We start from the raw sequence: 72,089 nt of genomic DNA, 5'->3' as shown, positions 1-72,089 counted from the left end.
CGAATGTTTAAAGGCCCAATAGTCGGGATCCCGACTAACGGGGCTATTCTCCCTTGTGGGGGTCCATGGCCCCCATAGAGGGACAATAGAACCTGTGGTGACTGCAGTGAGCCATCGAGCCTGCAGCAAGTCTGCAAGGGTCTTCATAGCACTCGCCCCCCTGTCAGAGTCCCGGCAGTAGGGATTCCGATGTAGGATTAATGACCGTCAGTATCCCAACTGTCTGAGGGTCATACCACACCTGCTGTAATCTGTGAGCTAATGTAGGTGCCTACTGTATGTTCCTCTGTTTGCAAGGATTTTCTGTAATACTAATTATTATTAAATATAACTCATTTACTAGCATTCATGCATTACATTTGATATGCTCATTCACGTTACAGAATGAAGCAGGAGATATCATAAAGTGATCCCAAACAAAGATTCTTAGGGTCCTATTTACCAAGCCATTCATTCCCATTAATAATGCAGGAACAGCCAAAAGCTCTTTGACCTAGTCTGCATAAGTGTCGAAACAGGGAGGGGCACAAGGAAACCCCCAAACATTTGAGAGGCTCAAGTCAATGTATTCTGTTGTGGGGCACCCTCTAGAATTACCACAGGCAGTGTGTCTGTAGTCTGTGGATAAGGAAAATCTTCCGGCTGCTACACTTGCTTACTCCCTACAGGGTGTGGTATGGCAGCCGCCGGTACTCTGTCAGGCGGCGGAGAGCACTGAAGCCCCTTGCTGGCTTGCTGCACTCGCCACAGGTCCTATTCCCCTTCTATGGGGGTAGTGGACCCCCACAAGGGAGAATAGCCCCTGTCAGTCCGTATCCTGACTGTCGGGCATTTATACAGTCAGGATTCTGATGTTGGTGGAGAATCCCGACTATTGGGCAGCCCTCCCCAGAGCCCTTCTCTGACTGCCTCCTTGGCCTTACTTGAGTTTAGTGGTATAAAAGTAAGTTTGTGACTTTGATACATTGAGCAAATATTAGAATAAAAAAGTGTTATCTACCATGAGTGTAAGAAATGGATTATCTATCATGATTGATTTGCATGCAGTTTGTTATTTATTTATTTCTGTTAACTACAGTCCATCCTGCCTGACTCATGTATCTGTCCACCTGCTCTGTCCATTCCCTGTCTCCCCTCTCAGTATGTAGTCACTTGGGGCCTTATTCTAGTTCACTCTTTCTGACAAAATCCTTCTTAAGCAGCCCATACACGTCCCAATGCGGGCGTGCGTTGTGGGCTTCAATAGCACGGATCACATTGCATTGCATGTGCATCCGTTGTTCATGCAATGCGATGCAATTTGATGAAACCTAAGTACAAAAAGTATGTGCAAGCACATACTTTTTGTACTGTGCGATGAGGTGCCGTGGGAGCGCGCACCTCAAAGCACAGAACGGACAGCCCGGCATCGCAGCATGTATGGGCTGCTTACGATGGACAAAACCATGTGCACTGCAGGGGGGCAGCTGTAAAATGTGCAGAGAGCTATAGATTTGGGTGAGTTATTTTGTTTCTGTGCAGGGTAAATACTGCCTGCTTCATTTTTACACTGCAATATAGATCTCGCTTTGAAGTAAAACCCCACCCAAATCTAATTCTCTCTGCAGAACTTACATCTGCCCCACCTGCAGTGCACATGGTTTTTCCATCTAAGAAGGATTTTGTCAGAAAGTGAATAAGGCCCTTGGTCCTGAGTGACTACATCGAACCCAGAATGATGGCGTCAGTATCCCGAGAAGGTTGTAATGCTGCTTGAAGCAGTTTAATTATTACTGGCATTATAATGTGAAATGCTGGTAAATGCTGGTAAAGCAAAATGTTTCTAAATAAAATGCAGGTGAAAAGAAAATGTATCAAGAAACATTGCTACCACATTGGAATGGTTATAGTTTCTCACACTCAGCTATAGAGCCCTCATCCAAACCCCTCCACCACTAATCAGCCTTCCAAACTCCTTATAATAACTACCTTTTTTTGCTCAATTGATTACATATTCCCATGCACACCTGCAGGACTTTTCCTGTGCTACTACCCCCACCTCTAGAACACATTCTTTCTCCCTATCAGACTTTCTCCAAAACTTTACCAAATCCTATCATCTCTCCTCCTTACCCTCCCTGCACATTATCCCCTATGTGTCTCCCATGTTTGACTATCCTATTCATATACTGTAGATTGAAAATTCTCACAACCAGGGCCCTATTGCCCTGTGCACTGTTCCTTTCTGCTGTGCCCATCAGCTGCGGTTCAGGTTCTCCAGAATTGTTTTTCTAGGTATATTAACTATATTTGGTACTTATGTAGTATATGGGTGCCCAATTTTAAAATCGGGTCGGAAAAATTGCATCGAATCGCATGCGATCCGATGCGATTTTCCATAGGATTCAATGTTAACATAGTCCTGTTCATTTTCCCACTATCCAAGTGGGCATAGAGTTGATTTTATATAGCGTGGCGAGCGCAGCGAGCCACCGAGCCCGAACCGTGACGAGCGCAGCCAGCCCCGCGAGGGGCCGCGGATTACTTATAATGTTTTCCGCGTCCCCTTGCGGGGCTGGCTGCGCTCGCCACGCTTCGGGCTCGGTGGCTCGCTGCGCTCGCCACGCTATATAAAATCAACTGTATGCCCACTTGGATAGTGGGGAAATGAACAGGACCTTGTTAACATTGAATCCTATGCAAAATCGCATCGAATCGCATCGCATCGCTTGCGATATCGGATGCGATTTTGCCGAAAATCGTGTCGAATCGCATCTGATTGTATGCCTTAAGGTAAGGCATACAATCACAAAATCAGGCGCCCAGATACTACATAAGTACCCTATATTTGCATAGATGTATAGTTATTGACTATCATGCTTATATTCTTGGTTCTATAGATGCTCTGGTCTATTATCACGAGTAAATCACCTATCTGGCTGTGCTATATGTTTTTTTTTCCTGTTCTTTTTCTGGAGTGCTTTTGCATGCACTGTGTATGGTGTTTTGAACCCCTCTTTTCAACACTATATATAAAACTCTATTTGCTAACACTATAATTGTGTAATCTTGTTTATGCGGCCAATATGTTGTTTCTATTTGTGTTCTGTCTAAACCAGTGTTTTTCAACCACTGTGCCGTGGCACACTAGTGTGCCTTGAGCTGTTCTCAAGTGTGCCCCCACATCTAGAGATACCCAAACCAGTTTACAGCCACCACCAGTTCAAATGTTATTGACTGGTCTCTTCTTTTCATGTAAAGGGCAAATGTATTTTATTTTTGTTACCTGTGGGCATCAGTGTGATTGTTTTTAATGTGGGGGCCAATAGGTTTGTTTTTTTCTGTGGTGGCCAATGTGTTTTGCCCTGTGGGGATCTTAGGGTGTGCCTTGGCAATTTTAAAGTCTTACTTAGTGTGCCGCGAGGTAAAAAGGTTGAAAATCACTGGTCTAAACACATGCAAGCCTTTTTCTCTTTTACTTATATTGTGTCCTTTTTGGACTTTGAAGATACTTCTTTGGTGCACATGAGTTGCCTTGTGGGTGACTGTCTGTTTCATCACTTGGTAGCATTACACATTTGTGCACTCTAATTAAATCGGCAGATCAAAGCAGAAATAGACTTGCCTGCCAAGTCTATTTGTGCTTTCGATCCCGGCTCCACAGGGCTGCTGATCAAGATTGAATCTGCATCGAAGGCAGTTAACACTGTTTGATTTAGATTTTGCATCTAGAAGCAACATTGAATCAAAAACCTGTCAAAATCAAAGTGTGTGTGTATGCCCCATTACATTTAACTTCTTCTGACAGCTACTTTGATGTCTGACCTGATTCCTGCCCCTGGATTGGTTGATACTTCCTTTTTTTTAACCATCATTGGAAGTAAACAGTAGTAACCCTGTGTCTTGTACCACATGTTATACTTACCCCTCGGGAACCGAGCTGGATTAAGGCTCTGGGTACTAAAAACAAGGGGGCCCAAAAGCATAATATGAAATTGATATACAGTATGTATCCCATCTAATTTTGCGCACACACAAATATAACTATAGAGAGAGAGCGACAGAGAGAGAGAGAGAAAATTCCAAAGAAAACCGTCACTCAAATAAAACAATGCAGCAATGTGGGTGCCTTTGCTGTATGTGTAGAAATAGTTCAAATTGGGCACGGCACTCCAACTTTAAGTTTCCAAAGAGGTGTGTTTAATGTTTACATAAATAACAGCATTTGCCGCTCGGTCAACACAGCATTTTAGGACCATGCCAGTGGCAAATGCAGGATTTTTAGAGGGAGGGTTTCCAAAATATCTCACTCTGCAGTGCATTGGAGTAAGTACAGGAGTCTAGGGAGTGGTAATAGCCATGAAATTTGGTCTTTATATACACCGGATACTGTATGGAATACAGTATTAATATTAACAGGACAGATGGTCCGACAGATGGTCTATATTATAGGCTGTTTCAAACAGTTAAATAAGATAAGGTCAGGAAAAGGTTAAACATATCATAATAAAATAAATACACAAATACTATAGAATCAGTACTGCACTTTCTAAGCTCACAATCTACTAGTTCATGGTAAGGCTCCTGTCTCTTCCTCATGGCAGCTACTCTCTGGTCCATTGTGATGTTTGAGGGGGGTGCAGTTTAAATCCCGGCGTTCAGAATCCCGACGCTGGAATCCCGACCACCTAAATCCCAACACTTTCTCCCTCCGTGGGTGTCCACGACACCCCTGGAGGGAGAATAAATTAGTGTGCTGAGCGTAGCGAGGCACCGGGCCCGCTGCGTGTGCGAGCGCAGCGCAGCATCCACGTCCCCCCCTTGTCGGGATTTCGGCGGTCGGGATTCCGGCGTCGGGATTTTGAACGCCGGGATCCCGACCGCCGGGATTTCATACTGAATCCGTTTGAGGGCTCAGATCCACACATGCAGTAAATGTGGTAGAAGAAGCTGGAACACTGGGCATGTGCAGCAGTTCTGCTCTGATCATACCATATGCCAGTGCTATTGTCATAATTGAAGACATTTCAGGGCCCCTTTGTCAGGACAGCGCATACTGGAAAAGCAGACTTTTCCAGCATGCGCTGTCCTGACAAAGGGGCTCTGAGTGACCCTGAAACGCTGTGTTGACTGAGCGGCAATGCTGTTATTTATGTAAACATTAAATACACCTCTGTGGAAATTAATACCGTCAGTACTTGTTTCCTAGCACGGCGCCCACATTTTCTACGTACGCTAACGTAGAGAAATTGCATCGCATCGCATGGTACGTTTTTACCGTGCGATGTGTGCGATGCGATTTCACGCCCTCCTGTCAGCCAAAACTCCAGAGGCGCCAAGACGACATAACCACAGCCTGCGTCCTCCGACCTTTTCATCCCCCCAGTATCCACATCAGCGTGAAGTCGATTTTAGATAGTGTGGCGAGCGCAGCGAGGGGGCCCTTTCAGACAGGGGAGCCCAGGGGTACGTACCCCCTGTAACCAGTGTTCCCTCTAAACTGTGCGCGCGCACACAACTCGACGAGCATGCGCACAGACATTACAACAGAGCACACAAAGCAGCAGTGGTCCCTTTTTTCAGTTGTGGACTTAATTAATGTGTGTTTCACCCAATAACTACACTGTGTGCTGTGTTTTGAATGTTTAAATGTTTAATATAATTTTGAAGTAAAGTTAACACAAATGCTGAACGTCATTTTCCGGTGACGCACAAACATTTAAACAGCACAGCACAGCCAAAATCTTTTGCCGCACACAGCCTTCGTAAAATTAGAGGGAACATTGCCTATAACCCCCCTTTAATCTGGCTCTGGGTGTGTGTGTGTGTGTCTATATCTAGGAGGGATACAAGGGTTTTGTTGTAGGTCGCACAAGACACAATAATTGATAGAGAGGACCCCCTTTATTCCAATGTTCAGACCAATTGGTATTACATATGGGGGTGTGCTACCTCGGACATAGGTTTGAGACAAATGTAGAAGACAAGAAAAAAGATGTCCTGTGTCGGTGCACCAAATTGGGGATAGAAATAAAATCTAACTTTTATTAATACATTTAAGAACTGCGAGATAAAAACAACATACAATAACAGACAAGGGTGGGATATAACACTCTTAAAACTAAGGTGGCGGGCTGATGGTTGTAGTATAATATGATTGATGTACTGTTTTCACTGAGAACCATGTGCTGGTGGTCCGTACAGGGGATAGCCTAGTGCTGCACTAGACTCCATTAATAGGCAAAGTTGCAGCCAAGTGGGAGTAACAAGTGCGATCTGATAGAGTGTGCTCACAAGGGGCGTCCAACACCGAAGGACGGTGGTCACGGGAGGTATTGTCACTGGCCCAATTGTGGCTTATATACTTAGTGACTATTAACCTTCACCAGCCGTGGCACTACATTCCACTGCCGTCAGTGTTATTTGCGATTAAAACTGGTACAGAGCTTACAATAAAGAGGTTATTTAACCCTCCAGTGCCAACGATACCAGTAAGTGGCCCGCACAGGCTATCCCCTGTACGGACCACCAGCACATGGTTCTCAGTGAAAACAGTACATCAATCATATTATACTACAACCATCAGCCCGCCACCTTAGTTTTAAGAGTGTTATATCCCACCCTTGTCTGTTATTGTATGTTGTTTTTATCTCGCAGTTCTTAAATGTATTAATAAAAGTTAGATTTTATTTCTATCCCCAATTTGGTGCACCGACACAGGACATCTTTTTTCTTGTCTTCTACATGTGTCTATATCTAGATATATAGACAGATAGATAGATATCCATCCAATTTAGTAGTCGCTCACCGTAAAAAATAAGGTAAAAGCTGAAATGCACACTCAGGGCAGGGCCGAATTATGGTCTGGGGGCCCCCCAACAGAGGCAGGTCTCCCCCCCCCCTGGTACCTGGGCAGCTGGGATCCGTGCAGTACCGCAGCGGGGTCCCTGCGGTGGATGGGAAGTCAATGGCAGGGTCCCTGCAGTGGATGGGAAGTCAGTGGTGGGTTCCCTGCGTCAGATATAACACCGCTGCGGCGATGCCCAGATCCCCCCTGCCCAGGTACCAGGGGGGGAGACCTGCCGCAGCAGTGCCATTGTGGGGGCTTCAGATGTGTGAGGGCCCCCGGGGCAACCGCCAATGTCGCCCTGTGGATAATACGGCACTGCTCCAGGGTCATAGAGGCAGAGAATCAGCAGCACTCCAACAGACTTGTCTGGATTATTCTTTTCAAGTCTGCTAAAGTCCCGCTGATTCTAGGGATGTGCGAGGCTGGATCCGAGGTGTTCGATGGGTCCCAAACATTTTCTGAGTCCAAAACGAGGCCGAACATCATCTTCCCGCTGTCGGATTCTTGCAAGACTGCAAGATATATACTTCCTGTGCCATTTTAAACAGGCTGGTGATTTCAGACAGCACTGAGGAGGGAATCCTGCAGGGGTGGGGGGCGGGGGCGGCCGAGGGGAGTGATTTATGCATAGAAGGGACTGCTACAGAGGGGGCTGCATTATTTTAATAAAAGAAAAAATTTAAAGCAAAAAAAAAATGTTTAAATTAGGATAAGTCCAGGGTGCCCGCATGTGTGCTGTATCTGTCCATGGGTTTCCATATGTGTTTGTAATCAGTCCACAGTTGCCCGCATGTGTCCTATATCAGCCCAGGGGTGCCCGCATGTGTCCTGTATCAGTCCAGGGGTGCCCACATGTGTGCCGTATAATTCCATGGGTGCCCCCATGTGTCCTGTATCAGCCCAGGGGTGCCCACATGTGTGCTGTATAATACCATGGGTGCTCCCATGTGTCCCATATCAGTCCAGGTGTGCACACATGTGTGCCGTATAATTCCATGGGTGCCCCCATGTGTCCCGTATCAGCCCAGGGGTGCCCGCTTGTGTGCTGTATAATACCACGACATGAGTGCTACCATGTGTCCCATATCAGTCCAGGTGTGCACACATGTGTGCCATATAATACCATGGGTGCCCCATGTGTCCCGTATCAGTCCAGGTGTGCACACATGTGTGCCGTATAATACCATGGGTGCCCCCATGTGTCCCATATCAGTCCAGGTATGCACACATGTGTGACGTATAATACTATGGGTGCCCCCATGTGTCCCGTATCAGTCCAGGTGTGCACACATGTGTGCCGTATAATACCATGGGTGCCCCCATGTGTCCCATATCAGCCCAGGTGTGCACACATGTGTGCCGTATAATACCATGGGTGCCCCCATGTGTCTCGTATCAGTCCAGGTATGCACACATGTGTGCCGTATAATACCATGGGTGCCCCCATGTGTCCCATATCAGTCCTGGTATGCACACATGTGTGACGTATAATACTATGGGTGCCCCCATGTGTCCCGTATCAGTCCTTTTGGCCTAAAAACAATATTGTGAGGGGTGAGGTATTCAGAATAGACTGGAAATGAGCAGAGATGACTGCTATTGAGGTTAGTAATAGATTAGGAGCAAAAAAAATAATAATTCTGTGATTTTAGTGTATTTTTTTTTTTTTTTTAATCAGAACCCAAAACCCAAAAACCAAAACATTGAGGGGGTGTTTTGTCAAAACCCAGTAGAACTCAAAACCTGAAGGTAATCAGAACCCAAAACTCAAAAAGGGGCCGGTGCACATCCCTAGCTAATTCTAGGCAGATAGATAGATAGATAGATAGATAGATAGATAGATAGATAGATAGATAGATAGATAGATAGATAGATAGCACTCCGGTACCGCTATAGGGGTGAATTGACTCCATTGCTTTGCTACAGGAGTATGCACCCCTGAATATACAGGTATTGTTAATAAACGGCACTAATGAAAAGCTCTCATGAGTATTTGGATCCTTTTCTGGCAATGGGCACTTGTCCATGCATGGCTGGGCCTGGGCAGCAGTACATGGAAACTGGAAATAAAATGGCCACAGAAGTGATATTTTTTACAGTTGTCAGGAACAGGCTCCTATCAGCGATTTTGTCCTTGCATTAACTTTTTGTTACATTGCCCTATTAATGAATTTCTTATTGCCAATATATGCAGCGATAATATATTATACAGTAGATATAGGGGCTTTCTGCAGGCATTGGAAAAATGCACTAAAAAAAACTTCACTTTATTACAGGCTCTCTTATTTGGACATGTATTTGGAGATAGCTGTTGTACAGCACCATCTACTGGACAAAACCCATCATGATACTTTCATTTTTCAATTATATTATATTTGGGAGTGTTATATGATAAAACCTAATAACTTGGTCTGAAAACAGGTGAGCTCAGTAAAGTAGAAAATTTTAAATTAAAGTTTTTCTGAATCCACTTAAAAAAGACAAGTTATTAAAGCAATATGTTTTTAATATTGGGAGTGACAGTGAGGATAAAGCAAGATGTGTGACTATCAATGCTGAGAACATACTGTATAAGGTAATTTATTTAATTTATTTTTAATTGAATCATAACATGTTGAATCATAAGACATTACTGGGTAGATGTATATAGCAGTGATAAGGGAGAAGAAGTCATAAAGTGGCTGGTACTTTGGGGGTTATTCTAGTTCACTCTATCTGACAAATTCCTTCTTAGATGGACAAAACCATGTGCACTGCAGGTGGGGCAGATGTAACTTGTGCAGAGAGAATTAGATTTGGGTGGGGTTTTACTTCAAAGTGAGATCTATACAGTGACGTAACTAAGGCTCCGCAGCCCCAGCAGTGGCGGGGGGAGCCGGCGCAACAGGGGCGCATGTGTTGGAGAGGTGCACTCGGCAACCATCTCCATGGCAAGGCAAACCCAGCAGCCTGCATGCTGTTTGCCCCCTGCAGCCACCGTCCCCAGTTATAGGCGGTTCCCAGCGCAATCTAGCCGCAGCGTTGTCATGCTGTCGGCGCTGTCATCTCTGAGTGACAGCGCCATTAGCCCCTCAGTGCGCCCTTACCAGCCAATTGTAGCGCTGCTTGCTGTTCTACAAAAGCGCTGGTGTAGCCTCAGGAGCCCAGCGCTATGTGTCTCCACAGCGCTGTGGGGTGTCCCAGTGCTGTAGTGTGTGTGATATATACATATATAATTGCCCATGTTAGGGAGGACTGGGTCCCTGCGGGACCACACACATAGCTTTGGTGGATACCTGTTGTGTGCGTTCCACGGCAGCCCCGCACAGGTGCAGTAAGGGGGAAGCCTCTTCAAGGAGACTACATTCCCCATGAGCCAGAGGGGCAGAGAGGTGGGCCTCCGGAAGGACGGGGGGGAAGCGCAAAAAAAGGACGGAGGAGGAGGGATGTGAAGAGGAGCGAGGAGACTGCAGGGTTCTGTGAAGGGGGTTGGCGTGTGCCCCCGGGTGAAGCCGAGAGGACGAGGAGAGGCAGACCCGCTGTTGGAGAGAGGGAGACGGCAGCAGAAGGCAGCAGCGGGTCCCGCGGCGCGGCGAGAGGAGGTGACTCACAGCCGGGCGCCAGGGACAGAGCGAGGCAGTGTTCAGAGGAGAGCCGCGGAGGTGGAAACAGCAGCAGCATGCGGCAGAGACAGGCTGGGGAATGGCAGCTGACGGGCAGAGAACGGGGTGACGAGAGTGGCTGGCGGACGGCATCGACAGCACCTGGAGTGGCCCCCACCTCGTGGCAACAGCAGCAGACGGCTGAGAGAGAGAGAGCTGCAGGGACCAGCGCAGCCACTCCAGCAAAGCTACCTTATCGGTGAGTCCCTACAACCCCCTCCCACACCTGCGTGATTCTGGGGTACCCCTTTATACCCTCATCGAGTGGGCAGCTGACACCCCCAAGATACCGCGCAATTAGGACCCTATCGGCAACAAGGGACTTTAACATCCAGGCCCAGAGATAGTGTATCCAGACATCCTGAGGCTCATTAACCCCTTGCTACTCAATTCCGCTGCATAGCTGAGAGGATTGAAGAAAACCCTTGCTAAATTGATTGTTGAATTAATTTATTGACCAGAAGTACCCTAGTTGATAACTGAGCTCTGGGGCTCTTTATAAGTTTAAGAGACTTTCCAGGAGACTTATATGGTCAAAGTGGGAACCCGGATTTTTGCAACCCTGTGGATTACAAATACCCGTTAGGACCTCCACTTGGAGGCGGGGAACTTACCTGTAGGAATACTGTTTTTGCTTATAACTTTATAAGGATGGTTAACCCTATCATTCAAGGCCCAATCTGGATAAAAGGAAAAGGGACACTCTGGGTTAATGACTGCTTGCGATATCACCCAGGTACCAAAAAGTGCACTATAGAGATGTTCATTATTGCGCAATAATAATCTTTACTTGTTTACTGTGGTCCATGCAATAATAATAATTAACTGTTTATTGTGATCTATGCAATAGCCATTGTAAGGATTGTTCTGATTCATATAACGTGTTACTTTTATTGAATGCGAAGTTTAGACAGCCTTCGAGAAGCAAACGTCAGAAGGGAGCTATACGGATTAGTGTATATGTTATTGGTTAGAATCAGAGAGCGTAGCGACTCCTTGTAGTCATAGTTAGTCAGGGCACATAGTAAAGTTATTGAACTGTTATTGTGCATTACTTGCTGTTTGATTTAAGGCGCAGGTTGTCAAATACTGCGCAAATAAAGTGTTGACCCTTTTGAGCAATACCTGGTTTCCCGCCTTCAATTCTTCCCCAAGGAGAAGAAGCAGTAGCACCATCCAAGCGACAACACCGGTAAGAGAACGCAACCAACCTACACCTGTGGTTATCACACGTGCCTGTCAGCGTTCCTCCTGTAGTGAGGAGAGCGGGCTCTGAGGAGACGCTGTGTCAGTGTGCTGGGGAGCTGGCAATCACCGCCCGACGGTGTCTCCTGCATAGCGCCTGCAGAGCTATTTAATTGCCTTCCCCATTGAACCCTCCAGCTCCAGTCTGCATGGCTCCAGTCTGCATGGCTGTGAAGATTTCAAGCCAGCAGAGAGACCTCCATAGACAATTGCCTGCTGTATATCCCTAATGCTGCAGGAGCAGATAAGTACAAACACTGCACCAATACACGTGATGAAGTTTGCCTGTGTACACCTGCCTGTTATTGTGATCCCCCTCCAGATGCTGAGATGTGTGCCCTGCGCAGCGCTCCCCCCATGACGCTGAGCGGTGGCACCCTGCGCTGCGCTCTCCCCAACACTATGCTGAGATGTGCGCCCTGCACTGCGCTACCCCCCACAACGCTGAGATGTGCGCCCTGCGCCATGTTCTCCCCCTCACAATGCTGAGATGCACGCCCTGCATCGCGCTCTCCCCCCACAACAACGCTAAGATGTGCGCTTTGCACAGTGCACCCTAACCATACATACACACACACCCTGCAGCCTATAACACTAACCATACAACTCCCCACATCCTATAACCCTAACCATATGGTGTATAATGTAAGGTACATTATGTTGTGGGGTGTATAGTGTTAGTGGCATTACAGTGTGTATCGTACAGTGTAAGCGAAATTAAGATCTATTGCATGATGTATAAGGGTCAGTACTTGGGCACCAAAAATATTTTGGCTTGGGGGAGCAAAAATTTTAGTTACGCCACTGGATCTATAGTGTAAAAATAAAGCAGCCAGTATTTACCCTGCACAGAAACAAAATAACTCACCCAAATCTAATTCTCTCTGCACATTTTACATCTGCCCCCCTACAGTGCATATGGTTTTGTCCATCTAAGAAGGATTTTGTCAGAAAGAGTGAACTAGAATAAGGCCCTTTATCCCTGGCCAATCAGCTCCTGACTGTTAAGTTACAGGCTGGGTTTAAAAAGGGACAGTTAGGAGCATTTTTTAAGGTGGGTCTGTGACATCAGCGATGACCACTTCCAGACTGTCTCAGTAGCAGATTAGTGGCAGCCTCAGACCTACTGACATTTTCAAAGTCTCTTCAATGTTTTGGGAATTCTCCTCGCAGCCCACTGCAAATTATCTGATTAGCGATCCATGCAGAATTCTGGATAATTCTGGATTTTGTGTAATTTGCAAAAGTTACAGTTATTTACCACACTTCATAGAGTTCAAATATATAAACGTTAAACCATCAGTAATGTGTGCTCAGTAGACTGTGCATATGCAATAGTGCTTGGCAATCCCAATACAGAAATAAAGAGACTTTTGTGTATGAGTATTTGTTGCTGAGTAGAACTCAGCAACAAACATACCTCCCAACTGTCCCATTTATCATGGGAATGTCCCATTTTTTTGGGACGTTCCCACGTCCCGCCCGGGTCCGGCAGCGTCCCGCACCCATGAATAGACACAGTGTCTATTCCTGCAGCCAGAGGGGCTGGAGCTGCTGGGCAGTGCCCCAAGTACGGGCCACACCATCTTCCCCTTAGGCCATACCCCCAAAATTTGGGCACGCACACTGTCCCTCCTTCCAGTCATCAAATGTTGGGAGGTATGGCAAAAATTATTAAATGAAGTCAATTGTTCTTCCCTGTCATCCTTAGGTTCAGTTATGTGGTGCTGGACGGGGCATTGTTTTTGTGAGCACCTTTTTTATGTCTGGCAGCCACTAGCACTGGTTTTGCCAATCACAAAAAATCATTATATTTGGTACTGGACAAACAACTTTTGGCACCCCTGATTGCTCCTTTGCACCCCAGCAAATTTTCTTAGCGATCTTCTCTTAGGTGCCCGAAATGGGGATATGGCTTTGTGGCATCTCCCCCATTTTCATCACTTTGGGGACACAGCCAGCACTGTCTGCTTAGATGCTGGTCACATGTGCACGGCATCTATTCAGTGATCACCGCTGATTTACTGTGTAGAAGGCGGGGATCAAATGCTCCGCAACCTCCCCCCACATACCTACAGGACACTTTGGTGGGACTGCGGGTCAGTGTTCGGAACACAGGAATGTCCTGCTGAAATTCAGACACTTGGGAGGTATGGGCTATATGATATTTTATCTTACTGAAAGCTGGCATGTCATTTGCTTATCCTATTTTATTATTCTTTACTTAAGCATGAGTATTGTACTTAGTATGGTTATGCCATCCTGGGTACATACTCATTGTGGAGATGTGGCTCCAGGAAACTAAAAAGAAAAAATAACAAGCACAGAAAAAAGAATGACCTGGAGGGCCCCCAAAATATTTTAGAGGATCAACAACATAAAACAGTAATCCAAAAAAGAGAAAATGGTGAAACAGAAAATGTCTCAGCGCTGATGGTCAGCAAATGGGGATACTAACATGTGGTGACCCCTCACCACAGAGAAACATAAATGGATAGGATAATGCGTATAGAACACATATGATTTGTTGTATTCCCTCCTGCGAGCCAGATATATTATAAAACGGAAAGGAACATTCCTTTCTTACTGGGAAAGGTCCTCTTCTCCGCTATTTGGGATAATGCAATCAACGACCAGATGAATACGTAATGCACCTTCCCTTCACCAAATTTCTTAATATAAGAAAAGAGGTACCATACGTCCCTTATAGGGAATGGCGTCTCCTCTTCTCCGAATATGTCAATTTCTCAATCACACCAAAGGTACCAGAACACTCCTCTACTCCAAAGAACTTCACCAGGTCTCAGAGGTATATATGGAGACACAATGGAACCGCATATGGTGTAATACAATTTATTTACAAAACAGCATACGGGTAACATGGGTTGGAAGATACAGTAAAAACATACACAATGGTTTAAAAGATGATCTGCCACATAGGGATAAAGTCAGAACAATTACCAGAGCCGGTGGAGACCGAAAAAGACCGTAGTCGACGGTCGAAACGCGTTGGACCTTTTGCAGATATCCACAGGGGTTGGAGCACTTGCTGGGACCGCTGGTTTGAGTCTTATGTCTGAGGGTTTCCGGGACTTTCTTTCCATAAGCGATTATGAGAACTTGGTCCAACTAGTTCTCCACCGGCTCTGGTAATTGTTCTGACTTTATCCCTATGTGGCAGATCATCTTTTAAACCATTGTGTTTGTTTTTACTGTATCTCCCAACCCATGTTACCCGTATGCTGTTTCGTAAATAAATTGTATTACACCATATGCGGTTCCATTGTGTCTCCATATATACCTCTGAGACCTGGTGAAGTTCTTTGGAGTAGAGGAGCGTTCTGGTACCTTTGGTGTGATTGAGAAATTGACATATTCGGAGAAGAGGAGACGCCATTCCCTATAAGGGACGTATGGTACCTCTTTTCTTATATTAAGAAATTTGGTGAAGGGAAGGTGCATTACGTATTCATCTGGTCGTTGATTGCATTATCCCAAATAGCGGAGAAGAGGACCTTTCCCAGTAAGAAAGGAATGTTCCTTTCCGTTTTATAATATATCTGGCTCGCAGGAGGGAATACAACAAATCATATGTGTTCTATACACATTATCCTATCCATAAAACAGTAATCTTTAATCTGAGTTCCCACATATTAAATGAACACGAACAAAGGGTTCTTGAAAAGGGATTAAAGTTTGCCCCCACCCAGGGGCAAACGCAGGATTTTCAGAAGGGGGTTTCCAGAGGGGCGAAGCAAAGCCGGGTCAGTTACAGTATTATAGACCAAATGTACATAAATAATAATAATAATAATAATAATAATAATAATAATAATAATAATAATAAATACATATAGTGGAGTGGGCTTATTATTCATAATTTTCTGGTGGGAGGACAGCTTGCTTGACTGCAGATATCTCCAGTTCCCAGAAATACATTTATTAGATTTTAATGGAATTAAAAACTAGAGAATCCCACCTACCAAATGGTATTGGGGACTAGGTGATCACAGTTCAGGAGGCAGAGCAATCTGCCAACGAGAGTATAAAACTACATACCAGGTGTGTGGAGCTGGAGCAGTAACCAGCTGCTGGAAGGCTGATATCCCTGAGCTGGGCACAGTAGAGACATGCTACTAGTGTCCATCAAAGGGGGAGAGTCCCAGCTTTTGAAATATACCCTCAGAAAAACTCTACATCAGACAGAACCTGAAATATCTGACTGGGAAAAGCAATTAACAGGCTTGCATGGGGACCACTGCTTTGAAGTCAGATATCTCCGGTTCCCAAAGACCGATTTTTAAAATTCTTATACCCATGGAAAGAGGGGACCCTCAGCTTTCAGCCTCCTAGGGGGGTTTCTGGGTACTCAGAAACCCCCCCTGCGTGCGCTACTGCCACCAGCACCCCAGATAATTTTGAGGTGTTCATTGATCTACAAAAAATGGTGAGGAAACTCGCTTTAAAACGCTTCTTCGAAGAGAAAAACACAAATACGGAGCCAGCAGATGGAGAAGAAGTTTATTCCATTTTTAAGAAAAAGTCCACATTTTATCCCCTACATAAAAGGGGATGCTTTGTGGAGACTTTTGAATGACTTGTTCGAGATGATCTGGAAAAACTAGACCTTAAACCAATTAGGAACCCCAATTTTTCAAAAAAAAGAACGTGAAGCGGTTAAAAGTCTAAAAGAGAATAAATTAATCACTATAAAACCCGCGGATAAGGGGGGTAGCATAGTGATCCTGGATACCACTAAGTACCAGGAGGAGATTATGCAACAACTGTCAGATGCTCGCATGTATAAAAAGTTAAGAGGTAACCCTACAGACAAAATAAAATCTAAATTAGAAACGTTTTTAGAAGTTTATCACAAGAAGAACGTTATCACCAAAGACATTAAAGAATATATTTCCATCGCTTCACCTTCAGTGCCGGTAATATACGTGTTACCCAAGAATCCGCCAGGACGCCCAATTGTGGCTGGGACAGGTTCTATACTATCTAACTTATCCCACTACCTGGACTCACTACTCCAACCCATGGTACAGAAAGTACCCTCTTTTCTAAAGGATACCATCTCTGTCCTTCAAATAATACAAGAAACTGCATGAGAGGAGGGGAATTTTTTGGTCACGGCTGACGTGACCTCCTTGTATACCATAATAGGACATGATCTGGGTTTAACAGCAGTTGAATACTTTTTGGACTTGAATAATACATCTAGTGATCAAAAAAGTTTTATTTTGGAGGGCATATCCCTCATTTTAACCAACAATTACTTCTGGTATGAAGGGTCTTACTACCTACAACTGACCGGAACAGCTATGGGCACCAGACTGGCGCCGAGCTCTGCCAATTTGTTTATGGCATGGTGGGAGGCCACCTCCGTGTGGGGTGGTCACCCATACGGTGCCAGTCTGGTGTCTTGGTCCCGGTATATTGACGACATTCTATTCGTTTGGAGGGGTGATGAAGTCTCACTGGATGCTTTCTCACAACATCTTAACAATAATAATTCATCCATCATCCTTACCTTTGAAAAGAGTAAACAGGAGGTACATTTTTTGGATTTATACATTTACATAGACAACAACCCCGTGAAAACTAATAACTATGTAAAAAGTACAGACTGTAACTCCTATATTCCCTTCGAAAGCAACCACCATGAGAACTGGAAAAAAAGTGTCCCGAAAAGTCAGTTCTATAGAATAAGGAGGAACTGTACCGATCTGGAGACATATAATGATCAAGCAAGTGTTTTGAAATCCCAATTTATAGCTAAGGGATATGATCCAGATAAGGTGGGGAATGCACTTAAGGAAGGAGCTGAATTGAATAGATTGGAGGCCATTAAAAAAGCACCCAAAAAGAAAAAAGAAAATGTGATTGGAGTACCTTTTATTACAAAATTCAATACACAGCATAAACAAATCGAACAGATTATAAAAAAACATTGGGGTATACTTAACAATGACCCTTTATTGGAAAAGCATATAGGACCTGTGCCCAAATTCATCTACAGGAGAGCCAATAACATCAAAAATATGGTAGTGAGAAGTGCCATAAATGTACCTAAGAATGGAAATGGTATTAAATCAAAAGGTTTCCACAGATGTGGCACTTGTAGCATCTGTAAAATATGCAAATCTAACAGTAGTAAGATCATGGAATATAAATCCAACCAAACAGGAGAAGGTTTTTTAATAAAGGATTTTATAACATGTGATTCTAAATACTGTATTTATATGTTAAGCTGTTCTTGTGATAAACAATATATAGGAAAGACCTCCAGGGCACTGAAAATACGTCTCGCAGAACATGTGAGGAACATTAGGAAGGGGGTGGAGACACATAATGTGTCTCATCATTTTAAAATTCATCATGGAAGTGACCCCAGCCAAATAAAAGCCTTTTGTGGCATAAGGGTCATTAACCCCAACTGGAGAAAGGATGACAGGGATGTCAGACTTTCACAGATGGAAATGCGTCTGATTTACAACCTGAGGACTTTGGCTCCCCGCGGCTTAAATGCCGATTTTGAATTAAAATGTTTTCTCACATGATATAATTTATATGAAGACTGTGTCCTGTATAAATGTCTAATTTCTCTCTTTTTCTGTATTTTTATAAACGATGGGCACCGCACGATGGTCTCCGAATATGGGATACATAACCCATTGTGATGTTGCACGCTCCGTGGATACCGGAAGTATATGGAGGTATCCAGGAGACAAGTCTGTTTGCGCTCCAACTGTGGCAGAACTCCGGAATACTATCGAATCCGGAAGTGACGGCTGACACGCATATGTGCTTCACAGGACGGAAGTGACGCCGGCCCCCGGAAGCGGAAGCACGGGGAACGGACGTTACACGGAGGAAAAACAGATGAAATAAGATCTGGAGCGGCGGATTTAAACGGACAAATGTAAATGGCTGTTTTTATATATAATATATTGGTGCTATACTCTGCGAGTGTTGGGGATCTTTTAAAATATGTTTCTATTAGACTGTAGGATGATTTTATGTATGGAAATAGGTTTCGATGAGGTGTTGATCATGTGGATATTGCCGGGTTTTAGATGTGACCGGGAGGCTTTAGGGTATAAACCCCCCCCCGGGATCAGTTTTATGTTACACCCTGAGGAAGAACAAACAGTGTTTGAAACGCGTTGGTGTTTAAAGGATTTTATTCAGGACTCCTATCTCCATTCCCTGCAAACATCTGTGGACTAGCCCCCATCCCGGTGAGGGTTTTAGAACGTGGCTGTATTGGTGATGTGGAGTGCCCTGTTTTACCAATAAAGTGTGAACTTTTTTTTCTGGAGAATTTCCAAGTGTCCCGGTGCTACTTCATCTTAACGAAACCTTTGGATGTACATAGGGCATTTACCCTAGGTGAGTCCTGTTCCATGTGTACCCATTGTTGATGACCGTATAAAAGAAACCTTTATGTGAACCTCTCCTAGCCAGTCTAGGTGAGTGTCAGTGGTAGTTGACCACTCAGTTATAATATACTCTATGTTGATGGTAACCAGGAGAATTCTTTCTCTTTTCCTTGTGGCCTGAATACCCTGGATGTGAATGGCTCATTAAGAAGTACCTATGAGAAATATCCTGTGAACAGCGCTGAGGAGTTCCACTTCCTGTTGTGTATTGAAGCTATTCAATTGACTGCATTTCATCTGGTAATTAACCCGGTAGATACACCTTGTATGTGACTGATTCTGTGGGCTTAGTTAGGTACACCTTAATGTGACTGATTCTGGGGGCTTAGTTAGGTACACCTTAATGTGACTGATTCTAGGGGCTTAGTTAGGTACACCTTGTATGTGACTGATTCTGTGGGCTTAGTTAGGTACACCTTACTGTGACTGATTCTGGGGGCTTAGTTAGGTACACCTTAATGTGACTGATTCTGGGGGCTTAGTTAGGTACACCTTAATGTGACTGATTCTGGGGGCTTAGTTAGGTACACCTTAATGTGACTGATTCTGGGGGCTTAGTTAGGTACACCTTGTATGTGACTGATTCTGTGGGCTTAGTTAGGTACACCTTACTGTGACTGATTCTGGGGGCTTAGATAGGTACACCTTAATGTGACTGATTCTGTAGGCTTAGTTAGGTACACCTTGTATGTGACTGATTCTGTAGGCTTAGTTAGGAACACCTTACTGTGACTGATTCTGGGGGCTTAGTTAGGTACACCTTAATGTGACTGATTCTGGGGGCTTAGTTAGGTACACCTTTATTGTGACTGATTCTGGGGCTTAGTTAAAGTAAACTGAATCTCCCAGATTACATGGCAAATAAAGACACAATGCTGTTACCACACACACAGTAGCACCTCAACTAGCCCCAAGGAACTACTTAATGTAGATTTACTGATGAAGCAATAAAAAAGCTTTGGACACCTAACCCAGGATCTTCATCCCCACAGAATGGAATTACCTACTAGGACTGTAGAGGGTCAATGTAACCATAGTAACATAGTAATTAAGGCTTATTAAAGACGTTAGTCCATCGAGTTCAACCGTTCAACCTATCTGACTTTTAACTACTGACTTGAGTAAGTCATAGCTATAGGATTCCCTTAGTGGCCAAAAATGCATCCAGTTTTGATTTAAATTCATTAACAGTAGTTGCTGTAACCACCCCCATTGGCAATGAGTTCCAGAAGTTTACTGCTCTAATGGTAAAGAATCCTCTTCTTAATTCAGTAGAATTTATTTTCCTCGAGCCTCAGTACATGCCCGGGTGTCCTAAGTATAGGCCTGATAGTGAACAAATCATCTTCCAGTTACATATGATTCCCCTCCCCCTTCCTATTGGAAGTCTGACCTGCCAGTCAATCAAGGTAGTCCCATTGCGAGGTGTTCCCTCCCTCCAGGATGCCTTTCCGTGCGCAAATGCAGGGCAGCCCTAAAAACGGTTCTGCGCGGACGATACTGCACATGTGCCGGACCCGGGAACCTGAATATGCCTCTGGGGCTGATGCAAAGGCAGCCCATGGAGGCTTGGGCCAGCGCATGCGCAGTATGTATGAAGTTACTGCACATGCGCTGGTCCCGTGAAGGGGACCAGCGAATGGGACCGGCGGCAGCAGGGAGCACAGTGGTGGCAGCGGAGGTGGGCCCTGCATCGCGGCAGCCCCCCTCCTCCTCAAGGGTAAGAGTCGCCATTGATTTGAACATACTAATCATATCACCTCTTAACCTCCATTTCTCCAGTGAAAACATATTCAGCCTGGTTAACCTACTGTATCTTTGTACTCTAGTGATTCGAGACCTTTGACTAGCTTAGTCACCCTTCTCTGTTTTGGGGGGCACGCAACGTTTAATAATACATTGGTTAAAATTATGTGAAATTACGACATTACAAGACGGACATACATGTAACATGCAAAACACCACAGGGAGTGTTATAGGCCAATTCTTAAATATAATCTTTATAGATTGGTCTATGTTACTGAGCTATCCAATCTAAGATTTTACTGACTGGAATCTTCCAATCAAAAAAGAATTGATACCCTAATGGATACGGTAGGCCGAGAATATATGATTGATAATTATTTGTGAGAATAAATTCCTGGTATCACTCTTTTCTTAGTAATTCAGTTTAAGAAAGATAAAAGGAGGGGTCCCTTCTTATTGGGTAGGATTCAATTGAAATTATCTGGAGAAAGATAAGATACTGCGCAATGTGCGCAACAAGCCAACCAGGGGGGTACCCACCCTAACATAGAGAGATTTAATACCCAATCTATTTCATATCCATATCTGCTACTGATACACGGACAGACCCTCTCAATTGTATGTACTGAATCTACTGGTTACACATTGCGCATATATGGTGTTGGTCGTATATATGGTGAAATGAAATAATGATGTGAACACTGTCACTGAGTTGCAGCGTGCCACTCAACTACAGGACAGCCTCTGAATTTTATCATTGCAGTGCTGTCCGATACAGTGTATCTCTAACCACTCACAATGATACATAATAGAGAATCTTTATACACTGTTGCAGCATAACTCAATATAGTTATCACCTCATTGAAGAGATAACTTGGGTGATCCGCCTTATTTGATAAACTACCTGTGATATTTGATCGACACCTGTGTCAACCTCTCACAGGATTGATCCAAATAGCACAGGTCTGTCTGCTTCGCAAAGTATATAAGCAGGAATTTCATCCAGTGACAGTGGGGCAGATTTATTAAGCTTGAAGAAGAGATAAACTGGAGATAAAGCGGAGAAAAGGTAAAAGGAGATAAAGCACCAGCCAATCAGCTCCCAACTGTCTTTTTCAAACACAGCTGATTGGCTGTGCTTTATCTCCTTTTACCTTTTCTCCGCTTTATCTCCAGTTTATCTCTTCTCCAAGCTTAATAAATCTGCCCCGACGTCACTAACTGCTAAAATTTCACCAATACACAATCTAAAGGCCCCCATACATTAGGCCGACTTGTCCTTAGGACAAGTCGGACCCAATTCTCCTGTGAGGCGCCCGGCAGCTCCCTGGGAGGCTCACATACAATTTGGCACTTGATGAGCCAGTTTTTACATGTGATAAATCGCTTGCGATTTATCACATGTAAAACAAATGGGGAGCTGCAGGGCGGTGAGGAGCAGTGGGGGCGGGCGGCGGCAGTAGTGGGGGCGGGCGGCGGCAGTAGTGGGGGCGGGCGGCGGCAGTAGTGGGGGCGGGCGGCGGCGAGTGATGCTGACCTGGCTGGGCAGCTGTGATCACAAATAGCAGCGCTGCCGCTGCAGGACGAGACGGGACGCACAGTGGCGGCTATTAGATTTTCAAAATACCTGTCAAATGACCGGCCGTTCTGTGATTGGCTGAGAGAGCTCTCAGCCAATCACAGAACGGCCGGTCATTTGACAGGGATTTAATAGCTGCCAAATCTAATAGCCGCCACTGTGCGTCCCGTCCCGCAGTGGCAGCGCTGCTATTTGTGATCACAGCTGCCCAGCCAGGTCAGTGTGTCTGCCCGCCGTGCTCCCCCGCCCCCCGGTGTCTGCATGCATATGCCTGACAGGTGGGCAGGCATATGCATAGCATACAGGGAGGTCGGATGATCTTATGTGCTGATCGTCCGACCTCCCTGATCCGGTCCGATGCGCACGGGACCGCGCATCGGATCGGATCATACATCACACACCTGCGATTTTGGGGCGATTTCATCCGGTTATCGTCCCAAAGTGCCGAAATCGTCCCAAAATCGTATAGTGTATGGGGGCCTTAAGATACAAATAGCGGGTCTCATCCCTCTAATACTGTCAATCAACTAACTAAATATGTGATAGAACCAGCAGATAACAAGATATTTCATACAGCCCTATACACCACCACACTGGGGTAACAACCGTTTAAGACACCATTATATTAAATATTAATTTGAATTACCATACAAGTGTCAGCGGGAACTACCTGGTAACAGTTGTTTGAAACAGTCAATAAAAGTGTACTTAGTCAGTGAGCCCCTGTTTTTTAAACACACCACATTTATGTTGTTCTGTCTTGTGTGTTTTTATATTTCGCTATCTTAAACAATGTTAATAAAAGTTAACTTTTACGCCACGCAAGGACACACTTTTCTCTCTTGTGTATATGTATAATCTACTGTGTCCAGTGGTAGCACACCCTCTGTGAATTAGACTTAAGGAATATACCTGGTTCATAATATTTGTAAGGGGGTCCACCCATTTTCCTCTAACACAATGAGGGTCCTGTGCGAATAACAACTCTTTCTGTGTTTTCCTAACCCTATTACACATTTGATGTATTTTATTTCTTTTCATACGAACATCACATGTTATGAAGACCATCTAAATAAAAATGCCACGCACACTGACCATTTTATGGGGGATCATACATCAAGGAACGTACAGTAGATTTTATGTGAATTACAGTGCCATCCAATTCCCAGTACTGAGGAGGGGTGCCGAGTGGTGTTCACTACCTTGTTTGTTTACCTGATTACTTTTACAGGTAAACAGGTATGTCCCAATAATATATAGAGTGGGAATAAATCCCAATAAGGGCACTCACCAGGATTCACGTAATGACAATTTCTTTATTGGTAATCCATTACTAGTTAGGTTACATGTAGGTCTACGTTTCGGCCACCTTTCTCAAGACACCACAGCATTTGACGTCCACACAGCTCAAGAGTCAGGATACCTGGTAGACCATCTACCTGGTATCCTTCTAGAAGATAACATATAGAATCCAATTGGTTACTATGGGCAACACCCCATCGCCAATAAAACTCCCATTTTATTAAATTAACATAAAGTGTATGCCACAGTAGACACAATTGTTCTCCATGCCACATTCCATTGTACTTCATTTGCAGACCCAGGGTGGGATGCACCAACATTCGCGGCCCCACTTCGCCGGCTACCGCATAGATAATTATCACATATGCCCTAACATTTGCAATAATTATTGCAAAGGACATCTCTTGCATTAAGAGCTTCCCTTTGCATTGCACCAGCGGCTCCCCCTCCCTCCCTTACCCAGCTGCTGCTGATGGCAGGCTCTCCTCCTCATCCTCCCTGCACCTGGAAGAGGATGTGCATTGCAGGGAGGAGGCCACTGGTCCGGCCGGACAAAGGCGAGGGGAGGTCGGCGGGGGTCAGTGCGGGGCAGCAGTGGGTCGCATTAAGAAGCCCATAGGCTTCTATGGGGTATCACCAGCTTTTGCAGGCAATACACCCCGCAATGAAAACCTGCATATCAAAATGAGGAAAAACCCCTGATAACTGGGTTTTTTACCGCATTTTTGTATTAAAGCATCCTGCCCCCAGACATATATACAAGTGTGTATATATATATCATGTTATATTACTATATATAAATCAGTAGTTTGCTGATGTGTACTTGTCACTGCTCATTGCAACCAAGACATATTTTTTATACAGAAAAGATGCCTGGATCTTACTCCCACTTGGCATCTCCGGGGGCGTATTGAGGGTAGATGTACATATGAGGACACATCTGTTGGGTGCAGTATTCTGTAGCTCATCTGTTCTGAGATTTTATACAGACAGCCAGCATGGCTAACAGTCACAAATGACATTGTACGCTGTATTTGTTTATTTTATGATAGAGAACATGATATTTCTTTGATTTATATGTGATACTCAGACAAGAGTGCCCCCACAAAGTTTCTCTCTTCTTTAGGCTGTACAGTACCTTACTTAAACTCTAGGGGAACACCACCAGGTACACTACTGTGTATTTTGTGAGAATCTACAATTATATTTCCATTATGTTAACTGAGTCTGTGCAAGAAACCACACTTAGATCCTGATTCAGAGTTGATCGCTGTTGTACGAATTCACAATGCCCTAGATTAACGAATGATTGCGCATGCATAGATAGTAGCGTGCATGCACAAGGCCAAATAGTGACATAAATAGCAAATATAAATGTATACCCCGTGCAACTTGAAGGACATGAAGTTGGCATTTGAGGGTGGATACCATCCATTTTCTGAGAGGCAGTCATATCCAAGCATTCTAAGGGAGGTGTAGGACATCAGCACTGGCCGCGATCAAGTCATTACGGTCGCAGAGTTGTGGAAAAGTCAGGCTTACTCACAAATGCACAGACTGGGAAAATCATTTGATGGCGTGTGATTTGTGTATCATGGATGTGTTATTAGCTGAACAAAGTGTTATGGCAGCACCCTGCAACTGGATAGGCAGGAATTCAATGGGGACCATGCTGGAGAGAACCAGGTACTATAATGTCAGTGACAGCAGTCACAAGACTGATAACAATAGAGCTAAGTGGCTGGAACACCATTCATCACGAATGTTAACAAGAACAGAACTCATTGTTAAATCTGCCCCATAATCAATTGCTGTAGACCTGCCATAATCAATTGTCAGTCTCTCCAGTTCATTTCAGGAATCTAATAGTGGGTACACACTGGGCGATATATCGTTAATGATATGCACAATACCGATATCATTAACATTACATCACGAACATTGGTCAGTGTGTACGCACATTTGGTGTTAAATTCCTCTGTTAACTACTTTTCTGTTTCAACATGTCTTTTAAATTGATTTTTGTCTATCATTCTATACTTATTACATCCTCTAAAGAAAAAAAGAAAAAAAAATATCTATATATGAAAAAAGTATACAAAAGAGAATCTTCTGAGTGGAGAACTGAAGGCCAGTTAAAGATTCGTAAAGACGGAAACATGCCTTCTGTTTCCCATACAATGTCAAATTCATTTTGCACAGTGTAGTTGTGTCTTAATCCCTGTACACACGGTGGTATTCTAGCAAGAATCGCCAGGGATTTGGTCGCCGAGCGACCATATCCCCGTACATACAGAGCAACTGTCACCAGGAGTGCGCTTCCATAACCAGCCCTGCAATGGTCGCTGGAGCATGCTTTTGTGACCAGCGGCTTCACAGTGAACAGCTGTCCCCCCCACTGCGGCTTCCCCCGGCAGTGCCTACTTTTTCATCAGCAACCATCTCTGGTCACTGATGAAAAGGAAACAATGAGCAATATATTGCTCAGCAATAATATTGCTCTGTGTGTATTGAGCTTTAGAAACATCTAGCAAAGAAAGCTATCAGCAACCACCTTAAAAAAAAAAAAAAAAAAAGGGAGCAGCCGGACATCTGAGCACAAACAGTTAAAGATCTAGGTCCTCTTTCAGAGTCAGATGCAACGCCAAGGTTCACCCATTTGACAATGTTTCTTAAGAGCACATGCATTGTAGTCCCGTACAGGACATGTCCCAAGGTTTGTGAAAATGTATTGAGTGGGTCTGGGTTATGGCTATTCAGAAGCATAGACACGTTTTAGGTTATGGGCATGTAATGCGTAATCATGTACAGAGCAAGCATGGGGCTGGTGTAAGTCCCATTGGCTGTAACTGAAGATGTGCAATAGTGGGAGTCCCAGTGCTTGCACAATCAGATACACGGATGTACATTAGGAAAGAGCTTATACTAGGGTTAGCTTGTAAATACACACATGTGACTAGGACAAAAGACGCAAACACACATGTGGCTGTGTCCGGCTGAGGCTTCTTCTACAATTGTGGTGCTTACAACTAATCTACAATTTTTGACAGAAAAAGAACACATTTAAAAAAAAATAAAAAAATAAAAATAATAATAATAATAATAATAATAATGTGTTCCAGTAAAAGGCTACATTCTATGTAAAAACGGTGGCTCTACCATTCATAGTCCCCCTGAGATCTGTTCTTCATATGAAAATCAACAAGGAATAGATCAAAACAAATTCTGTCTGTCTTTATCAGACAATGAAGACATCAAATCTCAGTGGGCTGTAACACTTGTCAGTACATGTTCTGTAACAGAAACCTCCGAATCCCTGGAGAGCGCATGCTAGGTGGTTTATAGGTGTATTTACAGTAACGCTCAGGGTGTTAGCATGTCACTTCTCTGTAATCCCCAACCAGATGTTGTGTCTTACGTCAGCTGGTATTGGTGGTAGAATAAGCAGCAGGTTATTAAGAAATACATCATAGCTAGGAAGGAGGCATAGGAAAATGTAGCAAGTGATATTCAAATTGCATTGTATCTTCCCCCCAGAACACCAGACGTCAGCAATGTATGCACATACAGTAGCAAAAGTATTGCATTTATTGGTAGGCAATATAAAAGATATTTACTTTAGAAGTACTTAACAAATTATAACATTTTAGAAAAACTCTGTAAAACATTTTCTAATATATTTTCCATAAAACATCTTTTGGTCCAGATTTCCTTGCATAACAAAATCCACTTTCACACATAAAGTCACTCAAACTTCTTTCTGAAAAACATAAGCGTAAGAAGCGGGCTATATTATAATACAGAAGTTCATTATAATGAATACGGTACCAGAGGCTAGATGTAATAGGCTGGGACCTGTAGATTTTGGCCCGGATTCAGACCTATTCGCTGCCTAGCGAGCAGGTAAACTCTGTCACCCCGCTGCACGCACGCCCCCCCTTGCTGAGCAAATCTCTGCACTAGCATGCAAGTGTATGTGCTCGCTTACTGATTAATTAACACGGCAAAACTAGTTTTGTAAATGATTGTCGCTTAAAAATCCGGGCACGCACAAAAGCCCTCACCTCAGTCAGCTCGCAGGTTATTTTACATAGAGGGTATCCAATTACCCCAGTAAAACAAAAAGCTATTTTTCCTGATGTTTTACACAAAAACACAGATTTAGTGAAACCAGTGTATTCTCGCCCAGCCGCAGCCCTTATTTCTCTGAAAACGTGTCTGCTTTTGGGGATGTCCCCGATAGGATACGGCTGGTGCTTTAAGGGCTTGTGATTTGTAAGGGCTAATTAGATACACGAGCAAGCCTATTACCATTGCTCGCGGGTAAAGGGATATCTGCCTTAGCCCCAAGCATCAAATCTAGCAAACTGAAAAACATTAACAAGAAAGTAATAAAATACAACAAGCGAGAACAAAATAATAATACAACAAGGTTTAACAAAAAAAGAATAAACCCAATCTGTTCCAATGATTTCCTGTGTAAAGGAATAGGTTCATACACGGTTTCTAGTTAGTAAATGAAATGGTGCGACTGCTTCTGCTCTACAGTTACAGGCTATAGAGTATATGCCACTGTAAAATCATAAGGTGACCTTTAAGTATAATTATATAGTGGTAAATGTATATAATATGCAAGTGCTATGTATTCAGCTAAAACATTCCTGAGGGCATGAGTTTCAGTGAGGTCATAGCTTTAACAAGTGTCTGAAAGGCACAGCTGTCATCATTGGCATGTTTAGAATGGGTTCAGGGTATGCAGTGCATGCAGGCCCGATGGGTCCCCAGGGCCCCACACTGCACCCAGGTCCCTCTTCCATGCTGCCATATTCCCAGTAACCTCTCTGGGCTAATAGATTATTGCACACTGTCCCTCCCAGATGGAGCATCTATTTGCTAACCCTTACTAAAGTGGGTGGATGGATAGATGGGAGACAGTGCCAGGGGAAGTTTCAAATGAAATTTTTTCCACCTGTGTGACACCAATTAATCATAAAAACAATTCCATCTTTGTGTAATTAATGGTAAAGATATAGATAACCTGACTCCTATGTGTATTTGAATCCATACAGGGGTGTGAGCAACACATGTTAATAATATAACATTCAAATTTTAACAAACCCACATCAAAGCTTTTCAGTAACAATCTGCTGATGACTAATTAGAGGAGAATTAGGTGTATATTCATTTATTTTTTATAAAATAAAAAAATCAGATATAAAAATGCAAATGGCAGTTTTCATAGTAAGCAGGATTTATATATTGGTATATGGACAGAGATGTGCACCAGTTAATTGAAAAGGTGTAATGGTGTGTTGTTGTGTATTTCACCTAAAAACTCCTGTCCATGACATGATAACTGAAAGGACTACCGCCAAAACAATTGGACACTAACATCAGGTACACACTCAAAGGAATTTCATTAGCGCCGTGACTCAACGGGGTGCTATCATCGACGAGGGCATACACACTTGCCTATGCTGGCCAACAAGAAATGTGTGTGGGGGGGTGAGGACCATGTTGCATTACACAGCATAGATCTTGCTAGCAATATCCACCATTGTCCTGCGTGTACAGACAACAGAGAATGATGCTGATGCTGCGCAGGAGTTCGCATCAACTGCTACATTGGGCGTACACACTAGACAATATCTAGGTTTTGTTGTTCTGATAAGAACATTCCAGAAACTGATGGGAACAGAATCATCTATACACTGTCAGGTCCATAAAAAGTTAAAGCCCATCTTGTTTGGTTCATGTGAAACCCATTGTGGTGGTGTGTAGTGCCCAAAATATGAGAATTGCGTTGATGTCCCAATATTTATGGACCTGACTATATATGTCTAATGTCACGGAGTCTCCGAAACACTGCTATCTGCTGGCAAAGAATGAAACTACATCTCTTTCTCACACATGTACAAACACAGAATGTAGCAGACTAGCTTTGTGAGCTTTTCCTTCAATCGGCTTGATATTTATTTAGTAGCAAAATCACAGGTAGAATATCAACACAAACAAAATTAGGACATATGCCTCTTCCCTCATGAAGCCAAATAACAGATCAGCAGATTTGCCCAGCATTGCCCACATTCTCATGGAGCCACAATTCTTTCATTAAGTACAAAAGCTGGGATAGTCCCACCAAAATAGGGACAAGAGCCCTCACAACAATGCAGCTGCTAGGTTGTATCCATTCTTTCCTGGTCTTGCATTAGCAGGAGGATCCAATACGGACAGCCTCGTCCTACAAAATCTATAACCACTGCTGGAAAGAAGTCTGACTCTTTCAACTTTGTTGCCCCCGTATGTGTATTCCAAGACCCCTGTACATTACACCTCAACTCATAATGAACACATCCACAGCAGTTCTGTATATAAAGGTTGCTTTAACATATTAAACTCTTGAGTCTGGCTGGTTTGGGATTATAAAAAATGGGGAAAGCCACATTTACTCCAGTCCTCAAGTACCACAACAGGTCATGTTAGTGGATTTGGCTGGGTCACCCATCTGCCTCCACAGACCGATTTTCTCAAAACACCACCTTTCAGGAAAACTTAAATGTTGACATTGAGAACTTGCATTATATAACAAATATCAGAAATGGTTGGAAATCCATTTCCCACGTACTGTATCTGATTAGTTGACTATTACAGCCATGTAGATGTGAAATCTAGGATACTCAGTTTGGGTAAATGCATAGTCACATACCCTGTGAATTTTGTAGCCTGTTGAGACAAATAAATAGTTTTTGGCATGTGTATAGTAGCTCTAGTCTAAAGTGATGGGAACGACCAGCCCTGCGATTGTCCAAATAGCCACATGCTCACACCCAAAATGCACTGGGTTAGCCATGTAAAACAGCTTCTCCCTCGCTAAGTGGGGGGCTCGCTGCAGCTAAAGCATGTCTGGCAGTCATGGCCAGCAAAAATCCTAGTTTAGGTGGATTTCTAGTCAAACCTCAGGATGGTGCGAGCAGATATCTGTAGACTGTTATCCCTATGCACAGAATCCTGACACTTGCTAGGCAAGTATTCTAACCTCCCCCCAGCCCCCTACTCCCCGAATGCTCTCTACCTGCAACCTAACACTCCCCCACCCCCTCCCAACCTTCTTGGTGCCCAAATCCAATCTTGTTCTGCATTCTAGCTCTAACCTTGCCCCCCTGCATCCTAACTCTAACCTCCCTTATGCTGCCTAAACCACACAGGCTAACCCTAACCAGCCAAGGCATACTTATGTTCAGGATGCTGACTGTCAGGATACCGGCACTGGCAATGAGGGGTATCAGAGTCATTAACCAATCTTTTTAACCAGTGTAGTGATTACATCAGCAGTATCCCCCTTATACAGGAGCTACAGGAACCTATAACAATTGAATTAGCCACTTAATGTTGGATCTAATTATCAGCCTTTGCTCCTATTTTCCCATTAAAAAGAGAAATACACAGCAATATGCTGTAAATACAATTTACAAAAAACCCACAGCTATAAGTCTGGTTATCACTCATTCAATCAGCTTCTAACTGTTGTATTTGAAATATGAGTTAAGGTGCCCACACACTAAAACAAATTTTTTTGCCGATCGGCCAATTTTTACCACAAGATCGGACAATCTAGATCGGATGCGCACTCCCGAGGATCTTTTGCGAAAAATTCTGATCTTAGGCCCCCAGACACTAGAACGTTTTTTTGTCAGATTGTCCCATCGGCCGATTTTTACCGATAATCGGCAATAACCGATTATAAAAAAAATCAGCTGATCTATCGGACGATCTGTCGGATATTGCACAATCGGCCAAAAAATCGTTCTAGTGTGTGGGAGCCTTTACAAGCTGCATGAAAGATCAGAAGATTTAGCAAAAGATCCATAGGAACGCACATGAAATTTTAAAATAAATCTTTGGTAAAGATGCGCGCTTGCCTGAAATCTTGTGTCCAGGACCGACAAAAGATTTCAAGGCTAATTTATGCACAAATCTTTCTAGTGTGTGGGCACCTTAAGGAGCCGATTAGCTGGAGAACCAATTAAGGTTAGTCATGAGTGATCACAAGAATAAATGTGCCCCAAATATCTGATCTAAGATAGATCTTGTTAAGTGACACTTACAAAAGTCACAAGTTTAAAGATATTAAATGTGCAGGCTATGATCAAACTGAATTTTGTGGCACCATATTAATATCAGCATAAGCACAAAAAAAAAGTAAAAAAAAAAAAGGAAGGTAAACTAGTGCAAATAAAAATTCCTGTGAACTCTGCTCCTCTATGATGTGACGTACCATCATTGATCATAGAGGTCATGCAATGGATCAAAGTGAAAGCATTTTTTGCCAGTACAGTGAGCGGTTTTAAACTTGCTGGACATAGGGCCAGATGCACTCAACTTTAAAAGTGATAAAATGTGATAAAACAGCCAGCCAATCAGCTCCTGTCTGATATGTCACATGCTGTGTTTGAAAAAATGTCAGGCAGGAGCTGATAGGTTGGTTTAGCACTCTCCATTTTATCACTTTTGAAGTCGAGGGAGCTGTGAAGGCAGATATTGGATGTAGAAGGAGATAGGGACTGGGGGTGGGGTGGAGAGTTTGTGGGTTAAAAACGGTCACAGCTCAAAGTAAAAGTACATCGCAGAAGCCGGCATTATAGTGCGTTTTGAACTAGTTCACTAATTAATGTGTAGTGACGTCATTTGTTCCTAGTGATTTGGTAGTCTGAATGTAGTAACAAAATGCCCATATAGCAAACAAAAATAACAGTCATTATAAAGGTTACCACACTCTAGATTTTAGCACAACTAGGAAAAAAAGTGTATATGGTATATCTATCATAAACTAACACTAGGCGACGTGTTCCGCACATTTCCAGCCGCCATGTGCACAAACTGCAGAATAAGAAAGAAAATGTAAAAATCACCCAAATGCTTCCTTTGGGGCAAAAAATAAACTGCTCATGGTTGATCCACAGATAATTGTTGACCATACATCAGTACGGAGGTCTCCACGCACATCATACAACATAACAAAGATGTGCAATGTGTCAATGTGTGATCTAAAATACATGCACAACAAAATGTTGCATATTTTGGATCTACATAAAAAACAGGCATTTGCTGGAGTAGAGTCTTGTTAAAGCCGCTTGTACGCGCCGACAAGCTTGTGGCAGTTTGAGCAGTAATGATCCACATCTCTTAAAGAATCGATACAGAAGGGAATGAGACAGCAACCCAATCCGCACCTGAGAAGAAGAAAGGAACATTTTACTGGATTTTTAAGGGAAGAGAAAACTGCAATCTAAAATCAGCTCATATCAAAGTACAGGTTCACTTTTTCTGTAACAATCTATTGCATCCCTGTTACTTCTAGAGACTCTTGTGTAAAAATCCAAGAGGATCAGCAGTTTCTGCCATGCTATAGCCATCCGGAATTCCAAGATCAGCATCACATATCTAGGCTTGCCATACTATCCCTTTAAATTGGAACATTAATGAATTACACAGGTTCTGTGGCAGGTGAACTCAAAGCCTGTATTTCAGCTCGTTTTAATCAGCCACAGAAACCAGTGTCAATTAAGTTAGGTAGTTTTAATTCAGTTTTAAGGCCCATGCACACTGAGCAATTTTGAGATGAAAGCCGCTCAACACACCAGCACACCAGCCCTTTCAGCTCAAAGCCACCCAGTGTGTACGGGCCGGTGGTGCGCGCTCCCTCATCATTGCTGGGAAAGCAGTTTATCTGATGGTAATACCAGCAGATGAGCAGCATTGCATAGTGCTGCGCTATGCAAAGCCATCAGTCCCCCGGGGCTGACCGCGCCGCACAGGGGGAAAGCAGCTCAGTGTGTATGCACTGAGTGGCTTTCCCCCCAGCGATGATAGCGGCGGTCATCGCTGTCTATACACACTGGGCATAATCACCCAGTGTGTATGGACCTTTCGTGTTAGTGGCAGCTCTAGAGGTGGTGCATACCTGGACACCAATGGCGCGTACCTATTGCATATTAGTGGTATGCATGGAAATTTTAGCCCGGAAAATTTCCAGGCATGCCACCCAAGGGGTTTATACTGCACAGAACCTGTGTAATCCACGAGTGCCCCGGTTTCATGGGATAATATTATAAACTTGCTTAGGTACTTATGTAATATCTGGACTCCCGTTTTTCTTATGAGACCGCGTCCCCTCGCGGGGCTCGCTGCGCTCACCACGCTTCGGGCACGGTGGCTCGCTGCGCTCGCCACACTATATAAAATCAACTCCATGCGTAGTTGGATAGTAGGGGTATGAAAAAATGGGGTGCATTTAACATGGGAGTCCAGATAATACATAAGTACCCTTGCTTATATCACATTTCTTCCCAATTCTGCCATTTGAGAGGAACAACTTTAATATATCTGCATATGAGAAATCACTTGCGGCTACATGATTGGCTGATTATATATGTGCATTAGCAGCAGGTGTATTATACATGCTGCCATCACATTGTAAATGCTACTGGCCATGTCACACCTGGCTTCTCCCCTCAGGATGCCATAGGTGTCCTTTCATTGCACATAAAGGACATTACTTGGGGAAAGTGTGTAGCCCCTCCAGCCTGTTCCCTTTTTCAAAGTCTCTTCCTAACATGACTTTAATCTTCTTATAAAACTAGGACATTTATATAACTCCTAGAAATGAAACATTTAGAAAATGAAAACACCACACCACTTTATTGTGTGGATACTACTAGACAAACATAAATGTTTTACTGACTGCTATGATGTGCGACACTCTCAGAGCACTGCAATACTAGCTACATGTATTCATTATAAACAAGGAGCTCCCTACCTCTCTTGGTGCTGCTTAGCTGCAGGTTTTTTTTGTAGTGGTCTCTTGATGCCTTCCTTTCACAATGAAACACATTTATCTATGCTGATTAGCATTATTACACAATGTCAAACTGATTATTGTTACCACAACTCTGGCCTTTACTCAGATCTGATTGCAGTTCAAATTTGTTCTCAAAATGGGCAAAACCATGTGTACTGCAGGTGGGGCAGATGTAACATGTGCAGAGAGTAAAATTTGGGTGGGGTGTGTTGAAACTGAAATCTAAATTGCAGTGTAAAAATATTGCAACCAGTATTTAACCTGCACAGAAACAAAATAAATCACAAATCAAATTCTTGCTATACATGTTACATCTGCCCCATCTGCAGTGCACATGGCTTTGCCCATTTTGAGAGCAAATTTGTACTGCGATCAGATCTGAATAAGGGCCTTTGTTCGAATGACAAGTACATTTGTAGCTACAATGGGCGATATCTAATCCGCTGCTAACTGACTCACCTGCGCCTATCCTATTATCCCCGAAGCTAACACTTAAGGCCCCCATACATTAGTCCGACTTGTCCTAGGGACAAGTCGGACCTGATTTCATTGCATGGATTTATCATATGCAGTCCCCGGGGAAATGCAGGAGGAGGGACATCAGCGGGCGGGGGATGCCGGCTAATAGAGAGCCGAGCAGGGGGAGGCTGCATAGGGAGCCGGGCAGGAGGAGGCTGTTGCGGTGGGGTGACAGTGGGAGCAGAGCGCCGGGCAGGGAGGATGACACTGGCTGCTGGCCCGGGAGGAACAGATAACTTGAAAAAAAAAAAAAAAAACATACAGATGACTAGTAAGCCATTGATTGGCTGAGACCTCTCTCTTTTTTCAAGTTATCTGTTCCTCCCGGCTCCCACGGCAGCCAGCGTCATCCTCCCTGCCCGGAGCCCTGCTCCCGCTGTCACCCCACCACAACAGCTTCAAGTGCCTCCTGCCCGGCTCCCTATGCAGCCTCCCCCTGCTCGGCTCTCAATAGCCGGCATCCCCTGCCCGCTGTCATCCCCTGCATGGCTCCGGGGCTGGGCTGCACATAAGATTTAGCAAATCTTATGTGCAGCCCTCCCGACCCCGATCCGATGCACACGGGACCGCGCATCGGATCGGACGGGGTGTCTGCAAGTGCGATTTGGGCCGATTTCACGGCCCGATTCATCCCGAATCGGGTGAAATCGTGCCCAAATCGCATAGTGTATGGGGGCCTTTACGGTTTTGCCTGCCTCAGGGAAGGGAAACCAAATCATACAAAATTACTGCAGTTCACAAGATAACAGTGCTGTATTATTCTCCATTATGAACCTTACTTAGTGTGTTTTGATCTGTTTCTATTTAGACTAAAGGTTTCCCAATTAAGAATTCTTGCATATGTTATCTTGTTGTTTTTTTTGTGCATTTTATCTATTTTATTATTCTTTATTAGGATCTGTTGCTCCAGCTACCAACATAATCACTTGAGGCTGCCATGGCATATTATGTACAACCTAGCTATTAAGTATTTTTACTTTATATATGGATAAACAAATGAACGTTTCACTTATAGGTTTCATCATTAAATGTAGACTGGCATAAACCAGTAGAAACAGGCAGAGTACCCGTGAAACGCATAGCCAGTTTATGTTGTATGCCTTATACTATAAGACCTCCACACCGGTTGGTGCTTGAGCTACATTTTTAGCTCACAAACACACACACTGGAGGATTTCTTTTGTGGTATTAACCTAGTCCTATAGATTACTTAATGTATTTTTCGCTCATCTATGTATTGCCAGGCGCTGCAAAACCCTTGTGGCGCCCTACAAATAAACAATACTAATAACGTATACATAAATACCTCAAAATATTGTATGTCATGTTGGTGGTAGCTGAATGTCTGAAACCTTTAATTAGGCTGTGATTTGTCAAATGTTTCTTAGTCAAGTCTCCGAATGAGGTTTCACAGAATGCAGTGTTAAAACATAGCCTAAAGTTATAGGGCGAGATGTACTAAGGGGAAAATGCAGTAAAGCCCCCGTTTTACAGCTTTTTCTGTGTATTAAAACGCTGCCACCACGATACCGCATTGTAAAGTATTACCACCTTTGGTTGGCAATACCTTGTAGAAGTCTATGGGCTTCTTTTCGCCGCCTGACGCAAACCCGCCGACCCCCCCCCCCCCCTGTCCTCCTCCCTCTGGCTTACCTTCCTGCAGGTCCTTCCTCCCCCTAGTAAAGCAGCCGGAGGTCCCTCCAGCTGCCCGGGGGGGGGGCGGCGCCGGGGACAGCCTGCTTAGCTGTCCCCGGCGTAAGGGGAGAAGCAGGTGGCAGGGAGATGACGGAGACCCCAGTACAGGTATCGTGGGGGGTCTCCGTCACCGCACCGCGATGCCAGACACATATGTTAGTACATATGCGCTGGCATCGCGGCAGGCGGCGATGTATTTTAATACATTCCGCCCATTTTGAGCTTGATAAAAGACAATCTGTAATGGGGAATACATGCTATTACCTCCGAAGAAACAGTAAACTCACCCCAATAGGCACAATCCACCACAGGATAACCAGGCCAAAGCTCCAGAGGTATACTGAAGACGGGTAGTGGCTAATCGGTTACAAAATGGGCAACATATTTGAATGGGGCGATCAAGAAATGTAACCGGCTGCTGAACATATACGGTCTGGACTGTAACTGAAAAGGATAGCAAAAGTTAGATCTTCAATTTAGACATACAACATTATCATGTCTCATTGTATCACATTATATAGTCTGTTAATAACTTTGAAAAAGACAGCAGCGGTTTCAGCAATAAAATAAAGGTCTAATGCTGCTACCCACCTCAATGTGGGTGTGCTCCAACTTACACATTGTACATGGACATCTCCATTTGGGATCTTTCACACCTATACATTGCTAACCTGCTATGGGGCATACATACACAGCGATTTTTTGCTTAATTTCTAAGTAAGATAGACAGATTGCTAAGAAATGGGGCTTAAATAGCCCTGTGTGTATGCCCCATTACTACAAAGGCTATCTGTAAATTTAAGGCACTATATATTTGTGCTTAAGGGACTACAATGTCACATAAAAAACACTCTAAATAATGCAGAATCAGACGGACAAGAGACTCAATTTCCAGGTCAACCCTTTACATGCGTCGACCAACAGTGCCCCTTTTATCATTCAACCCTTGCTGAAGTAATACCCACATGTCCAGTGATACTGGCTGAAGGCAGTAAAGCTTCATGCACCAAAAAGGGGACTGACCTCATTGCAAGGGGCATGGCCTTGCAGAAAAAAGAAGAGGTACTTGTTTCCTAGCATGGCGCCCATCGCATGGCATTGCGTACCGTTATTAGGGATGTGCAATGCGATGCAATCTCCATGATGCGATATTTCATTGTACAAGCATCCATGCCATGAGATGTGATGGGTGCTTACAATGAGATGTAACCCCCCAGTATCCACGCCATCCCGAAGCGTGACGAGCGCAGCGAGCCCCGCGAGGGGCTGCGGTACGAGTCATCCGACCTTTTCATACCCCCACTATACACATCGGTGTGGAGTTGATTTTAGATAGTGTGGCGAGTGCTGCGAGCTACCAAGACCGAAGCGTGGCGAGCCCCGCGGAATACATGTAAAGTAATCCATGTCCACTCGCCACGCTTCGGGCTTGTATTACAGCGTACCTCCGCCCCTCGCCACGCTTCGGGTTGGTGTGGATAGTGGGGGTGGCATTGACACTAAATGATGGAATCACATTGTAAGCACCCATATGTGTGCTTGTAGTTGTACAATTAAAAATCGAATCGCATGCCGCAATATTGCGATACGACGGAATCGTGGGAGCCGTGCTAGGAAACAAGTACCAAAAAAGACTACCTTACACCACCAGTTTTTCACCGTGCACCTTCAGGCACTGGCCGCTACAGTGGGGACAAAATCCTGATTATACCCTACACAGTACTGCCCCTGTCACCATGGCCCTTATTCTGATCGGTGCGGATATTCCCGCTTGCGTACGGCCCGCCGATGTTTATCGTCTGCGCATGTGCAGAGGTCACTCTGCGCATGTGCAGGCGATTTCGCCGCATGGATTCTTTATACGCCACACAGGGGGCGTAGAGGGGCGTGAGGGGCTACTTATCCTCATTACCCTATGCATACGCCCCGCGTTTCATGGGCGTTCCCATGCAAACGCGGGGCGTATGCATGGTAATGAGGCTGTGACGCGTGGGTACGGGGCGGGCAGCTGACATCGCCGGATGTCAGCTGCCCGCCCCCATACAAGATTTCACACGGACAAGTGTCCGTGTGGTCTTGTGTTGCGGGACCTGGTGGAGCGTGCGGCCCTGCATTCGATGTTCGGCGACCATCGAATGCAGGGGCTGCTCCCACCATGGAGGAGGCGTATCCCCGTCCACATTCATGCGGACCGCCACATATCCGCATACGGACGGAGGTGGCGATCCGTATGGAAGGCGGGGATTCGCCAAGACGGACATCACCGCATATTTCTGATCGGTCCGCACCGATCAGAATAAGGGCCCATATTATGCCACCACAGTTGGCACCATATTATGCCCCCATAGTAGCCAGCATGAATCTGCAGTACCACCATATGTACAGTTGAAGATGAAAGGGAAAAAAAAACATGGTTTCAAAATTGGAAACTGTGGTCTAATTTGAATAAATTTGTAACTTTACGCAGAAGTAAACAGCGTATACATTCCAAATGCTTTCACAGATAGGTTGATACAATGTCTGTATCCACGTGTAATGTTACAGATCAAAACAAAACAGTGAAATGGGGATTAGCGATACACATACAGATTTATAGGTGCAAACATATAAATGCAGATGTATTGATCTAAATTGCCGTGGTGCGGGGGTGCACAGGGGGTGGGAAGGGAGGTGGATGGGGGGCGTCTTGGACCGGGGGTCGGTTGCCTGGCGGGGATGGTTCTGTTCGCTCTCTTGGTTCCGAGCTTGTTGGTCAGGGGGTGCTGGTGTCCCCTAGGCTGCCTGGGTCGACCGGCTTCCTGGCGTCAGGTATGCGGGAGATGCCGGTGCACTGGTGGGTTGGGGGTTGGCGGTGGTTGGTCTGGAGGAACCTTGTGCTATTCCTCTTCAGGGTGACAGGTCAGCGCCGTTCGCCGTCCGGGCTGCTGCGCTGTCACTCCTGTTCGGTCTAGCGTGGTTCTTCTGACAGGGAGGTGGGAAGCAGTTGGCGCTGATTAACAATACCCCATCAAAGACAGAATCACTTGTAAACGACAAAGGAGTAATCTATCTCCTACAATGCCCCTGCAATAAACAGTACATCGGAAGGACCACCAGACCCCTGAAAAAACGCCTGTATGAGCACATCAGAAATATAAGAACTGGCTACGAAGATCACAACCTATCCAAACATTACAAGGACTCCCACGACAGCAACCCAAAATCCCTAACATTCATTGGAATAGAAAAAGTAAAACCAGATTGGAGAGTAGGAAATTACACCCTTCGCATCAACACAAAAGAACTAAAATGAATGTACGAATTGAAAACACTCAACCCAAGAGGCCTGAACCTCGACAATGAAGTCAAATCGATTGTTGGAATTAGGAAATATCAACATTAAAACGAGAAAAACCCGATGAACAAATCGACACAATCAACGGTCGACACAGCAGCAAAGCAGCATCAGTAACAACCCAGCAAACAAATGCAAAGCACACAACAGAGAAAACGACATCTGAACCCTGAACAAACTAATGGCAGCAACCTGTCGACGCAAACAGATGTCAGAAATCTGTCGGCACACCGGCAGAAAACTCACCACCAGAAGAGGCACTAGACAAGTGCAAATAACAGCCCAACAAGACCAATCACAAACTGAGAGCAACCGACCAATGAAGAGAGAGATCCAGGAACCAATGAAAGAGGGAGGAACAAAAAACCTCCCACCCAACACCCGCCCACCGCTAATAAAGACAGTCTCATGAGAAGCACTCTGCAACTCCCTAGAAGAAGGCCCATCCAAAGGCCGAAACGTGTTGGTTAAAAAGGAGAGAGAATCAACTATATGCACCCACAAGCCACAGCTGTACAAAGAACCCAGAGAACCTCCACCCCACCACCCGCCAGGGATCGTGCGAAATCAACAGCAGCAGAGAAGATCGGGACAGCCGGCAGCAATTACCGGCAGTGACGCGGGACCACCAGCTGACGGCATCACAAAGATCGAGGACACAGAGAAGGCCGCCCGGCAAAGTTACACCAGCTGGAGCGGAGACGGACAACACGGGCACAACGGAGAGGGAGTAGGTGAGTAGGTACTCTGTCGGCAGGAGAAGCGCAGCGGCAGGCGGCTAATCAGCACCAACCGCTTCCCACCTCCCTGTCAGAAGAACCACGCTAGACCTAACAGGAGTGACAGACAGCGCAGCAGCCCGCCAGGCAACCGACCCCCGGTCCAAGACTCCCCCCATCCACCTCCTTGCCCACCCCCTGTGCACCCCCGCAATTTAGATCAATACATCTGCATTTATATGTTTGCACCTATATATATATATATATATCTGTATGTGTATCGCTAATCCCCATTTCACGGTTTTGTGTTGATCTGTAACAATACACGTGGATACAGACATTGTATCAACCTATCTGTGAAAGCATTTGGAATGTATACGCTGTTTACTTTTGTTCATGAGTAAAGTTACAAATTTATTCAAATTAGACCACAGTTTCCAGTTATCATCATTTTTCCTATACACCACACCGGCAAAAGAACTACAGGGGCAGAGCGCGGCACCAATACCCTTTTCTATACGTATCAAAACTAGCTGTTCCAGGTTAAACGGCTGGTGCCGCCGCTAGCACCGAACAAAGGCACAGTGCGCAAAACAAAGGCATCAAATGCCATTTAAAATAGAAATTCAAACACAAAAAGACAGAAGAGGGAAATTATTTGTTGAGATGAAAATTTGTCTGTCTTCTGAAACATGGTGCCAGTTGTCAACTTTCCCAATACAAGTTAAATGATACAACTGAATATCATACAGCCAAAAATATAAAATACTGTACACTTCACACCTGTGTTACAAGCGTTTATGTCAATGTGCAATGAATCTGCCAGAGACAGTGACATCGTACTTAGTACAAGTGTACAAGAAGTAGAACATACTTTCCATAAGGCGATTATGTCAGCTAAACATGAAATGTTATTGTCCCTCAGAGAGACTATCTGGCTCTCCTCTGCAGATATTGTGGGCCGAAAAAAGGTATTTCGCTGTTCCATCCCAAGCCTTATGCTGGTAAATTCTTTAAAACTGCAGGGAAAGGGAGACACAGAAAGGGAGAGGGAGAGTAAAAGAGGATAGTAGGAAAGAAGTACATTTATTAGAATAAGAGTCAATGCACCTTTCCATAGTCATAAAATATGGGTGCCGGACACTCTGTCAAAACTCTGACACTCTGGGTCCTGACGGCCACCGGCTATTCTCCCTCGTGGGGGTCCAGGGGGCTTTATTGCGCTTGCCCCGCTGTCTGAGTCAGGCCAGTCGGGATCCCGACGTCGGGCTAATGACTGTCGGGATTCCGACTGTCGGGACCATATACCACACCCATAAAATACATGTCTTGAGGTCTGTGGGTAAAGGTCCATACACACTGGGTAATTTGACCGCTGTCATCGCTGAGGGGGAAGCCACTCAGTACATACACACTGAGTGGCTTTCCCCCTGCCTGGCGCTATCAGCAGGGGGTGGACGGCTTTGCATAGCGCTGCGCTATGCAAAGCCGTCCACAAAGCTGCTCATCTGCTGGTAATACAGGCAGATGAGCGGCTTTCCCGGCGATGTGGGAGCGTGCATCACCACTCATCGTCGGCACCTTAAGTCTTTAACCCCATTAAAGAATCTGAACTTGACCTGAAAAAGTGTTTTGGCAAATTTATTCCTATGGACTGAAAATCTGGAGGCAGGCAGCAACTATTATGGACATTTATTAGGTTTGATGAAGCAAATATTCCAAATCAAGACTAATCAGAATCCAAATGCTGTATGTGATGACAGCAGCATATATAAAATTCCCCCACCACGTTTCAGGAGTCTGGTCCATGGAAACAGACTGAAAATGTAGTTTCCAAAAACTTGCGATGAATTTAACAGAAGGGTGTGAGCAGGCACTCAAAGTAGAACTAGAACGCCCAAGTGAAAACCTTTTAGGGCTCCTTCTAGAAGGCAACTGTATATATGTGCAAGTTATATACTGTATAAATGTGCAAGTAACAAGTCTGTTCCAGTTTCATCAAATTGATTTTTATAGGGTGCTAATACAAGATCACATGAATAGCAGAAAATCACTCAAACTATTCTTAAAAAAAAAAAACAGCTAAGAGGAGGTTAAAGAAAACACTATTTGCTAAGTGGCATGGGATGAAAGGCAAAAGTAAACAAGACTTAATTATACAATAATTAAGGCCTAATTACTAATGATGGTAAAGAAAAGGGGGGGGGGGGAATCAGTTGTAAATGTATGCCCAACCCCTCTGTCATAAATTCTTTACACACAATTTAAATGAACTGTTGGTACAGTATGACCAAATGTTCATCGAGATGATAGGACATCCAGATGTAGCCGCTCTCATCTGTGCAGTTATCCATACGCATTGTGACTAGAGTGTGCCCACAAATAGAATAGAATCAACTTTATTGGCCATGTGTGCTTGCGCACACTAGGAATTTTTTGTGGATTACAGTGCAGCATCAAGCAAGGATGAAAAGGGGGGGAGGGAGACATTACATATATTACATAAAGACATTACAAGCATTTAATTTCTAGATACGACTATGGTGGTCAGGTCGCCAAGTAGGGACACGTTGTTTGGCTGTTGATATTGGGATTGCATTCGCTTTGATTGGATTGTTCAGGTGATGGACGGCTAACGGAAAGAAATGGCCAAGCGTGTGCACAAGCATATGCATGGCCATAGAAATGAAGTGTCCCAAATGCTGGGTGTGAATAGTTGCACCCGTTCACAGCAGAACATTCTCAAGATTTTTTTCTGCGTACTGTGGCATAGATGAGCAATGCTTCATCTGTACAGAGTGAATGTATCATCAATGATAGCAGGCATGCAAAAAAAAAAAAGGGGGGGGGGGGGTTCTGGAAATTCACTTAGCTAGCGCTGAATCAGCAGGACGCAGTTCTCACATCCAATATTTTGTGTTTGGTTTTTTAAATGAAACTATACTTCATTATTTTATTATTTCTCTTTGCATTATGGTTACTCCATGATATCGGAAGTACTGTGTGAGAACTACGTCCTGCTGATGCAGCGCTAGCCAATTTTCAGAACCCTTTTTTTTTTTTGCATATCTGTGATTGTAGGTGAAAGTTTTGGGAACTGCACTATCTGTTAAGTCACCAGGTTAGCTGCTCCTGCTAAGCGCACTCTCAGTTGTTTCACACTCCTTTATCTGCTAATGATAGCAGGCAGCCTGAGAAGGTCCCGGTATAAAAAGGGGCATTGCCAATGGTATAATAATAATTTGTTGGTGGTGCAGCTGTGTGCTGGCAGCCCATCGTCCGGCACACATCGTCCGAGAGAGGGGACAGGCTGCTGCGGCCTCTCTCCCCTGCTCTGCACATGGCACTGAGTGGTGTGTGCTGAGCAGGGGTAGAAAGACTGTGCTGCTGAGGCAGCCTGTCCTCTGTACTCCCACTGTCCGGCTCTCTGCAGTGGGGAAGGGGAGCAGGGAACCCAAGCCCCTCCCATCAGACCCAGGCCCGGGTAAAAAATACCCGCTCCCCCCCTCGAAGGCCCTGGGTGTACTAAGCCACGTGGAGTGATTAAGTGAAGAAAGATAAAAGTACCAGCCAATCAGCCCTTAGCTGCCATTTTACAGGCTGTGCCTCTACCCTGTATCAGCATCCTAGGCTTTAGGAGTGATTTTGCGCAGCATGTATGGCGAGCGATGATGGGGTTAAAAAAAAAAAAAAAAAAAAAACGCTCAGTACATGTGATTTTCGCCCGTCCAAGCAATATTCCCAGAAGGGGTGGACCGCTGTCCATAGCACCATGCTATGGAAAGACATCCACCCAATCGCTCATCTGCTGGCAGATGAGTGGCGATGGCCGGTGATGATGCGGGAGCGTGCATCAGCGCTGATCCTTCATCACCGGGCCGTACACACTGGGTCGGCTTTTGAGCTGAAAGCAGGTCAAAACAACAAAACGGAGCGGCTTTTAATTGTTAATGTTAATTTATAAAACAGTCAGACATGTGCATGGTTACCGGTTAATCATTTCTGCCAATGATACACACATCTTAGAATGCAGATATTTTGCCACATACCTGGAGGCTGCACAGGCATTGGCTGAATCATATAAGGAGCAGGAGTGTTCATATGCTTTGCTTCCATCCCCGGATGAGGAGGGGGATACTGCGGCTGGCTGTATGTGGCCTCTTCATAGGAAGGTGGTGCAGATGGAACCACATATTGTCCTGGGATTGCTTGATAATCTTTAGTGGATTGCATTGTGACCTGGAACAAAGAAAATTAATCATCATATTTCTTCTACGTCTGAAACACACAGAAAGTCAGAAATCTACGAAAGTTTGAGGTCTTGGATATGTGAATACACCAAGCCCAGTACTTTGATTGGCTGTGAGTAGGCAAGAAAAAAACAATAGAATTCCACATGTAACATTAAACACACAATAAATGTTTGTTAATGTGGACAACCCAAATGGTCGTACTCACAAACAAAATAATGTTTGGTCAAATTTGACAGCCCTTTTATATAATAATATTTATATAGGGTTTTTTCTTCAACAGGACTAAAGATACGATTTGTTACCTGCAGTCCAAAAAGAGACAGTTTTTTTCTCATGAAGGCGGAGGTGAACTTTGATCAACAATTTTTAATTTACAACCTTGGAAAGGGGCAGTGCACCTGCTTCTAAAATAGGTGTACAATGGTTGAACTCAGCGCTAATATGAAGCAGCTCTTAATAGAATAACGTTTTAAGATTTTGGGGTGTAAGAACTAAAATTTGGGGCAGGACAGAAAATATAAAATAAACAGTGAGCACCTGTAAAATAGAAATGAATTGTTAAAATCAATGTTTACACTCCTTTGGGAAGATGGAGTTCCCATTCGAACCAAGTGATTTTGGCGTAGTGCACTAAGCGATTTTGCCTAAGCTAGTCAAAATTGACTTTCCTGCACTGTCCATATTGCAGGGTGATAGCACTGCCGCAGGGCCACACATTTATTTTCCCCACAATGTACACACACAGGGCGATTCTGGCTTAATTGCTAGGTGATTTTGACTATCTAGGCAAGAATCGCCTGGCCAAATCACAACTGGTGTACATGGCTAAAAGCACCAAATCCACACCGATTAGCAACAAGTTATCTTCTAAAAAAATAAAAGAATAGGTAATATGGCGACACACTTAACAAAGGTTACTTCTACAGTACATAAGAGTGTGCAAAGGGCAATGGATAAAAATAAAACCTTTAAACACACCCTATATTAGAAAAAAAGGCTGCCACTGAGCTTTGTAGAGTTGCTGGCCTGCTAATTGAGAGTGGAGAGGGATCATGGTAGCAAACACAGTACTAGGAAGGGAGGGGAAGCCCCAGCAAGGCTCTCACCAGCAGATATGTGTGCTCAGCCAGCCACACAGCTGGCAAGTATGGGGGGGGGGGGGGGGGGGTGCTGTTAGTATCCTGCCAGTCAGGAGACCAGCATCCCAAACATAAGTAGGGGAGTGCAGGAGGAAGGTAAGTGACCCCTCTCAGGATTCCCCTCATCAGGATACTGGTTTTGTTATTCTGACCACTTGTTATCCATATATATTGCAGTAGAGATGACAAGTGCCCAGTATAAGTGTGACAGTTGGAGTACAGCCGTGCAGAGCCAAGGTGCCGATACATGGTTCTATGTACTGTGCACTCCCACACACATTCCATGATAAAGTATGTGCTGTCCATACTTTTTAAACTAGATTGCACCGCATTCAAAACACACAGTGCTTTAGCACATTGCATGTTTTTTGTACTAGATGAAATGCTATTTAGTTTAAGATTCCCGGTGCGCCTCACATTGTGTATAGGCACCTTCAGACCATAAAGCGGACAGCTGAACCTAAGATGCAGGGCAGGAAGGTGAGGGAGGGGGGGGGGGGGGGGGACAGGAATGGACAGACAAATGCCAAGCCAGGTGAGATAGCAGGGGGAGGCAGTGATGGTACAAGCCACATAGGTTGCCTGATAGGTAGGCCTGCGGAACTATCAGAAAGGACCGGGATAAAAAAAAAAAAAAGGAGGATTCAGTTTGCAGTGTTGGTAGAATCCTGAGCACTAGTTAGGACAATATAACATGTATGGTGTGTGGGAGCAAAGATAAAAACTCACTTGCTCCCACATGCAGAAAAACTAGGTGAGAATATTAAACTTGTATGAGGTATTCCAACTAACCGTCCGTTTCCCCCAAACTGAACTATAAGTGGGCGGACATTGAGTAACAGTGTACTATTACTGTTGTCCCTATCCACATACCCACTGTTGAGATACCCCTGTCAGTTCAGGATCAGAGGCAGTTCATTCCTGATGCCAAGCTGCCCCTGTAACCCAGTGGTCTCACTCAAGGATGTCCATGGTGCACCCCAACTACTCTGTAACTGTACTGCACCCCAGTCCCCCCAGTACAAGTGGCAAGGCACCTCCCCTGTCCTGATCTCTATATCACACCCTTGCCTCACCCATCCTCCATGACCTCTCGATCTCTACTCCCTATCCTTTTAAAATAAAAAATACGACATGCTAAAGTTATGTTTCAGATATGTAAAAAGTTTTGTTTTGTTTTTTAAACAATTTGTTTTTTAACATGAAGTAGGCAGAACCTGTTTGCCTACGGCTGTGACATCACAACTTGGAGAGAAGTTAGCCAGTGTTCTGAAAATAGTTAATAGGTTAGCTGGTCTGGTTACACGTGTAGGGCAGCGTTTTGGTGGACTGTTGGAGGAAAGTTGGTCTGGTGTATGGCCCACATTAAATCATGCTTCAATCAATGAAGACAAATCATGTTGGAACGTAGAAAAATTACCTCACACTTAGCAATAACTGCCAAGAGACTCTGATAGCTCCTGTAGCTCCATTCTGTTGGCCACAATTCTACAAGTACAAATCACTAGAGATTCCATTTGGGGAATGTGAATACAGACAATGGAGTACAGTTAATGTTGCACTGAAATGAGCTCACTGCATATTAATTATCAAGCATGATAAAGCTGTGCAAACATGTATCCATGTGGCCCTCCCACACTGACCCTCCCGCGCCCAGCCTGGACGATTGCAACTTTCCGAGGTACTTGTGTATTTTGGCGGCGCCCCCGATGTCCGTCGTACGACGAACAGATCGCATCGCATCGCATGCCATGCACCCGATGGCATGCGATGCAACGCGATTTTGACCCCCTATACGACCAAAAATCGTATAAGCACCCTAAAGGGTGCTTTTGAGCAACCAAATGGGTGCTTACAATGTTAAATGCACCCCCACACCACTCCCCACTATAAACGTGAACCCGAAGCGTGGCGAGCGCAGCGAGCCCGCGAGGGGCGGCGGTACGCGTCCTACGACCTTTTCATACCCCCACTATCCACGTCGAGTTGAGAATAGAATAGTGTGGCGAGCGCAGCGAGCCACCGAGCCCGAAGCGTGGCGAGCGCAGTGAGCCCCGCGAGGGGACGCGGATACCTTCACAGTTATACGCGTCCCCTCGCGGGCTTCACAGATGTCCGTGGCGACGCGTTTACCTTTGAAGCCCGCGAGGGGACGCGTTTACCTGTGAAGGTATCCGCGTGCGCTCGCCACGCTTTGGGCTCGGTGGCTCGCTGCGCTCGCCACACTATTCTATTCTCAACTCCACGCCGACGTGGATAGTGGGGGTATGAAAAGGTCGTAGGACGCGTACCGCCGCCCCTCGCTGGCTCGCTGCGCTCGCCACGCTTCGGGTTCACGTTTATAGTGGGGGGTGGCGTGGGGGTGCATTTAACATTGTAAGCACCCATTTGGGTGCTTAACATTGTATAAGCACCCATTAGGGTGCTTATACAATGTTTAATCGCATCGTATGGCATCGTATGCCATGTACAATGGCATACAATTTCAAAATTGTATGCCATCGTGCACTATCGTACGATATCGCATCGCATACCATCGTATGTGTTATGGTATGCGATGCGATGGGCGCCGCCAAAATACACAAGTACCCTTTCCGATTATAGTAGTCCTACAGTATAATCGCTAAAGCGAGGATCTATGTAGAACATAACGGAGAACAAAGTATAGCCTGACATTGCCTAAAGAGATTCAAAGGATGGGCCAGATTGTGTCACCGCATGGCATTTTTTAAGTGGTTGTTACATATGGCACTTAAGTATTGTATTAACTTGTCAACAGAGCATTCAATTTGACAATCATTAATTTTTCAAATAATATAAAAAGGAGGTTAGACTATTTATGTAGCAGTGTATGTATGTATGTATGTATGTATGTATGACAAATATTGGTACTTATGTAGTATCTGGACGCCCGATTTTTTGATTGTATGCCTTAACTTAAGGCATACAATCAGATGCGATGCGATGGACCCGATTATCTTAGGATTCATTGTAAAAATGGTCTTGTTCATTTCCCTACTATCCAAGTGGGCATGGAGTTGGATATAAACCTGTGGCGAGTGAAGCGAGCCACCGAGCCCGAAGCGTGGCGAGCGCAGCGAGCCCCACGAGGGGACGCAGATTATTTAAAATGTATTTCATGTCACCAAAATAATCCGCTGCGCTCGCCACGCTTCGGGCACAGTGGCTCGCTTCACTCGCCACAGGTTTATATCCAACTCCATGCCCACTTGGATAGTAGGGAAATGAACAAGACCATTTTTACAATGAATCCTATGGAAAATCGGGTCGATCGCATCGCATCTGATTGTATGCCTTAAGTTAAGGCATACAATCAAAAAATCGGGCGTCCAGATACTACATAAGTACCCAAATATTTAAGCCAAAGCTCACCCTTGGCCCCTGTAGTTAGGACACACATTTGCCTATACAAGCAGTGCCTTCACTAGCCTACAGCTCACTGACACAATGTGGCTCTGCTCTTGCAACGTGATGAAATTAGAAGCTGATCATTTCATGTATTCCTGCCTGGCTTTGTACCCATTTTCATGTGTGTGAGAAACCAGATCATCCTTAAGGTGCATACACACCGAGCGATTTTCACCCATCCAAGCGATTTTCCCAGGGGGAACGACTTTCCATAGCTGGACTCTATGGAAACCCGTCCAAACCATCGTTCATCTTCTGGTTAATACAAGCAGATAAGTGGTGGTGGTTGACGATGATGATGATGATGATGATGATGATGATGATGAAGCATGCATCAACGCTCATCGATGGCTTGTACACACAGGGTGGCTTTTTAAAGCTTTTTGCTCAGAATTGCTCAGTATGTATGGGCCTCACAGTACAGTACAGGCGGCTTTCGAGAGATACACCGGAAGATTTTGTAGCGAAAAAGTGGCACCAATCTAAAATACATTACTACAATTCTTCTACAACCATTCCATGTCATTCTGAACTAAAACCATGTGTAGCTCATTAAAACATTCCAGAATCTCAGAACTCTTACAAATACGCAAACATTATCCTCCCGTTGACAAGACACAGACTTGCTTGTTTCCCCCTTTGTCATTGCGAAGAAACATATCTGGCAACAAACACAGGGGTTGCTCTGCCTACACAGCAGATGTTTATATTGGCACCAAAAGTGAAAACCATTTGCTGAAGTAGGAATGGAGAGGAGCTGCTGAGAGCCAGCAGATCAGCCTCTCGTGCTACAGATGTGTCCTCCTACATCCTTGCTGCAGCCCTTCTAGTCACGGCTAGTCGTTAGCACGTGTACGTACGCCAGACACCCCCCCCCCCCCCCCCCAAACAAAAAATGCATCTTATTCGCAGCAAACTCTGCCGATTAGAATTATTTTGTATACAGACACTGCTGCAGCCGCACACAGAATATAAGAACGTTGCATAACGATGCCAATAAGATGTATTTTAAGCAAAAAAAAAAAAAGGTACACCAAGTAATCAGAATTGCACAGAAACTGCCAGCTTACTCACGTGAGTATGGGTCATTGATCTGACCCATATTTACACCGACATGCATTGGGTTGACAATCAATAGGTCAACATGACTTTTGGGTATTCTGTCCCAAATGTTGGCATAGTCGACACTATCAAAGTGTACTCACTGCGCTCGCAATGCTTCGGGCACTATTTTATTCTCCCACCATGGTGCAGTGGATGGTAGGGCGTGAAATACCCCGTCAGCACATGTCGGCTCAAAAAGAAAAAAAGTGAAAACTCACGTCGACCTTGCCATTGTCAGCCTAATGCTTGTGTCGACCTTCCAACCCTGTCTACCTCATCCAGGTTGACCTATTTCAGGTGTCCACCTAAGCACCGACAACCTTCACTGGTCAAACCATTGCGTGTCAACCTAATTAAGGTCTACCTAATCGTATCCCAGCCATCTCACAGGGTTTCAGCTTCATGTATAATGCTTATTAGGGTTCCTCTCCCCTCAAATCTATATCCTGCAGACATTGGATAGGAAGATGAAAACATCATGGATTCCATAAATTTAACCTCAAGATTCAAACATTTGAAAAAAGGTGCCCACACACCAGAAAGCATACCTCCCAACTGTCACGATAACAGCGGGACGGTCCCGATTTTCGGGTCCTGTCCCGCTGTCCCACCCGCGGCAGGCATTGTCCAGCTGCGGGGGGTGGCAGTAGGGAGACCCCCCAATCTAATAGAATAGACGCTGTGCGCATGCGCATAGCGTCTATTCTCGTATGGAAATGAGGTTGCGGCTAATTAGCATAAGCCACGCCCTCATTTGCATACGCCCCACCCCCTTTTTGGGCGCTCGCGCACATCAGCACAGAAGTTGGGAGGTATGAGAAAGATCTGCACATAAATTAGCCTTGAAATCTTTTGTACATCTTGGACAAAACATTTCAGGCAAGCACACATGTTCACTAAAGACTTCTGTTAATACCCCATGTGCGTTCCTATTGATCTTTCGCTAAATCTTATGATCTTAAGGCCAGAAGATTTAGCAACAGATCTGCGGGAGCGTGCATCCGTTTGAGACTGGACGATTTGCGGAAAAAAAATAGTCTGAACTGCAAAAAAAAAATTGTTCAGTCAAATCAGTTCATCATGAGCAATTTCAAATCTCTCACAGAAAGTGTTTAGGCAACTTTAGGGAAATGTTTTCTTGGATCGCTGTTGGTTCACAAAATACGGGAGACAAAAGGAGTAGGGGTCCCCCATATTTTGGAAACCAGCACCGAGCTCAAACAGCCATCAGGGTAATGCCACAACCGGGGGACACTTATTATATAAGGTCCCGCAGCCAAAGCATTATCTCTGTGGCTGGTCAGCCTGGTCAGCCTGGTCAGCCTGGGCACCCCCCCCCCCACCCCCCCCCCCACCCCCCAATTAAAGGATTCCCCCCTCCAGGCTGAAGCCCGAGGCTGTCCCTGGGCAGCGGGCACCAGGCTGGTAATTAATAAAATCATTGGTGGCCAGTGTTGCATAAACGTTGGTGGCATAGTATCGCGCCCCCCATACAAGACTGTTAAATCATCGGTGGCTAGTGGTCCCCCACCCACCCTGCAAACTTTTAACCGTTGGTGGCACAGTGGGAACAGAAAAAATACTTACCAAGTCAGGAGTCCAGCGTTGCGTCCTCCTGCAGCTTCCACCGAGTGAAGAGGGTGGGGCAGAGAGCAGCGGGTCTTCTCGGGATGTCATCAGCGGGGCTTCTCTGTGGCAGCAAGGATTCTCGGTGGCGTCAGCGGTCTTCTTGGCAGCGTCAGCGGGGCTTCTCCGGAGTCTTCAGTGACAGTCGCTCTCAGGGCCCTGCTCATCCCCATGCCACAAATGCGGAAGATGAGCAGGAGCTTCTGAGCAACTGCACTGCATTATATGGCTTGGCCGTTCTGAATTTTGGACAGATTCAGAACGGCGGGGCTGTGCATTTAAATCGCGATTTACATGCGTTTCCAGGCATTTTCTGAGTAATTTATCAAAATCGCTCTGAAAATGCTTGCAAGTCACCCAGTGTGTGGGGCACATACTTTTTTTTTTCATTTCTATAGGGCATTTATCTATATAAACCTTAGACCAGGATGCTGGCCGGAAAATTAAGGTTAGACAAATATTTAATTAACAATGATTGTGGTATCTAGCGCTACACCCACAGTACACAATGGCCCTTATTCTGGTTCACTTGCAAAGGCAAATTCCTTCTCAAATAGACAAAACCATCTGCAATGCAGGGGGCAAATGTAACATATGCAGAGAGAATTAGATTTGGGTGGGGTTTTTCTTCAAAGTGATACATTGAAGTGTAAAAATAAAACGGCCAGTATTTCCCCTGCACAGAAACAAAATAACCCACACAAATCTATATCTCTCTGCGCGTTACATCTCCCCCCCCCCCCATATGCCGCTGCTTCCTCCACCCATGTCAGCGCAGGGCAATGACCGCTGATGTACTACCATTTTGGATTTTGTCAGCTGACTACATCACCTCGACAGCCAACCTGAGACAAGCAGCGTCTATATAAACCCTTCCATTCCACTAGCACAATGCCAGATAAACTAGTCGCATTGCTGATTACCTGGTTTGCAGAGTCTGCATACTCCACCTGAGATTCCTGCGTTTCAGATCTTTGTGTGTAGTTAACCTTTGATATTCCTTCAAGCGACTCTGCTAGGTCTACAACTTCCAGCCTAACTACTGAATACTCATGTCAACTGGCTATTATTATTATTATTATCATTATCTCCAATATTCCTCTGTAGTGAGCACATCATTTAGTGGGTTCATTTTCTGTTTTCTACTACAGTAAGCACTCTACACACGGACAAAGACTTGGTAAATATAACCATCCCCAGCATTGTTGTATTGCTTTACAGGTCTGAGCCTGGGTTCAGTGTTATGCAATACAGCAGTGGTTCTAAACCTCGGTCTTCAAGGACCCCCAACAGTGCAGGTTTTTCAAGTCTCCACACAGAATCACAGGTGAACTAATTAGCTCCACCTGTGATCTTTTAAAATGTGGCAGTGAATAATGGGGCAGATGTATTAAGCCTTAACAAGAGATAAATGCAAGGGTGATAAGTAGAGATAAACGTCCAGCCAATCAGCTCCTTACTGAGTTTTTTTAATCACACCCTGTAACATGGCAGTTAGGATGTGATTGGCTGGACGTTTATCTCTCCAAAGGGCTAGATTCTCTAAGCTTCAAAAGTGATAAAATGGAGAGTGATAAACAGCCAGCCAATTGGCTCCTACCTGCCATGTCACAGACTGTGTTTGAAAAATGTCAGACAGGAGCTGATTGGCTGGCTGTTTATCATTCTCCATATTATCACTTTTGAAGCTTAGAGCATCTGACCCTTTATCACCCTTGCATTCATCTCTTGTTAAGGCCTAGCGGCCAATCAGAAACAGAGAAATTCACCTTCTAATTGGCCGCTAGGCGGCCAATAGAATCATTCGGATGAGAGGCGCGGAAGATGAAACATCTCTGCGCCTCTCAGTCCATGAGCGGGGGTTACCGGCGGCTGATGCGGTGGACTATGGCGGAGACAGAGAAGATGACGGGATCTTCGCCAGAGGACCTGGTGAGTAGGATTTCCTTCCACACGTTCCCCCTATGGATTTTATCAGATCCTGAAGCCCTGGAGCCCCGGACTCTGATGCCCGGGACCTACCTACGGGCTCAAGATAGGTAAGTATCAGTATGCGTGTGTAATGTATGTATTAAACTTTTATTTTTCTGTGTTGTCAGTGTGTGTTTATTGAACTATTTATTTTACTGTAGAAGTACAAGTGCCAGCGGGCCCTTTAATGCCCTGCATGCTGGGACTTGTGGTTCTACAAGTCCCAGCATGTCGGGGAGGCTTGCTGGGACTCATAGTTCCACAGAAAAAGACTATAGTTTATTCTATGTTTTAACACTCAATCAGCCCGGTGACCACCGCACAGGGTCACCGGGGACAGCACCAGGCTTCAGCCTGGAGAAGGGGTTTTGGCCACGGGAGAATGTTTTGGCCACGGGAATATATATATATATATATATATATATATATATATATATATATATATATATATATATATATATATATATTTATTTTTTATTTTTTATAGTGTCCCCCGGCTGTGACATTACAAGTGTACACCCCCCCTCCATCTTTACTATTATAAACGGGTGGGAATGGGACAAAAACGGCTTTTAAACGGTATATTACCGTTTAAAAGCTGCAGTGGGAAAGGGTCTTTATGGCTCTTACACATTTAAAGACCTGTTTAAAAAATACAGGTCTTTACCCGTTTAGGCAGTGGGAAAGCAGCATTATATAGTGCAGCATATGTGGTAGGGAATATAGATTGTAAGCTCCACTGGGGAAGGGACGTTTTCCAGGTCACCCAGCAGGTGACTCATTATTCACCGACACATTTTTTAAGACCCACAGATGAGGCTAATTACTTCACTTGTGATTCTGTGTGGAGACCTGGAAAACGTAAACTGTTGGGGGGTCCTGAGGACCGAGGTTGAGAACCACTGTTCTAGATAATATAATATATATAGTATGTGATTGGTTGCCCATGGCAACATCCACTCTTCAATAGAACCCCCATCTTAGTAGATTTTTGACAATAATTAAAAGCAATATTTCCCATCCAAGTTCATAGGTTATCAATCGGCTGTAATGCACAGCTTTTTCTATAGGAAGAGTCAGAATGGAAAAACAGTTACCAATATTGATATTTTTCTACTAAATAGATAACACAACAGAATAGTGCACAGCAAATCACATCTGCTTACATAGGACAGATCTAGCAGGAAGAACGACTTGCCATAAAGTACAAAGGTACATGAAGCAGAACAGATAAACAGCTGCTCCGGCTCATATCTATACCTATACGGATCATTTCATTCACACTGCTTATGTTTAGAGTTTAAAAATCATCAACCCTTCATTTAACATGGGGCATGGGGACTCACCTTACGGATGTTCCAGGTAGGTATTTAGGCAAATCTGCTTGCACCTATTCCAGATCTCAGGGGCAGATTTATTCAGCTCAGTGAAGTGATAAAGTGTCCGGTTTTTATCACCGGCCAATCAGCTCCTACCTGTCATTCTTCAAACCAAGCCTGTAACTTCACAGCTAGGAGCTGATTGGCCGGTGATAAAATCCAGACAATATTACTTCACCAAGCTTAATAAATCTGCCCCACAGTTCCTTGCATAATTGACTATTCCAATAATTGGGGCAGATGTATGAAGGTGCGTTATGGGGGAGAAGTGGTATCAGCGTACGTTATGTGCACTGATACCGCTTCTCCCCCATGTATGAAGCAGCCGGTGTACGGTAAAGGACAGCAGGCTGATATGCAGGGCGAATGTATGAACGGTCAGCAGCGCTGACTGTTCCGCATGCTGCCGCTATCTGCTTTTGCCAGTGCCCTATCTCACCGGCAGGGACATCGCTGTCCCTGCTGCAGGCTCTGGACTGCGCTGGAGATCTCGCATGAGTAGCGAGATCCAACGCATGCCCAGTCCAGCCGGCCGGGGAAGGAGACAAAGCCGGAGGGGGCAGTTTGCGCTCACCCACTTCGGCAGACAAGATGTTAATACATGTTGTCGATGTCCCTTACTGCTTCGCTATGCGCCGCTATAATACATCTGCCCCAGTGTGAAGGATGGTGAAAATTATTTTCAACAGAGATAAAACGAACTTAAGGTGGCCATACACGGTGTGATAGCACCATGCAATGCGATGTACGCTCCCGCATGCTGCACATACTTTTGTACTGCCCACGCATCGCATGCAAATTGCATGCGTTGCAATCCAGCCCATAACGGGTGCAATCATTGCACTGTGTATGGGCACCTTTAGTGAGTCTTTAATGGGAAAAACCATGTGCACTGCAGGTGGGGCAGATGTAACATGTGCAGTTACATTTGGGTGAGTCATTTGTTTCTGTGCAGAGTAAATACTGTGCTTTGTTACATCGCAATATAGATTTCATTTTGAACATACCCCAATGTAACTTTGCACATGTTACATCAGCCCCAGTGCAACATGGTTTTGTCCATTAAAGGAGTTTTTGAAAACCAACCAGACTCACCCCCTTAACGCATGTACATCTTTCTAGCTCACACATGCCCAATGTTTTGGGTGCAGAATGGGCAAGGGCATTCCACATTAGGTGCAGCCTGAAGAAAGTCCTGCAGGGCACTCGTGTATAGGAGCAAATAAGGTGCGCTGATTAGAGACTTAAGGCCCCCATACACTATGCAATTTGGTCCTGATTTCACCCAATTCAGATGGATCGGGCAGAGAAATCGTGCCAAATCGCATGTCCAAAACACCCGGTCCTGTGCGCATCGGATCGGAGTCGGGAGGTCGGACCGGCTGCATATAAAATTTACTAAATCTTATGTGCAGCCGGGCAGGGGACGCCGGAGCGGGGAGCTGTGCTCCGGGAAGGTGGAGGGAGCAGGGTGGCGGGGACGCTGTGGGGCGGATGGCGGGGACACTGCTATTAGCGCAGAGGCAGCGGACGCTTCAAGGGACAGAGGCAGCAGTAACGGAGAGCAGGGCAGTGGGAGCTGGTAGCTGTCAGTGCTGGAAAAAAAAAAGCCCATACAATGAATGGGCAGCCTGTGATTGGCTGAGCGCTCTCTTAGCCAGTCAGCAGTTAGCTGAGAGAGTGCTCAGCCAATCACAGGCTGCCCATTCGTTGTATGGGCTTTTTTTTTTCTCAGCACTGACAGCTCCCGCCTCCCCCTCCCCGGCTCTCCATTACTGCCACTTCTATGTCACTGTCCCCTGCACGCTGCCTCTGCCCTTCTAGCAGCGTCCCCGCCGCTCAGTCTTTTTAATAGGATTTTCTCCCACCGCTACGGCGAGCGGGAGAATAGAAAAAATCCTATTCAAAAGACTGGGCGGCCGCTGATTGGCTGAGATTGGCTCTGAATGAGCAAATAGGTAGGAGCTAACCAAGAAAGGGGGCTGTGCCTTTAAACTCTAGGAATTGTAGTGTTTGTATGAAAAGAGTATGGTCAACAGTGAGATTTTAGTTAATTTTCGGATGAGCACAGGAGACAGAGCAAACTTGTAGGGAACCTCTACTAGGTTTTATGGTTGCCTGCAAACACTCATTATTGGATCACTTTCCGCCCTCTTTTTTTGCAGCCAAATATTTTAACTCTTCAGTCCAGAGCACCTGCTGACATTTCTGCACTGCAGTTCCTAAGGTATGGCTTTCGGACAGCAATAAATCCTTAAAACCCACTTCTGGCCAGACTTCTCCGCACAGTAGATAACTGTACCTGAGACTCACTGGCTTATGCTATTTCCAAACATATGGCACTGTTGGACATCTTCCGATTTTGAATGGATGTAAAAGGTAAAGTAAGTTTCGTTGGATGACCACTGTGTCTATGTTCCGCAATGATGCCCGTTTCTTTGTTTTTCTTCAAAAGAGCTTGAACACCATATTGTGAAACCCATTCTACTTTGAAATATTTGCATGAGAGAGACCTTGCTGATGCAGTACAACTACATTGAGTCTTGTTGCTGTGCTCAGTGTTGCTGTGGTGTATGACCTGTGACAAAAAACGGTCTTCCACAAGCTCACCTTTGTAGCAGAGTTTGGTTGTTCCTTACCCAGTTTTAAGCCTTTTACACAGCTGTTTAATATTACGGTGTTTCATCCTACATATGAATAGGATGATCATTATCATGTGTTTGGTAGGATACAAATCTAGTCATACACCTGACTAGAATCCTACAAAATACCTGATTTGTGCAAGTGTACCTAGAAGATGCGATGCTGTTTTGAAGGCAAAAGGTGGTCACACCAAATACTGATTTGATTTAGATTACACTTCCCAACTTTTTTTTTTTAGCAATTAACAAAATGCAAACTATTAAAACGTCATATTTTGAAATAATTCTAACTTTGCAGCATTTTCTCAGACCTACCTAAAAAAACTTTAGACAGGATCACTATTGAACAGCAGGGTATAGTTTAAGTTGATCCAGGCCCAGTGTGGTCAAGTCTAAAGCAAGCCTGATTGCAGACACCAGTCATTTGGTTTGAAAAAGCTTTCAGGGACAAGACAGTTCTGGACAATATAAAACAGATGATAGGCCTGAAAGAGGTTAGCATAAAGGTGTCCTGAACCTAATTGTTTCTGAAGGAATTCACACCCGGTTTGTAAACAAAAGCCAATTTAGTCAGGCCCCCCCTGCCTGGGATGGATCGGCACCACCATCTGATTGCCTGGCTGCCACCCGGTATACCGGTCTCAGCCTAGCTAATGCTCCAGCAACAATCAGCTGATCAACTCCACTGCCATCCGAGCCCGAGTCGCCAGGCCCTGCAGTTTTGTTTTTTTAACACAGTCTTTAAAATGTAAGACCTAAGCTGATCAGGAAGTATTATATCCATATCTCACAACTGTCCCGATACAGCAGGACAGTCTGGCTAATTGGAGAGGCAGTTGGCGGAGCTCTGCAGAACAATGGGTGATTGATGAAGAGATGTCACATGCACGCACTGTGCACACCCCCAAAGTGATAAAAATTGTGGGGTTGCAGCAATAGGACACACCCCCTCTGGCCAATGACACACCCACCGGCCAGTAGCTCTGCTCCTTTCAGGTCCCACGTTCAGAAAACCAAAAATTGGGAGGTTTGTTTTATCTCTCACAATTACCTCTCTCTCCAGACTTTGATTACCAGCTCCGTTAGGGGGATGTACTAACTTCCGCCGCCCCACATCGCCGGCTACCGCATCGATAATCGCATATGCAGTAACATACAGTATGCGATTAGTATCGCAATGTACAGCTCTTGCGTTAAGAGCTTCCCTTTGAGAAGCAGTCCCCAGCGGGGAAACAGGTCCTGGTGTCTCTCCCGCCCCTCCTGTGCCAGGCTGGTGGCTTCTTGGTGCAGGGACTTGGTTTGGTTCTAGGGAGGAGGAGGCCACTGGTTCAGGCAGCACAGCAGGAGGCTGCCCGGACATTAGGTGAGAGGGGAGCAGTTCGGCCAGTGCAGGGCAGCAGGGGTCGGTGCGGGGTGGCCCATTGTTGGGATTTACTTCATACAAAAGTGTGCTATAAACCCTGATAACAGGGTTTTTACCGTATTTTTGTTTTAGAGCATCCTGCAATATTAAACATTTACAACCCTATTAAAAAAAAAAAAAAACAGAAACTATGCTTAACATGCTATGAAAACATGAACTTATTACTAATGCACCATTTATATATTGTGCAAAGCCACCGACATTATGGATTGCACTACATTGTTAAGCAAAATTATTGCAATCATATTACATAACCTGTGCTATTTAACCAGAATACATTCCCTGCACGTGAAACTATTCACTGTTCATAAAAAACGAAACTGAAAGTAGATTAGGACAGGAAAAGAAATTTCCTTTACTGCATTCGTTCTAGCATCTCTTCGAATTTAAGTTTATTTAACTTTTTACCTAAAATAAGTGTTTTACATGACTCACCACAGTGAAAAAATAGAGCAAAAAAGCCATGTGATCAGAGGTTATGAGGACAGGCCTTACAGACCGGAGTGACTTCACCTTCCATCTGGAAACTGTGACTGTGTGCCCTCTGAGAGCAGGGTGACATTTGAGTTGGATAGCTGCCAAGCAGCCAAGAACTATAGTTGTGTATTCAGTAAGAAATGCCCCAGGGATTGGCCCAATCATGTAAGATTTGTGTTGTGCTAATTCCATATTGCAATCATATACACGGGAAGAACATGGTTTTAAGAAATGTAAAAGTTCTACTGATGAGCAATTTTTGGGATAATAAAATATTCTTTATTGAGACACTGGGGGGTTTATTTAGACAGTGCTTCCCAATGGGTTTGAGGTGAAAAATTAAAGCGGCACTAACAATTGTGCTTTACAGTGATGAGTGCCATTGACGTTTTCATCTTCAGGATGCATAGAATACAGCCCCAGATGTGAAAATACTTCCCACGCTGACAGCAATAGAGAGCAGCAGTGCAGTGATTGCCACCACTGGGCTGCAGTGCTGACCAAAGTCTGCATTGGGTAACTATATACAGGCACATATACTGTAAACACGAATAAAAAAAAGTTGCATGCAAGATATGTGCTAGCTCCTTACCTGGGGATCAGCAGCTGCCACAATAGTGAAGGCCAAAAGCTTACAGCTTTCAGCCTGTCGATCATCAATAAGCCCACCCCCAGACTCTCATTGGCTAGTTTCACAGGAGTCTGGGGGAAAGGTTAATTGACAATAGAGAGGCTGAGGGCGGGATGTACTAACGGGAAAATGCGGTAAAACACCCGTTTTACCGCATTTTCCTATGTATCAATACCCGTCCGCAGCGTTTTCGCTAGGCAGGGTATCGCCACCCTCTGGGTGGCGATACCCTATAGAAGCCTATGGGCTTCTTTCGCCGCCCGCCATCCGTGCGCCCACCCCCTCCCGTCCTCCTGTGATCATCTCCTCCCCCTGGTGTCACAGCCGGCAGGACATCCGGCTTCAGGGGGGAGGAGGAGACACAGGGGGATGCTGGCAGCCGCCGGGAGGTGACGGAGACCCCCGCAGCCAACATCACAGGTATCGCGGGGGTCTCCGTTACCGCAGCCCGATGCTGGCCGCATATGTTAGTACATATGCGGTAGCATCGCGGCGGCTGCCGTGCGAAGGGCGGAGGTGTATGTTGATACATCCCGCCCTGAGTGCTGTAAGCCTGAACTGTTACCGCCTGCCCCTCGGTAAGGGGCAGGCGATACAAAGTCCCCAATAATCCACAGCATGCGCTGGCTTATCGTGGCTAATTGGATAGCCCCTGGCAGGACAATAGGATAACCCCCTAAGCATGTGATGACAGTGATCTATAAAAGATCTGTTATCTAAATCAACATCAAAAACCACATTTAGGGGTCTATTTGTGAAGCTGTGAAAATAATGTAAACATTTTCTAGTTGAGCACTTGCCCATGGCAACCAATCAGTTGCTATGTATAATATTATAGAACGCACTTGATAAATGTTACCTCAAAGCTTATTGGTTGCCATTGACAACTTCTCCACTGGCTCACTTCATTATTTTCATTACTTCGTGAACAGGCTCCATATATCCCCATTTATGGCAGCACAGATGGTGTAATGGTTTGCATTGCTGCCTCACTGCACTAAGTTCGATTCCCTCTATGTCCCCAACGAGTTTGTATATTCTCCCTATGCTTGCGTGAGTTTCCTCAGGGAACTCCGGATTTCTGCCACAATCCAAAAATATACTGGTAGGCTACTTGGCTCGCAACTAAAATTAACCCTTGAATATTTGTGTGTGCGTGCAGGTGCATATGTCGCAGGGAATATAGATTGTAAGCTCCACTGGGGCAGGGACTGACGTGAATGTTCAAATATTCTCTGTAAAGCGCTGCTGGATTTATGTACAGATGGAGCCGGGCTGGTGAATCGCCAGAACGTCACCGCTGGTGATCCGCCAGCAGTCTGGCTCTTCATCTGACTGAGACGCGCATGCGTCTCACACGCACGCACGTCTCAGTTTCCGAGTGGCGGGACGACGGGAACCTGTCCGTCTCCGCTTCAGGGAGATGGACCCCGGGTGACCGCCGACAAGCCAGCGGGGACCCGGGGTAAGCTGTCGGAAAGGGACGTGCGCGCGTCCCCTTTCGCAGATACAGATGGCAAGGGATGGCGGCTGGCGTCGCCATCCCCTGCAAACAAGAGACCCGCTCCATCTGTACGCTATATAAATAGCTGGTAATAACTAATATATACATATTACGCCATGTGACCTTAGTGTGTGGTCAAATTCTGGTATGGTCAAAATGGAGCACAATAAAAAAGTTACAGCAATAGCACTCAAGGAGTTAACATGTCACACCTTTACTACAGCAAAGCCACACATTAAGGAAACTTTCATCTAAAATGAATATGTCCCTATGCCAAAAAATATAACTAGAGATGTGCAGCTCCCGATTTACCCTGATCTTAAAACTGGATCTTATTGGCTATCAGCTGTCACATGTTTTGGCTCCAATACATGTGACAGCTGAATATCCAATAAGATCCCATTTTGAGATCCGGGTAAATGAGAACGTGCACATCCTAATTATAACAGATCCCAAGCTACCAAGACCATTCTAGTCAGCGAGAAGTAACCAGATACAGCTCAGGGTTGCTTTGGGCACCCTCTAACTTCCAACAATGGCTGCACATGTCCCAAAATGCCAATAATTCATTAAATTATTTAAGCTACAGAACTGTCTGCATTAAAGAGTCAGCGGTTATATTGCACAAGTACTGAAAAATGTAAAAAAAAATAATAATAATCATTTTAAGCTTGCAAGCAGGGCCCTCCTACCTCTATGGGGTATATTTAATGTGGAGGGGAGCGAGCGCCTGACAGGGAGCAGCACCAATAGCTCACCATCAGTGCGTTAGAACAATATCGTCCGTCCGCAGACGTACTGTTAACTATGCTAGTGGCTGCCAATCATAAAATTACAATCACCTGTGTTGAACGAATTCATTGTAAAAAAAGGTTTTTTCATCACAGGTGACAGCAATAACACATTAAGAGGGAAGTCCAGGAACAAACAGGTGATAATAATCACAAGTTAAGAGGGAAGTCCAGGAAGAGCACAGTTTTCATCCTGGGATGGGCATTGCTGGGAGCTATGTACAGATGACAGGTAGGCAGTTTCTTAAATTTCCTTTTTTATTTAAAGCGTATCAATAAAAAACAACTTTTAGCCTAGGGTTCTGTGAAACAAATGCTGATGGTCTAGGGTACTGGATCTCAAACTCGGTCCTCAGGACCCCACACACTGCATGTTTTGCAGGTCTCACAGAATCACAAGTGAAATAATTAGCTCCACCTGGGATTTCGGCGTCAGGATTTTGACCGCTGGGATTCTAACTGCATCCCGTAGGGTACTATGCATGGAATCATTCACCTATAAAAGCTCAAGAAATTAATTTGCACTAAAAGCATACCTCCCAACATGACCCATTCCAGGAGGGACAGAATTCTCTTAATGTAGGAGGTACCATTACCTGTTTTAAACAGGTTCATTTACAAGAAAGGTGTTTCACCATAGGTGATGGTAATCATACATTAAGAGGGAATTGTCATCTTCAGCATATAAAAGTGGAATCATAACATGTGTACGGATCACTGCATTGGACTACTATACTATTGCATATCTCTATTATTGTAATGGGAGCTGCCACCTTTTACTGGCCACATGTTTCCTGGTTGTCAGTGCAGATTGTAGAGGCAACCACGGAGTTTCCCCAGTGGAAAATAAATTGCCCCCAATAAGTTACACAATGCTTTTGAAATGTCATGTCCAGGCCGCAGAGCTGGATGGAAGATCAGATGATGAGCAGAGAGACAAGAGATATACTGTCAGATAACTGTACTGACCTAATATAGGTAGTTGGAAAACAGTGCAGCCTGCCAGAGTATTCCCGCAAGCTGCGGATTAGCCAGCAAGAACAGAGAACCCGGATCCAAGTACAGTGACCATCAGCCCAGCCCGGGATATAAATGCTCACATACATGTACTGTATATAGCTACTGCCATACATTACACCGCAAGTACTCAGCAAGAGTCCCCCACCCATCAGAAGAACGTCTGTGCCCCCACCAGGCTTCTCAGGAACTTCATGCGGTTCTATACAGCAGAGAAAAAAGTTCCAGACTTACTACAAGCGCCGCACACAGGTTCCGACCACGTCCTTCGGGTTCTGGGAAGCTGCTGCTGCTGCCCTTGTCAGGCGGCCGGGCGTGTGTTCTGTACGATCGCAGCTGAAGCTCCAACAACTCTCAAGTAGTCCGACTGAACTTGTGAACGGGGGTTACGGGAGCGCGCTGCGCGCACCAGACTTACAGCACAGGATAATCCACCCCTCTCCGTACAGGGCTCCAAGGAGTCTGCATTTGGTGTCACAGTGGGGGCAGGGAGGGAGTGGGTGGCCGTGGTCAGCGCGAGCCCTGCCGTGAAGAAGAAATACAGTGGCCAGGAACAGGATAGGGCGAGGTAGACGCATTGGGCAACGGGAGTTTTTGAGATGGTATATTTCTGTGTGTACTGGATAGAAGCCTCTACTGTACTGGATAGAAGAAAATATGTATTTGCAGTAGTCATCTCATACTGCAAGTGCCAAAACTCAGGGGCAAACGCAGGATTTGCTAGGGGAGGTTTCCAGAGGGGTGAAGAGACAGACACATGGGGTTGAGACTGAGGTGAATCACATACCTCCCAACTTTTGACCTGAGGAAATAGGGACACTCGCGAGCGCCCGAAAAGGGGGCGGGGCGTATGCAAATGAGGGCGCGGCTTATGCTAATTAGCCGCGACCTCATTTTCATACGAGAATAGACGCTGTGCGCATGCGCACAGCGTCTATTCTACTAGATTGGGGTGTCTCCCAACTGCCACCCCCCGCAGCGGGACAATGCCTGCCGCGGGTGGGACAGCGGGACAGGACCCGAAAATCGGGACTGTCCCTCTAAAATCGTGACAGTTGGGAGGTATGGAATCAGTATATACCCATTAAACAAGAACCTCCCAACACTACCCTCTCTCATGGGCGCCGGAACGGGGGGGGCGAGGGGGCAGCTTGACCCCCCCCCAAATTACTGAGGCGCTAAAGTACCGTTGTCTGGGGGCGCTGTCAGGGCCGGCGACAGGGGGGGTCAAGGGGGACATGTGTGACGGGCCCCGGCGATCTGAAGGGCCCCAGAGCCCGGGCGGGGCACGTCTGTGTCTTGATGTATGTGTGAGGTCTTTTCTACACTCACATATCCTGCAGTGCTATGTGCACTGGCGCCGCTGCGCCGGGTCTCTCCATCCGTCCTCCCTGTCAGACTCAGTCCCCTCCCTGCCGGCCGCCCTGCCCAGCGGTGTTTGATTGACACTTACAGTGTCCGACGCCGTGGCCGCCCGCCCCCTGCTGCTTCAGCGACGAGTGTCGCATGGGCATGGCATCCAGCATCCAGGTCCCCAGCGCGCTCCAACCCCATCCTGCTGCGGCCAGCGTGTCTGCCCTGCTGTGTATGGGAGGGATCCAGGCAGCAAAACAAAAAAAGTAAGTTAAGGAGATCTCTAAACTTGCTCACAATTTGAGTTAATTATTATTATTATTATTATAATTTTATTTATAAGGCGCCACAAGTGTTTCGCAGCGCCGTACAAAGGAACAATACAGGGAGACAAAACTTGGCATAACATTGAATAAATAACAAAAATACAGTACAAATAAAAGAGCACCACAGTTCAATACACATTACAGCTTAAATGTAAGTAGTGAGGACCCAATCAACATACAACTAGAGGCTTGAGGCCAATGATGGAGATGAGTATGAAGATGGTCACTGGGTGTTGGAGTAAAGGAGAGCAGTGAGTGAAATGTGAAGAGAAGTGGGCTTTGACAACAGGAGGGAAGAGGGCCCTACTCGGAGGAGCTTACAATCTAGTAGGAAGGGGAGACAGACAGATTACAAGAGGTGCAAGCGAGGGGGTGGTGGTTATATAGCAGGATGTAAACAGGCAAGGGGTCGGAGAACCAGCTGGTTTATGCAGTGGAAGGGTACGCTTTGATGAAAAGGTGAGTTTTCAGTGCCCGTTTGAAGCTTTGCAAGGTCGGGGAGAGTCTAATGGAGCGAGGGAGTGCGTTCCACTGAAGGGGTGCAGCACGGGCAAAGTCCTGTACTCTAGCATGGGAAGCAGTGATCAGGGTGGAGGAGAGACGACAGTCGTCAGCTGACCGTAGAGGGCGGGAGGGTGTATGAATGGAGATGAGGTTAGAGATATATGGAGCAATGGAATTAGAGATGGCCCTGTATGTGAGTGTGAGGTGTTTGAAGAGGATTCTGTAGGGGAATGGAAGCCAGTGCAGATTTTGTTGAAGGGGAGTAGCAGAATTAGAGCGGCGGGAGAGGAAGATAAGCATCTGACACCCTGTTAATGTACATTGGGGATGTATTAAGTTATGGGGAGTGTGTGAACAATTGATGTTCTGGGCATATGAGTGGTGTGGGGACATTTTCTGGGCAAATGAGGGTTATAGGGACATGTGCTGAACATATGAGGGATGTGGGGACATGTGCTGGACATATGAGGGATGTAGGGGCATGTGCTGGGCATATGAGGGATGTGGGGGCATGTGCTGGACATATGAGGGATGTGGGGGCATGTGCTGGACATATGAGGGATGTGGGGACATGTGCTGGACATATGAGGGATGTAGGGGCATGTGCTGGGCATATGAGGGATGTGGGGGCATGTGCTGGACATATGAGGGATGTGGGGGCATGTGCTGGACATATGAGGGATGTGGGGGCATGTGCTGGGCATATGAGGGATGTGGGGGCATGTGCTGGACATATGAGGGATGTGAGAGCATGTGCTGGACATATGAGGGATGTGGGGGCATGTGCTGGACATATGAGGGTTATAGGGACATGTGCTGGGCATATGAGGGTTATAGGGACATGTGCTGGACAAATGAGTGGTGTGGGGACATGTGCTGGACATATGAGGGATGTGGGGGCATGTGCTGGACATATGAGGGTTATAGGGACATGTGCTGGACATATGAGGGATGTGGGGGCATGTGCTGGACATATGAGGGTTATAGGGACATGTGCTGGACATATGAGGGATGTGGGGGCATGTGCTGGACATATGAGGGATGTGGGGACATGTGCTGGACAAATGTTATTTTGTTACTAATAAAACTATAGTGTTTTTCTGTTACTCTATTACTATTGATGAAAACATATTTCATTACTATCAGGGGGTAACATATAGCAATTTAGGGGGCGCCAAAATTAGATTATATCTTGCCCCCCCCAACCTAAAAACGTTCCAGCGCCACTGCATGAGGGACACAATGCTCTATTCCTGGACTTCCACTTAATTTGTAATTACTATCACCTGTGGTGAAGCAACTTTCTTATCAATGAACCTGTTTAAAACATTTGATGACAATCATAAATTAAGAGGGAAGTCCAGGAACAGAGCATTGTGTCCCTCCTGGAAGGGGGGGGGGGAGAGACCCTGTGGTGCTCACCCGTCCCCCGACCGCTGTACAAGGAGGGGGGGGGGGGGTTGGCAGGGGGTGTCATTTCCCGGGGCAGGGTGTCAGATGCTAAGTAATACCAGGGGTAGGGAGGGGGATCGAGTGATGCGGCGGCGTCGCTCTGGGGGGGGGGGGGAGCTGCGGCCGGTGCCACTCAACTCCACGGGCACCTCCTGCTGTAAACTGCCGCCCTCCAGTGGCCGGCGCCCTAGGCAAATGCCTACAGCTGCCTAGTGGTTAGGACACTGGGTCTGAAGCCCATGGATACTTTACTGTGTGCTGTGTACGTAGGCTGCCCTATGGAAGAGGGATGCCGCCCTCAGAATTTACCAGAAAAAAAAAAAACATCTGGCACCGATTGTACACAAATAACAACACTTTAATAAAATAAATAAATTGCATGCATGCGAAAAGCACATAAACAAATTGAATATAGTAAAAAAGGATGTAGATACATCCAACACTTAGCACAAATAGTAGGGATTACCATATATAAAATCCTAAAATCCTGGCTAATGAAGACTGCAAGTCAGGATGGGAGGATGGAAATAAGTCCCAGATAGGTGTATCACTTGCGATATTGTAAGTCTACAGTATGTCCTCCCAACAGATAAAAATTAATGAGCCAGTCGGTACTCACATATCTGTCTCCAGTGGTACCAGTCTGGAGATAAAGAGGTGCAAAGTTGCAATTTTGTATCTGTAATCGGTAGTGGACTAAATGTCCGTAGCCGTTTGTCCAGGCTGCCTATATCGAACTGTCTGCTGCCAGGAATAGGCTGCTCGCTCTACGACGCAGGAGGCGGGTGCTGCTGTGTGTGCCTCGCGGCGTTTCTCAGGCCAGCAGCTGGGAGATAGACAGACCGGGTGCAGGTGCCGGGATGATAGACAGACCGGGTGCAGGGGCCGCCTGTTCTCTGTAGTGTGTATCCGCTTCTGCAGGATACTAGCCCGGACTCCTGGGCTGCACATACAGTCCTCTGTGTGAGCCGGGTATCGCTGACTCTGTCAGTCTTGGTTGCGCCGGGACTTGTGGGATGTGGGGGTTGAGTCACTTCAACAGTGTGGATAATGCCCCGCAAATCACCGGCAATTAGGTTTCCTCAAAAACGCGTTTCGCCGCGCTCAGGGCGGCTTTTTCAATTTGGAAAGGTGCCTAGTGGTGGCGCCGGCCCTGGGAATGGGTCATGTTGAGAGATACAGTATGGTGTATGGTATGATCTCGATGGTCAGTATACCGACATCGGAATCCTGGCCGCCGGTACTCTGACAGTGGGGCAATTGCAAAAAATTCCCTTGTGGGCTCTGTGACTCAATGCGCTCTCCACAGGTTCTATTCTACCTCTCTTGTATCCCACAAAGGAGAATAGTCCCTGTTGGTTTGGATCCTGACTGTCGAGATTTTGATGTCAGGATTTTCACATGGGTATAATAGTCATTTTTTCCCCAAAAAATGACTCTAGACATAGCGGTTAGTGCTGAGGATTGCATTAGCCAATGGAGCCAAATTACCTTGCAAATAGCTGTTGAAGAACAGAGTCTTCAGCATTCCCAGGGATGCAGTGTGCAGGTGACATCATGACATCACATGCGGGAGGAGCGCCTGTGAACCCGTTTCAGGCTGTGCCAGTTGGAAGGCTCAGCAGTGGTTAGTCTCAGTGGCGGCGAGACTCTCTCACCAGCAGCAGGGAGGCTCAGCAGCAGCAGCAAGCTAGAGCCAAGCAGCGGGGATCCTATTTTACAGCAAAGGTGCATACACACTGAGTGTTTTTGCCCAGCGTGTATGCACAACGATGATGGAGAAAATCGCTAGGCTAAAAATCACTCAGTGATTTTCCCTAGGGGTGGACAGCTTTCCATAGCATGACGCTATGGAAAGCTGGCAATACCAGCAGATGAGCGGCGATAATGGGGGACCGTGCATCAGCGCTTACTGCTCATCGCCGGACCACACACACTGCGCGGCTTTTGAGCTGAAAGCAGCTCAAATGGCAAAACTGAGCTGCTTTCAGTGTGTATGGGCCTTAAGAGTTTAAACTTTACTGCATGTGGGAGGATAGGTTTCTCCACAGGGTTTTTTTATATGCCGTTATTCAGTGTGAGGGAAGAGGGTCTCTTTACAAATGTAAGTTCATCCCAGTTGCATAAAATCATTTTGCATGATTCTGTGTGGCATAATGTGATTTGTGTCTCATTCTGTGTGGCATAATGTGAATTTTGGCTAATTTCGTGTGGCATAATGTGAATATTGGCTCATACTGTGTGGCACAGTAAGTAAGTGTACAGAAAGTAGATCCTGGGTTTGTGTACAGAAAGTATGCCTGCATATGCTTACAGAAATTGTGATGATTGGAGCTTCTAAGAAAAAAAATAAAGTGTTAGAAAGAAGAAACAGTTTGCAAGTTGAAATTAAGTCATTCAAGCCTCATCACCATTTTAATTTTAATTTCCTTCCCTTTTTTCCCGATTCCTATGCAGCTGATCTACTTACACCATCTATGAAGTTTTAAGTTGTTTCAAAACAGAAAAATAAAGCCAAACAGCTGGATCTGTCATGTGCACACAGCTATCTCCTCTTCCTTCCTGTGGTAGAAAAGACCCACAAGCTGACTAGAGTGCTGTAAAACTGAAGAGACCTGTGAAACTGGAAACCCCAAATCCTCTGCTGGTGGGAGTAAAGTAGTTGGTGAAATGGAATTCCTTGTTACAGGGGGTTATTGTGGTGGATTCACAAGGCTGCAAGTGGATTCACAAGGCTGCAAATTCGCAACCTTGCAAGTCCACCGAACCCCGCCCGGCGAATGCCACAGCACTAGGAACATACATAGACTAGCAATGCTTCTCTAATACTTTGGCCTGATTTAGATCTGTCAGTGCATACTATTGGCAGAGTGTCTGTATGGTTGTTAGACGACACACTTAGAAGATATAACCAGCTTGAGATTTATTCAAGTGATAAGCTTGCAGTGTACAACGGTACTTCAGTAGTTAACTTCACATGCAATACAACTGATGCAGGAATCACAATCACAGGTGTTACTTATCTGGACTCTGTTCAGCTTGTGCAGGGTTAATGGCAATGACTGGTTTACGCTGGCGGTATCTCTCCCAGTAACGCTACTGCCACAGACGATGAATCTCCCTGAGTAAGGGACACGCTTGTAACGGGAGTACAGCAGGACTTGCTCTTACGCGCTCCGGTGCACGTGGAGCTGCAAACCAGCATGGAGGATGACACACACGCTCGGAGGCACACTATCACTTCCCGATAAGAAGGAAACGCTGCCAGCAGGGTCAGGGGACTCTGCCCTGCTATTCGCTATGTAAGCTGTCACTCAGGGTGACATCTAGCTACAGTGGCTGCAGGGGGACAAGGCAGTCTGTAGGCTGCCCACTAACCAGTATATGGAGACAGACGCAGGGCACTGCTTTCTAACACTCCCCCTCGCTCAAGGCTGTCTTCGGCTACATAAAAGAACTTAATACAATACTTTGTCCTTTGTTATACCTGTAACCGAAAATATGGTTAGAGAGAAAGACACTCAGAACATCAAAACTTCAAATCAACATTTTGAACTTAAACAAGTCCACAGTCCTTCACGAACTTAATAAGCAAGTTTGTCGACAGTCCTTTTGTAAGCATGTCAGCGACATTCTCTTCACTTGCAATGTATTCGACATCGATGAACTTGCTCTCCACTAGTTCTCTGATGAAGTGGTGTCTAATCGCGATGTGTTTCGACCTTCCATGGTGCTTGGTACTACAGGAAAGATCTATTGCTCCCCTGTTATCACATGCGATGCTGATAGTCTCTTCTTCATAAAGTAGACCTAACTCACACAAAGTCTCTTTGATCCAGAGTGCTTCCTTTGATGTCTCTGTAAGAGCCATGTATTCGGCCTCAGTTGTTGAGAGAGCAACGGTTGGTTGTTTTCTAATCGCCCAACTAACTTCTGCCCCAGCCAATGTGAACAGGTAACCGGTATGGGAACGTCGATCATCTTCATCTGCTCCCCAGTCGGCATCGCAGAAGACTTTCAAATTTGAGTTGCTTGTCTTGGCGAACTTTAATTTCAAGGAACTTGTACCTTTTAGGTATCTCAGAATCCTCTTCACTGCGATCCAGTGTTGCCTTCCAGGATTTATTGCAAATTGGCTCACCCGACTGACTGC

General features: G+C 45.3%; 1 protein-coding gene across 1 annotated transcript; it reads right to left on the bottom strand.

Annotated features, from left to right (window-relative positions):
- Positions 1–27,357: 27,357 nt before the first annotated feature.
- On the bottom strand, positions 27,358–65,068 carry LITAF (lipopolysaccharide induced TNF factor). The gene is made up of 4 exons (XM_083153343.1): positions 64,536–65,068; positions 44,965–45,154; positions 37,150–37,306; positions 27,358–33,020 (listed from the first exon to the last, which is right to left on the bottom strand). Exons 2-4 carry the CDS (start codon positions 45,146–45,148, stop codon positions 32,912–32,914), a joined length of 450 nt encoding a protein of 149 aa, XP_083009469.1. The 5' UTR covers positions 45,149–45,154; positions 64,536–65,068; the 3' UTR covers positions 27,358–32,911.
- Positions 65,069–72,089: the final 7,021 nt, after the last annotated feature.

This window comes from Crinia signifera, chromosome 7 (genome assembly GCF_055691185.1).
Source record: "Crinia signifera chromosome 7, ASM5569118v1, whole genome shotgun sequence".
Lineage (NCBI taxonomy): Eukaryota > Metazoa > Chordata > Amphibia > Anura > Myobatrachidae > Crinia > Crinia signifera.
The sequence above is the reverse complement of the archived record's forward strand: the minus strand, read 5'-3'. Positions and strand labels throughout refer to the sequence as shown.

What these genes read in the sequence shown, in the direction of transcription:
- LITAF (XM_083153343.1), bottom strand. Translation starts at nt 45,148, where the DNA reads ATGCAATCCACTAAAGATTATCAAGCAATCCCAGGACAATATGTGGTT. An exon ending in AATGCCTGTGCAGCCTCCAG is followed by an intron (nt 37,307 to 44,964) that starts GTATGTGGCAAA and finishes TATCCTTTTCAG; the next exon opens with TTACAGTCCAGACCGTATAT. An exon ending in GGTGGATTGTGCCTATTGGG is followed by an intron (nt 33,021 to 37,149) that starts GTGAGTTTACTG and finishes TCTTCTTCTCAG; the next exon opens with GTGCGGATTGGGTTGCTGTC.